The sequence below is a fragment of the Rutilus rutilus genome (genome assembly GCF_951802725.1).
Source record: "Rutilus rutilus genome assembly, chromosome: 3".
NCBI classification, from domain to species: Eukaryota; Metazoa; Chordata; class Actinopteri; order Cypriniformes; family Leuciscidae; genus Rutilus; species Rutilus rutilus.
The window spans coordinates 1,357,180-1,418,847 of record NC_140211.1 but is presented as its reverse complement, the minus strand read 5'-3'; the positions used below and the strand labels follow the sequence as shown (position 1 = coordinate 1,418,847).

Here is a 61,668-nt window from a genome sequence, read left to right as displayed (position 1 = left end):
ATAACGCGCAAAGCTTAATGCTGAGCGTTTCCCAGTGATAGACTGGCATAAAGTTGGCTTGACGTTGGACATTCGCACATTTAGGGACCGTCTCTAAAGTGTACACGACATTGGTTTACACGTTTCTATCTTCGATAGCATTAGAATAGAACGACTTACAGTCATAAAACCAACTGTAAGTGTTCATGTAGTGTCAGGCATACTGCACACCCTTTAGATTTTTGATATTTATTCAAATAAATTAAAGTTTGCTATTGAAGTTAGAAACGTGTATGCTAATGTTGTATGCAACTTTAGAGACGGTCCCTAAATGTGCGAATGTACAATGTCAAGCATGTTTTTATGGCTGAATTTTATAGACATGTATTTTCAAACAGCAGTTTTTTTTTGTCCTGAATTAAACCTGCAAATATACAGTTTAAAAAAATCGTTCAGTCGTTTTTATTTATTTATTTAATAATAATAATAATAATAATAATGAGTAGAAAAATGAGAAAACAGCTTGAATATTACGCTAGATTTCTAATATTCTAATAATAGTCCACTATAACGATATGCTTGAGAAGTTTTTCCTGTGAGTTTCCCGCGTCAAAACGATCCGGATCCACGAAAATGACTAGAATCGCTGTGTTCTGCTGCCAGGCCAGTAGATGGCGATGAAACACAACAGACTGAACACGTAATATGCATGTGCAGGACGTCAATCAAAGTCAGAGATTTGAGATTTTGTTGTTTACACGGAGACCGTTTTCAATAACTTGCACTTTGAAACCCAAGTTTGCGTTTTCAGGAACTTAAAACTCTGTTGTCGTGTAAAAAAAAAAAAAAAAACGGCCAAAACGCATAAAAGGTTTTACGTTTTTAATTGAAAACGGTGTTGTGTGAACAGACCCTTATGCCTGGTTCACACGGGACGATTTTAAAATTGTCGGCCGATTTTCCAAACCTGAGAGACCCCACACACGGGGATAAAAAAATTACGGGTCTAACGGTTTTGGTCGGACAGTATGTGGTGCGCAGCCACACGGCAAAACCAACACATCACACACGAACCGATTTGACTCCCGAGCATTCCCAGGTCAGACGGGAAATCTCGCAAAATCCCTCGAGATCAAACGTGACTTCAGAGTAAACAATCATGGCGGACGAAGAGGATGCAGTGGCGATAGTTTGTAGTTTGTTTTTAACCGAAAAAAAAAACGTTATCAAAAGAAAAGGCGATGATCTCCGACGTCCACTGGACTTTCTGGTGTGCCATGCCGCCAGCTATTTTGATTTTGTTTCCCAGTGCTTCCTTGCCGCCTTGTCACCTCGCTTTCTGATTGGCTACACGCCACAGTCCACAGGCTGCGTGCTCGTTTGTCTCCGGGGGACACAAATCGGGCCAAATAAATCCAACATGTTGGATATCCCCGATTTGAGATCGGAGCGGTCCCGACGTCCTTCCGGGCAGACGAGAGCAGTCTTAACACACCACACACGGCAGGAATATCTGATCAGATTATTTTACGATAATCGAAGCATCCTTAAGATTGTTGGAAGGGGTGAATCGGGGCTAAAATCGGCCTAATTATCCTGCCCGTGTGAACCAGGCTTTAATCTCTCATCCGAAAAGTGCACACACACACACACACACACACACACACATAAACTAATGTTAACAAATTGAACAGAATGTAAATGTAAACAGTGCAAAAAATTAATTAATAATAATAATAAGCATTGATGTTATGTGGCATTTAGAGCTTGTACAGATATGGGGAACACTTACTTTACCTTCCGAGACTTTCGTTCAGTTGTCACGTGACAGACGCAATGAACGATATCACCCATCATGGTTCACGAATGACCCATCACTAGCCTACAACCTGAACCGAACAGAACCATCAGATCACGGACAAATCGTTTCAAAAACAGTTTTTACACCTGTCAAATATTTTTGACTGCATTATAATCATTTCTCAATTCAGAATATGATCAAGATTGCGTAGGTGCATGTGTTCGGGAATTTGCCTTACATTTAAAGACACTTTTTTTTTTTTTTCAAGATTTGGTCATTTTGATGAACAAGACAGCCAGTAAAATGACCGAACTAACACTAACAGAAAGTGACCTGGGTTAGGTGTCTTTAATGATGCCATGAGCTCTCTCAGACATATTGAATGGTCAGATATTAAAAATATTCTGGGCACCATGAAACTTTTTAAAATGATCAGAAATGCTGCCGCTGGATGGAAACGTTTTACAAAAAACACTGGCAGGGAAAGAGATAAAGAGTGTGGAGAAAGAGTCAAACACTAAAATACAATTTCCCATCTTTATTGCAGTCGTCTCCATCAAGAAACATGTGAAATATGCATAAACTATTAAAAACATTGAAGCAAGTGAATAAATGTAAATCCACCAGAGATCATATTATAGTGAAGAACACACTTCTGAGTGAACACGCTTCCGAGTGAACACGCTTCCGAGTGAACACACTTCTGAGTGAACACTTCTGAGTGAACACACTTCTGAGTGAACACGCTTCTCAGTGAACACACTTCTGAGTGAACACACTTCTGAGTGAACACTTCTGAGTGAACACGCTTCTGAGTGAACACGCTTCTGAGTGAACACGCTTCCGAGTGAACACGCTTCTGAGTGAACACGCTTCTGAGTGAACACGCTTCTGAGTGAACACGCTTCCGAGTGAACACGCTTCTGAGTGAACGAACTTCTGAGTGAACACGCTTCTGAGTGAACACGCTTCTGAGTGAACACGCTTCTGAGTGAACACGCTTCTGAGTGAACACACTTCTGAGTGAACACGCTTCTGAGTGAACACACTTCTGAGTGAACACGCTTCTGAGTGAACACACTTCTCAGTGAACACACTTCTCAGTGAACACTTCTCAGTGAACACGCTTCTCAGTGAACACACTTCTGAGTGAACACGCTTCTGAGTGAACACGCTTCTGAGTGAACACACTTCTGAGTGTGATCGTCGTGGATCTCTAGCCAAGCGCTGATATATGAGTGTTACTAAACTAGCCTTCTTAGAGACTCCTCCTGGTTTCCTACAGTATTAGGAGTGAGCTTCACTAGTGTGAGTATATTAACCTCTTCACCCAATCAAGCCTTCATTCTAAACATGACAAACACACGTGAAATGTGAGACCAGTTTCTAAACCATTAGAGTAAAAAGGAAAACGAAGCATGGATGCAGAAACATTGCAAGCTTTAAGCTCAGGTGTTTGATGACAGGGATTCATGTGGAAGCGTTTCTGACACTTAAAAAGTCGCTATTACTTTTTTGATTTATTCGTCTGGCTTCCTTAATGAAAAACACAGGAGAAACGCAACTCTGGTTTGAATGGCTTCTTGAGGAGTCGATCTTTGGCTCGGTCAGTCTGAGAGCCTGATTGGTTCCTGAGGCGGCGTGAGCGTGTGATTGGCTGAGCCTGTGTTTATGTCATGAGGAGGTTGTGTGTGTGTGTTTATGTCATGAGGAGGCAGTGTGTGTGTGTTTATGTCATGAGGAGGTGGTGTGTGTGTGTGTGTGTGTGTTTATGTCATGAGGAGGCGGTGTGTGTGTGTGTGTGTGTTTATGTCATGAGGAGGCGGTGTGTGTGTGTGTGTGTTTATGTCATGAGGAGGCGGTGCACACACTGCAGCTGATGCTGGGACAGCACGAGGGAGTGTGTGTCTGTGTGTGTGTGTGTATGTCATGAGGAGGCGGTGCACACACTGCAGCTGATGCTGGGACAGCACGAGGGAGTGTGTGTCTGTGTGTGTGTGTGTGTTTATGTCATGAGGAGGCGGTGCACACACTGCAGCTGATGCTGGGACAGCACGAGGGAGTGTGTTTGCTCCTGACCGCGAGCGCAGGGGATCATCACCTTCCCCACCAGCAGCGAGCCACTCTTCTGCTCCTCTTTCGCCTGTGAGAGGATCATGGGAAGGTTAATGAGAGGATCATGGGAAGGTTCACACACTGATGTGTGTGGTGTGTGTGAGCGCTCTGACCTTGACGAACGAGGGTGACGGGAAGGTGGCGAAGTCTGACGGCACACGCGCTCCGGGCCGCTGAGACACCACGTGCTGCGACACTTCAGCCTGAAACACACACACACACACACACACACGATGAGGGAAGCGCTGACACACACCTGTGAGTGATCATCACACACACCAACACACTGACCTTCAGCTTATCCAGCGCGTCGCTGAGAGAATTCAGCCTGGCCGTCTGTTCCAGCAACTGAGCGCTCGCACTCGCTGCACACACACACTCATTTAAACGTGAGGATCAGCAGGAGGAAAGACATTTATAATCCTTCAGAAATCATTCTAATATGATGATTTGATGCTCAAGAAACATTTATGATCATTATCAGTGTTGAAACCAGCTTACAACAGCTGCTCTGTCTCGCAAATATATATATATATACACACACTGTATATATAACGAGCAACAGGTGCGATTGCACTTCAGCTTTTCGCTGAGGAGCCGAGGATTGATGTACAGGAGCTGTGGCGACGGGATGTGGCGTCTCCGTTCCCTCCTTCAGGGAACGAGGGTTACCATACGTAACTGAGGCGTTCTCTTTCAGTAGTATACTTTCTACATACGTCAACGACGACTGAGGGAATCCTGACCAAAGCGCCACGGCTGCCCTCTTCCAGTGCCCTGTGTCACAGAGTTCAAGTTTATTGTCAATTCTGCTACATGTACAGGACATACAGAGGACTGAAATTCTGTTTCCCTCAGAGCCATGGTGTAAAACACCACCAGAACACAGACAACATAACATCAGTCACTTGTTCTGTAGTAACCCAAACAGTGAGATTATTGGATAACACTGGGAAAGCTTGCCCTTTCCGTTAGGAAGGAGAACGCTGCCGAAGCCACACTCTTCCCGGAGGAGTTCTGTGGAGACGTACATAGGACTAACCCCGTAGGGCTGTTCTATACTGAAGCACTGTATAGGGAAAGACACGTGCTTCCGTAGGGTCACACATATGGCACCCGGCCTAAATCTCAAGGATTCAACGGAATATCCGATGGTGACGGAGGACTCACAGGCTTTACCCGTAGGAACTCTCTGGAGCTATAGCGCATGTCTTAGCGCAGCAAGCCGACACAAGCCGGGTCTACTCGATGTCTTCTACACGTCTGAGGCGAGAACACAGGAGACCGGCTCTACACGTAGGCTATAGGATCTAGCGAACGTGTAAGGTGTCGCCCAGCTCTACAGATATCTGTCAGAGAGCCTGAGCACGTCTCAGTGTAACCTGAGAATCACCCGGCCCGAGCTCTAGGCACGATTCGTCGACCAAAAAAGCCTGCAGGTCCTCTACCCTCTTAATGGAGGCCAGGAGCAATTTCAAGTCTACTGATCGCAAAGGCTCAAATGGGACATTCTGGAGTGCTCTGAGCACCAGAGACAGATCCCAAGAGGGTAAAGAAAGGGTGGATTTAATCTTCTCGCCCCCCTAAGGAACCTGATGACCAGGTCATGCTTCCCAACTGACTTACCCTCCACCAAGTTGTGGTGGGCTGAGATGTCGGCAGCACAGACTTTCAGGGTGGAGGGAGACAGCCTTCGCTACAACCCCTGCTGCAAGAAGGAAAGCACGGCGCTGATCGAGCATGTTCGGGGGTCTTCTCAGTCATTCGACGAATAGGTTCCACTTCAAGGCGTACACCTCTCTCGTAGACGGTGCTTGCGCTGAAGTGATGGTGTTCACTACCCCTTGAGGTAGGTCACCTAGAACCTCCGCGTCCCGTCCAGGGACCACACATGTAGTCTTCAAAGATCTGGACGTGGGTGCCACAGTGTGCCCCATCTCTGAGAAAGTCGGTCCTTCTTCAGAGGAATGGGCCACGGAGGGGCTGTCGCGAGGAGCATCAGTTCTGGGAATCAGGTCCGGGTGGGCCAATAAGGGACTACCAACAGGACCAGCTCCTCGTCCTCCCTGACCTTGCACAATGCCTGTGCTAGTAGGCTCACTGGGGGAAACGCATACTTGCGTAGGCCCCAGGGCCAGCTGTGCGCCAGTGCATCTGAACCGAGTGTTCCCTCGCTCAAAGAGTAAAACAACTTGGCAACGGCTGGTTTCTGGAGAGGCAAACAGGTCTACCTGTGCAGCTCCAACACGATGCCAGATCGTCTCTCTCCTCTCCCGTGAGTGGAGACGGTCGGGACAGCTCGCCGGCTGCACGGTTGAGCACCCCTGGAATATGAACAGCATGAAGCGACCTCAGATGCTCCTGACTCCAGAGGAGGAGATGGCAGGCGAGTTGCAACATGTGACGGGAGCGTAGACCAACTTGATGGTTGATGTACGCAACGGTCGCAGTATGGTCTGTACGGACCAGCACGTCCTTACAGTAGCCCTTAGCAGCCCGCCATCGAGGGTAGCGAGGGGGGAGTTACCAAGCCGGCGTCGGGCAGTGAAAGGTGCCGTCCACGACCTGGTAAGCTCATCATGCACGAACCAGCAAGCTCCATCGGAAGCTCCACTGGCTGCGGTGTAGTCTAGATCTCAACACCGAGATGGACATGTTCCCACAGTGAGAACATGTGTCATCCACGACAGCAGCCTCAGCGTGATGAATGCCCAGACACGTGAGATCGTGACCATCAGCCGACGCCAGAAGACGACCGCAATCAGACATCTTTAAAAAGACGTGATCTCAGCCGTGTAAGCTCTTAGAGAAAAACACCACACCAGAGCCTATTACAGCCTGTGTTTCCACTCAATCACTGTCAGCGCTGAGTTGGCAATAGCTGTGATAAAAGCTGTTGGAAATCTGCTCAGACCGCCTCGCCAACGACACGACAGGCTTCTTCTCTCTTCTTTTAGAAAACACTCTTCAGAAGATGCACACAAAGCTCGGCTCCTCAGCGAAAAGCTGAAGTGCAATTGCACCTGCTGCTAGTTATATATACAGTGTGTATATATATATGCGAGACAGAGCAGCTGTTGCAAATGATTGCACGCCAATGTGCATTGGCTCGTTTAGTTTCACTAGAAGTAGATTGGCTCTCTAGCGAGATTCCCTCAGTCATTCATTGACGTACGTCGAGAGTGTACGACTGAAAGGGAACCTGAAAAATTAAATGCATCACAGTTCCAACACAAATATGAACCCGTTTTCATTAATAATACATTGATGATAATCATAAATGTTTCTTGAGCATCAAATCATCATATTAGAGTGATTTGTGAAGGATCATGTGACACTGAAGACTGGAGCAATGATGCTGAAAATTCAGCTTTGATCACAGGAATAAATTACACTTTACTATATATTCATTTCCACCACGCAAAAAAAAAAAAAAAAAAAAAAAAAAATCGTGCTTCGGTTAATTTTAATTATGAAATACTAAATTGAAATAACATAAAATGTAATAACTATGACAAAGTCATTATGATATACTAACAGGGTTCCTTGCAGGTTTCAGTTAGTCAAATTTAAGACCTTTTTAAGACATTATAAGACCATAAAGATTGAAATTTAAGACCTACACGGCGCATTGCCAAAAAAAATTCAAATCAAAGAATTCATTTTATTTCAATGAATTCAGTAATTGAAAAAGCATTAACTTAATTTACAGATAAAGCAATCACATTAGTAACCTTCCAGACCCAACAACGCGTGTCAGAGAAAAGAACAGAATCAGATATCATTTTTTTATAGAAAATTGTACTTTGCATATTATAGGCCTACTGTAAAAAAAACACATAATTAGTTGATTTTAGTTGATCATAGTTGATCATAACTAGAGATGAAATGGCATGAACATTTCATTTAATTATTATAGTGCCAAAAATTACCACTGTTATCACAGAATCCTGTTCAAAAAGTGCTAATACTACACAATAAAATCAATTCACCAAGTTTTATGTCGAAAAAACAGCAAATAACAAATAAAATCAGCATCAATACACACTAACATAAACATTAAAATAATACGATTAAAAATGACAGCCAGATTTTAAAAGTGTCTTGCAACATGTGATATACTAACATGTACAAGTTCAAATAAAGTTGACAAAAAAGGTTTTTATAAAAAGATAAACCTCACATATTTCAGACTTTAATTTATCTTTTTGGACTCATTCTTTTTATAAAAAATGCTCTCCACAATAACAAACAAGTTTTAGTGGCTAATGGATTTCCACCGCCGAAAAACACTTGCTGTAGCTCTGTTACAAGATTTATTTACGGAGAAGAGAAAAACACCCGTAGTGTTTGGGTGCACCCGCATCCTTCATGTCTTTTTCATGTCCCTGCCCTGGGAAAAAACGAGAGCGTCGCTTCAATTATAAGCACGCTTACCGGCGCCTACATTTGAATGAACTTGAGCGCTTGAAAGACGCGGGATATGTGAACTGCCTCTTGGCGAGCGACTTCGATACTTTTTTGCTACTTTGTAATAACTTTCTGCGGCCAGCGTTTCTGGAAATGAACGAGGGTAAAATCTTTTTTAAGACCTGACTAAATGAAATTTAAGACCGCGGATGAAAATCTGGCTGTTTTTAAGACGTTTTAAGGCCTCAGAATTTAAAGTTCAGAATTTAAGACTTTTTAAGACCCCGCGGGAACCCTGTACTAAGTAATAATTATGACATTAAAAGTCACAATTTAGCCCCTTCAGACCTATTAATTTACTATTTAAAAAATTTACTGGATTTTTTTTGTCCACTGCAACTGAGGCAACATAATAATCATCATATTTTAACCATAATGTTGAACTAGTATACTAAGTCTAATAATTCGGACTTTTTGTCAATTATATTTACCAATGCATGATTATTTTTTCTTATGTAGCGGAAATGGACTTTCATAGAAAACAGCTATTTTAAACTGTAATAATATATATATATATATATATATATATATATATATATATATATAAAATAAAAAAAAATTAAAAGTGTAAACAAAACATAAAAATGTACAAACTGTAAAAATTAAAACTGTAAAAAAAATAAAAAATTAGAATTTTTTTTTTTTTTTACAAATACTATTGTACAAAACATTTAATAAAATACAAAAAATAAAAGCAGTAAACACTAGTGGGACAGATGACCTGTGCTCTTGCCGCTGATGTCCACCACTCTGAGTCCAGCGCTCATCTTCAGCAGGTTCACCAGCATCAGATCTGTCCGACGGCACAGAGACCCTGACGAAGCTCCCTCTCCCGTCTCTCCCGTCACTCCCATCACTCCCGTCATGTTCGGCACCGTCAGCGGCGGCAGCGACGACAGCTGCACACGCATCTTCTCAGCCTGAGGGCGGAGGTCAGAGGTCAGAGGTCACACCGCACCTGTGTTCACGCTGTAATGGAGGGTTATAATGACCTTCAGTCTGTAGTTCTCGCTCTTCAGCTGCTTGATGGCGAGTCGCTGCACGTCGATCTGCTGTTTGAGGAGAGGAGAGTCCACGACCTGAACCGCACCCGAGACTCCGCCCACACCGGAAGACACGCCCCCTGCAACACAACACACAACGGTTCGACACTGCAGTGTTTGTAAAGCGGGCATCAGTAGCTCAGAGTGATGGGAATCTGTGTGACCTTCCTGTCTATCTCTTGAATCACTGAAGAGACTTAAACTGCAGTTCATCGACTGGCCACTAGAGACCGGCTGCAAAAGAGAGTCAATCCCATAAACCCCCATGTTAAAATGCCCAACTTTACAGCAGAGACAAACATGTTTACAGTCTGGTGTAAAAAGTAGTTTTGGTCTATAAAGCTAATGTTGCCCTAACAAGCTAATGTTGACTGTGAGGGGGTGAATTTTTTTATAACTCATCCGTTTAAATTATATTAAGCCTTAAAGTTCTGCATAATTAAGGGCGTGGCCATTTGAGTGACAGGTGGATTGCCGCTGATGTCACTACTAGCCGTTTGTCTGCTGTCTGTTAGCGTCACGTCACGACACATTTTCAGTTTATCCGGGAGTGACGCTCTAACAAGATGGCGACGGCCGGCTCCGCCCACTTTAGGCTTCAGAAACCCTCTTCAGAAACACTACGGGTGACGTCACGCACACTACAAACATACTATATACAGTCTATGGTGTAAAAAAGAAGTAAAAACTAACAAAAAAAAGTAAAATTGTAAAAGAAATTACACACTTAAAACAATGTAAAAACTGTAAAACCTTAAAACAATGTAAAAAAAAAAAAGTACAAACTGTAAAAAAAGTAAAAACTGTAAAAAAAAACAATAATTTAAGGCGAGACACGGCAGGCAAAAACATAGATTTTCATGCAGAGGTCAGTTTTGAGATTTTGGGCTAGTTTACTCCTTCAATATGTGTTGTTTCAAGCTGATATAAAGAAAGCATTGAAAATATACATTAAAGGGGTCATATAATGCCATTTTTGTACAAGCTAATATGATTCTTTAGGGTCTAAATTAAAAGTTTGTAATATACTTTAATTAAAAATTCTCATTAGTATTGTAAGAAAACACTAATTTTACCTGGTCAAAAACAGCTCTGTTTTCAGCACGTCGTTTAAGTGCATGTGTCTTTAAATGATAATGAGCTTTGCTCACCCCGCCCCTCTGTTCTGTGCGTACACCGTTCATTATAAACGTGGGATTATGAATTATATTGAGAATGTCATACATATAGAAAACATGCTGTAATGTACCCTGAGTGTAAACCTAACGCATTCATCGTGAAGCCTGCAGCAAGGTTTGCAAATTTGCAAAGATTAATATAAATATTAATATAAAGGTTAATAAAACATTACACTCACATCTTCTGGAGGTTCAGCAGGAACACGTTGGTACCGATCCGTTTTTTCTCATTTGTGAAGCTGTCTGGTGTGAAATGATTCGCGCAAACATGAAAGCATGGACGATCGTGAGGGAATCCCCGCGTCAATCCTTTGGGCATATCGCTTCAAAAACAAAACTCAGCCACTGCATCTTCAACGGTTCGGATTTAGGAACATTCAAATGACTGCTGTGTTCCTTATTACACCGAAGAACTCAACACCACAATCGCAGACGCCATTCTGCTCCAGTGAGGGTATCAACAGTGACGCGCGAACTATGATGACAGAGAGCTCGCTCACGAGCGAGGGCGGGTCTGTATTGAAACGCTGCACTGTCAATCACCCATCGTGGGAGGGGCGTCGATATTGTGACGTCACAATATCGAACGGCTTGATTTCAGAGAGGGTCAAACATATAAGGAGATTAAAAAAAAAACCACTGGATGGATTTTTATCATTTTATGATGGTTGTGTACAGGCACTACCAACACACATTTCAGTACAATCCACTTGTAAAAGTGCATGTACCATTATATGACCCCTTTAAGATGTTTATTTTATTACATTTTGTTTACTAACGGCAGTAAGTTTCTCCCGAATTTACCAGGAAGTTAGCATTCCAACGCGACATGCACAACGCTATGTAACCCAAATATGGGCATTTCCTTTCTATCAGTAACCAATCGTGAATGTCCAAAGGGGGATTTAAAGCTAACGACGAAATCTCATTTAGAGCGATTTAACTCTTTAACTGCCGTTTTCTCAAAATGAGCTTTTCATTCTCCAGTACAAACATCTCAGCCTATGTGGCACCTGTGTACACCAAACTCTCCAGTTATACACTTAGCAGTATTCTGAAGATATTTTCAGAGGGATTTGTTAATAAATCATTCCTGGCCTGATTTATGTGACATTTTAATCAAATTTTTTTGGCGAAAATCTTTTTTTTAGGCTATGGACAATATATTTCGATTTCCTAGGTAGCATATATCCTGAATTTGTTTTTCATATTGTGTGTAAACAAAATGAAAGAATAATTTTGTACCTGGCTTTATCATATGTTCAGATCTATCTACCGAAAATATATGCAAAATCGCACATATTTAATGAGATAATGCCTAATTTGCATAAGTAAACATACACATTTCTAAAACTTGTAATACTTTAATTCGTGTAAGTAATCAACTGAGGAAGTTTCATGGTGATATCTATTATTTTTAAATTTTACTCTATTCACCTGTAGTGTCTCGCCTTAAAAAGTTAAAAAACTGTAAAAAAGTACAAACTGTAAAAAAAAAGAAGTACAAACTGTAAAAAAAAGTGTAAAACTGTAAAAGTGCCGTACCTGCGACGGTTCCAGTGACGATGGAGGCGATGCCAGACGCCGGCGGCCCACGCACGCCTTCGCCAGCTCGTGATTGGCTGCTGATCCTCTGCTTTAGCTCCGCCTTCTCTGACTCCAGCTGATCGATATCCGCCTGTAGCGCGTCCATGGTCTCCTCAAACTCCCTGCAGAATCAGACATGCATTAATACGGTGTCAGTTCATTCGCTGTGAGATCATGTGATATCCGATGGCGAACTCGCACTTCTCCTTCTTCTTCAGGAGACTGAGCGCCTCGTCTAGTTTGGTCTGGATCTTCTCCACGCGCTCGTCTGCGTCTTTGGTTGACGTGTCCAGCTTCTTCTCCAGCAGACTCAGACGAACACTGGCCTCGCTCAACTCCTCGCCCTGAGCCAGACAACACAAACACACACACACACACTTACTCACACACTGTTATATAGAGTTAAACCAACTTGTATTCAGACTCCTTCAACATTCCTCACATTATCAGTTTATTCGCTATAGTTTAGAAAATGGTAATAAAATATGAGCAGAACTCAGTTGATATCTGACTGGTTTTGTCCGTCCTTCTGTTAGACTGTCTCACACATGAATTATGTTGAATATCTGTCAGCTGTTAAATTTAACTACACAATTAGATAATACCAGTTTAGCTCAACCAATCACCAAGCAATGCTTCATTGTGTTCAGTCTGTGTGTAAAAAGAGCATTAGCAATTAAAGACAAAACACACTTCAGCAAAACATGATCAGCTCAAAGTGTCCCAATCATTTTTGGCCCCAAATGTCACTGGTAGGGTTAGGTTATGTCACTGGTAGGGTTAGGGTTAGGTTATGTCACTGGTAGTCTCTGTGTGAAGTATATTAGGGTATAATATGTCTCAGTTTACTTAATTTTGCTCTCCTCACTTACAGAAATGAACTATAGTGTCCTGATCACACTAGTGAACTATATCACACATGATATCCGGTGTCAGGTATAACTGTAACTATCTCTGTGAGAAATGTTGAAGGTGTCTGAATACATTTTGGTTTGACTGTAAATATATTGAGATTATTATATTGAATTCTAACATTTCTTGCGTATTAAAGATGGAGAGCCGAACACAGAGTGACCCCTGACCTTGATCTTGAGGGATTTCTTCAGCTCTTTGATGACGGTCTCTCGATCCTCCAGTTTATTTCCCAAACCCTCGGCGTCCGTCATCTCGGCTCTCACCGCAGCCGCACGCAGCTCCACCGGCGGACGCTGACACACACACACACACACACACACACACAACAGATGAGATGGGCAGGTTTAGGGGTCGGGTTAGTGTGTGTGTGAGTGTGAGAGTGAGTGTGTGTGTGTGTGTGAGAGTGAGTGAGTGTGTGTGTGAGTGAGTGTGTGTGTGAGAGTGAGTGAGTGAGTGTGTGTGTGTGTGTGTGTGAGAGAGTGAGTGAGTGTGTGTGTGTGTGTGTGTGTGTGTGTGTGTGTGAGTGAGTGTGTGTGAGAGTGAGTGAGTGTGTGTGAGAGTGAGTGAGTGTGTGTGTGTGTACCGGGCGCTGTGGTCTCTCGGCGTCGTACTCTCCCTCCTGCATGGCGGTGGCCATCTTGTTCATGGTGGCGATGACGGCGCTGCAGGACTGGCGTAAACACTCGTACGCATCGAGTCCGTGAGAGCCGTACACCTGCCGTCAAGCGTTATTAAAGTAAACACAGTAATCAAAAAAGAACAAATAAAAACAACAAATAGACACAACTGAACAAAGATACGATTGAAATAAACAGTGTTTTAAGATTTTCAGGTATTCAGGTTCAGAAACTGTAATCAAATGTAAAATAACACTTTATAAATAAAATATACATTAGAAATATAGTTACAAAAGTTATTCAGTGAAGAACGAGTGAATTTTCTCTGTCTTGTGTAGTTTGATTAGTGTTATTATAGAGCAGGAATATTAGGCTGCTGTCACTTTAAGAGCTGCACGAATCCAATATACTGTTACGTGTGTGTGTGTGTGTGTGTGTGTATGTGCAGCACTGAAAACTGTTTATACTGTTTACAGTCATATCGAGATGCTCACAGAGGAATCGAAATGTACATTGTATAACAAGTATCCGATTCCCAGGCCTAACTGTTACTGTAACAGAGCGGCGAGTGTGAGACGATGATGATGCTGATGATGCGTGCGGGTCCTGTACCTGCTCCACTGCTTTAAATGTCACGTCCTCGAGTGTGAGAGCCGCCAGTCCCTCGGTCTCGGGCATCGGCGCGATCATCTGAGCCCCGGCCGCCGCCACCTCCTGCAGGACGGCCACCACGCGGGTCAGGTGCTTCCTGCAGTCCGCCAGCGCCTCACACACCTGCAACACACACTCACCATGAGGAGCGTCGACACCAGAGCATGTGAGCGGAGTGGAGCGGTGAGAATCTCCGCTCATCGTTCACTGAACTGTTCACCCTTCCGCTCCCCCGCTCAAAGCTACATCAGGCCGCTCCGCTCATTTTCGCTCAGAGCTCAATGCAGTTTGCTTCGCGCTCCACTCAAATCACCCCCGCTCGCTCCAAAAAAGGAAAAAAATCTACATGCATATCACTTGTAGCGGTCCCCAACCTTTTTTGCGCCACGGACCGGTTTAAAAATCAGACAATATCAGACACGGACCGGCCTTCAAGGTGTGTGGCGGATAAATACAACAAAAATGATTAAAATGATACGACTGGCATAAAAACTGGGGTATTTTTTTTTATAGCCTATAATAATAAACGTGAATCCAATGTGTAGGCTTACTCGCAACTTTATTAACAGCGTCCTCTAACATCGCGCAGGCAAATGAGAAAGTCTGAAAACAAACAAAATGCCCCCAAAAGAAAAAAATCTCTATGTTTTCAGTGCTGATGCGTTCACGTAACATGTAAGGGCACCTAAAAGCTGTCACAACGAACCGGCAAAATGATTATGAATATGTAAAATATAGCAGAAGACATTTTAATTTTTTTTATGTCTGTCGGCTGGAAAGATGCTGACTCGTGATCTTCGCAGTAGTGAACGCGCCTGAGAGAAATGCACATTTCATACGGGAGAGCAGTCTGTTTTCTTTCGTTTTAAATTGTTCTGTTTAAAAGTAGACATTTCAAGCTTTATATATATGTCTCAGGTGTGTGAGGCAAGTAGGCTATACGCTGGTTCATTCATGAGACAAACTCCAGGTTCACGCCGGCGCCTTCGTATCGTGGTTATCTATTTTCTAATATATTTACTTCTTATTAAATCCAGACAATTGGTTGATGAAACCTTGATTAAAATTAAGATACAATTAATACAAAACGAAATTAAATTTAAAGACAGGCTTTGTGCTTTCTGTTTGAGGTCTGAGTGAAAGTTTTAAAGCAGTCTTAGTGCCGCTTTCAGAGCGCTCACGTCCGTAACGGAGAACTGTCCCGTCCATAATTTTTTTTTATTTATTTTTTTTTTTTATATAAATTTCTAAATAAATGTGACTTATAGTCCAGTGCGAGGCTAGGCCTATGTTTTTTCTTCTTCATGGCGCATTTTTTGACTGATGCGCCTTATAGGCTACTCCGGAGCGACTTATATTGATAGGCTACACCTGTATGAATTCTCATTTTACTTTTTGAACTCCATTATTGAGCCGAGTTTTGCCTGAAAATAGTCTACTGTTGATGACTGTGCAAGACAAATGGATTCAGGGTCAGGCTTGACTGAGCATGCTTCAGACTCGTGGTGTGAGCGGAGCGGAGCGAAATTGGAGCGGGAAATCCTCCGTCCTTTTGAAATTGCCGCTCTGCGCTCTGTCCAAGATCCGCTCGCTCCCGCTCCACTCCGCTCACATGCTCTGGTCGACACACACTGAGAAGCGCCACTCTGAGGACACTAGTGTGCGGTAGGGCTGTCAAAGCGGCTGAAAAGCTAAATCCGAATATCTTTCGTAAATATTGGCAAAATGTAATGTTACAGAAAAAAAGTGCTGTATTGTCTCCTCTGCCCACAAGAGGGCGCAAGCGAGCGATAAGCAAATATAAACCAAATCAAGCATCGCATCTTTTATTGAAATGAAATGACATTCACTTTTGAAACAACTGTTCTTAAAGGGTCATGACACCCCCCTCTTTCAGCTCAAGTCTAGCTCACAATCTTTTTGAAAAATGCAACTTAATTGGGCGTGGTGGCTGTGAGAAGAAGGGCGGGGAGTGGGTGTGGTGTGGTATGGCACGGCAGGGGGGAGGGTGGAAACTGTCATCGCCAGTGGCCCAAGCATGCATATCATACGACTGTCACTAGAAATCAGTGGTAAAACGTGAGGAAATGCTAGATTTTTTTATAGCTGGCAAAGTTATAGTCTAATGAAATACACTGACACCTTATAATTGTATTTAAAACATATAAATGCACATGTATATGTATAATTATGTCATTATAAAATATATATTTGTTTATATACACACTATAAATGCATATATTTGAAAATAAAATAAAAATGTGCAAAAAAAAAAAAAAAACCGTTCCGCACACAGCCTCGATCTACGCGCCCACTAAACCCACATAATAAAGATGGGCAGTGACAGAAATTTGCACAAATTAAGCATACGTTCCATACAATTGTGGTATTATCGAAATATCTAAATTTTAATAACGAGTGATTATTTAACAAAAGGCAAGTAAAACGGTCAGGGTTACATTTTAGACACACACACACACACACACCTCTGAAGCGATAGAAAAGTCCTCGGGACCGCATCACTCGCAAGACGAAACCTGCATTGCTGTACAAGGCCGAAGTCCACCATTCTCCAGTTGTACGGTTGCTATAGACACATAGTTTAGATGTGTCCGTGGTTGATGGCCGGAGTCTAGCCCGGGCAGCATCGTGAGGAAAGATGCACTGGAACTTTTGCACCACGAAAACAAACGCGCGTCCCATCATTACCTCTCTCATCTACTACGCGATATCATAGTTTGACATGTCTGTCATTGGAAAGATCCACGTGGTGTCATGAATAATTAATAGAAGTGTCTTCTCATTGGATAAAAAACTCAGTCTCATTAATAATTATGAGACACCGATGAGTCATCAAAGTACTATCATGCTCTGCCACGTCACACACGATGAAGATTTTAAACCCGGAAGATGAAAATAGCGTATAAAAACAAAATTGAACCATTTTCCCCCTACTATTAAATCTAACAGATGCTAACATTGTCTTCAATGGTGTTCAACACACATACCTCTGTTAAAATCTCAGAAATTTTGGTTTAGGGTGTCATGACCCTTTAAAAGTGCACTGTGTGGATTCTAGCGGCATCTAGTGGTGAGGTTGTGAATTACACACAACAGAAGTTACAAAACAAAATAAAAAACCGCGTCAGTTACGTCATCATCATGTCTTGCGCGCCTCTTGACACACCAAACATTCGAATGCACGTTTTGTTTTTCTTCCACGATGTTTCTGTGCCCTAGCGTACCTGAGGCTGGAAGCTGAGCGCGGCAGGGATCCCAGGGGCATCGGTTCCAGGCATCCGCCGCCGGATCTTCTTGCAGAACTGCCGAATGTCCCCGCAGGAAGTGTCCAGGTCCCTCAGGAGCACCGTAAGCCCCGCCCCTTCCTGTCCCGCCTGCAGGAACGCCCGCAGACGCCCGACCTCTGACCCCACGCAGTCCAGCGCGCTCTGGGTGAACTACAGGCACAGATGATCACACACACACACTCACAAACCTTCACTTATAGCAGAGGTGTTATCGTTATCAAAACTGAACTATTACTAGAATAAACCTGAAATAGAATAAAACATGAATATGAGATGAAAAAGTAGAAAAAAGAACTAAACAGGATAAAAATATTTTGCTTCTTGAAATAAAATAAGCTAGTTTTAGTTTGACGAAGTAATAAAACTCCTAAACCTAAAGCTGAAATAAAAATGAACAAGAACTTTATAGGCATTTAAAAGTGACAAAAAACCTAAAATTATAATATACATAAAAATATGCTCAGTCAGAAACAACTAGAGCAGAGCAATTCTGGTGCAGGTGATTGACTTCTGACTCAGTGATTGGCTGATGCAGGTGATGATGTAGGTAAGTCTGACTCTCTTTAATGATTGGCTGTGATGCAGGTGGGTCTGACTCAATGGTTCACTGTGATGTGGGTGATGATGCAGGTGACTGACTCAGTGATTGGCTGATGCAGGTGATGATGTCAGTGACGCACCTTGATGTGGTCGGCCAGCTGTGTGCTGCAGTCCTCAGGCTGTTCGGACAGGTGAACGCTGTACAGTTGCTGCAAGAACAAACATTCAGCACTGAAACACACACTACACTGATCACATGTGTAATATATGTGTGTGTGTGTGCGCGCACCTGGTAGAATCTGATGGCTTTGGTGAGCGGCTCCACCAGCACGGTCTCGTCGAGCTGGTCTTTGTGAAGCAGGTCGATGAGGAAGTCCAGCGAGCGCTCGTGAACGCTCATCTCCGAGTACAGCGTGCCCAAGCGCTTGTACACCTCCACCCCGCACTGGCTCAGAGCGCTGGCAAACACACACACATATGAGTCTACATCCTTTACGGTCAGGGGTCTTCTTCAGAAAAGAAGATATCAGGAACACTTCACAATAAGATTTAAGACCCAGTAATCTCTGTTGTAAATGCATTCATGCCTTCAGTAATCAGTCTGTAGATACTAGGGGTGGCACGGTTCACAAAACCCATGGTTCGGTTCGTATCACGGTTTTAGGGTCACGGTTTTCGGTTCTGTACGGTTCATGTTGTTGTTTTTTCTTTTAATCTTTAACACTCCAAAAATTTACTTCAGCCTATGATATATAGCTGAATTATCTAATTATTTATTTATTTATTTCATAAATGGGGTGTGTTTGCAAAACGCAGCTTCTCATTTCCCATTCTGAAGTAATATGAGTGAGCAGTCACCCTGAGGAAACTTTCAGTGGCCCTGGAGGTCCATCATCTGTAGAGCTACGTGGGCTGTGTTGGACCGTTATTTGTCAATTTATCCTCGTGTCTCGTCATCATAGGCGGGACATGTCCCCACCATTTTTTGCCAGGGTTGATATTATCTTGCAGCACGGGTGTACCAATACAAATAAATAAAACATTTCCAGTTAACTAGCAAAGTATTTGTTTCATTCGTTTGTTAAATAAGAAGCAATTTAGCGCTGAAATGTGTTTTTTTAATCAAGTGATCAAAGTGCTCGTTGCAGTTGCGATCAGTGGTGCTGATACAGTGTTCTCGTGGCTCGCGCACACACCGCAGCGGCCGCACATTCATCACTCGGACGCGCGCTTCAATCCATTGAGGAGACTCAAGGCTACTCGTTCCGATTAAATAATAAAACAAAATTCATACAAATCGGTCCCTGCTTGATATACAACCGCTGATAAACATAATCGGTTTTGATAAAGAAAAAAATATATACGAGCGCAGATTAGAACTCAGAACCTTTGATACGCTTGGCAAGTTCTGCCACTGGACCATTAGGCTACGTGGAACAGTCGATCTATGTAGCCTATTTATTCACATGAAAAAAACAACATATAGTGGAGTAGATCTCATTAAATGTCTAGGTAAACTCAGTGTACTATATAAATCGTTTGCTGGACATTGTAATGTAATTCTACATATGTCTGATTTATGATTTAGCATTGTATTAGCACGGGCACGAGGCTACATTGCGCATGCGTCGAACCGTGCAAACCGCGCGACGCACACGCGCACCGAACCGAGACAAGCGAACCGAACGGTTCGGATGTTTTTTCATGTACCGTGCCACCCCTAGTAGATACATACTGTATATCTAAACACCAATTCAGGTGCAGCATCTGCTGTTGTAGCCTAAGAGTTTATGTGTGAAATTAATGTTGAATGATGACCACATTAACTAGTTAAAGTCCCCCTGTGGTGAAATCCAGCGTTTAATGTTGTTTATGTGTCTATGTGGTGTTTTTAATATGCGTTAAGACAAAGCGTGTGTAAGTTCATAAGTCGACACCATTGCTGAGTATTTCCTCCTTAAAACTGCAGTGAACCAAAGACAGTCTCAAACACACGCTTTGAAATCGCTGGTGTTTCTGACGTCACAAACTACCTTGTAACCAATCAGATCAACGTGTGATCGTCAACCAGTGGATCTCTGAGCTGAGTGAGTGAGTGGAGGCGGGGCTCATTTGCATATTCATAGAACCGCGCATACTAAATGAGGCAAGGGTGTCGAGTTACATTCAAGATATTTTAAGGCATAAATATTTTTTTGTTGTTAAATATGTCACTTATGTATACAATGATGGAGTACAGGGGGACTTTAACCATCAGCCCTGGTTATATGATGTGCAGTGCTGCGGACGGACACGTACAGCTCGTATTTATGCAGCGTGGCCTGAAGCAGCGTCAGAGAATAAACCAGACCCGAGGCAAAGCTCAGCTGTTCTCCAGCGGCGCCGCGGAGTCCAGAGCGCTCCACAGACCCGGTCAGATCGAACTTCTCCTGCGCCTGCTTACTGATCAGCTCCGCCTGACACACAGTTCATCACATCAACAAACACGACAACCTGAAACGGCTCATCAGTGAGAGACATGCATTAGCCAGGCAGTTCGCTCACACCAACCAACAAATGCAGCAGTTACTGCTTCAGGAGCATGAACAGTGGAGAAAGACACCGCATGTGTATCAGTGTATGAGATCAGTGCATTAGTCTTAACCCTCTGGTGCTCTTCAGTCACTTTTGTCCGAAAAAATTACGTTTCTTTTTAAATTTATTTTTTTATTACTTCATCGGAATGGTATGAAACTTGGTAAAGGTTTTGGCACTTGCTGTGTGAACACACACACACACACAAAAAATCATGGACATGATTGGAACAGGATGAATGGTCCTGTATATAACAGTCACACTTGAGCTCCTCGCGGTCAGAAACAAGCGCATTGGAAATGAATGAGACGAGTTTCCTCTAGTGGAAGCGTCTGGAACTGCAGCCGAACATATTTGGAACACAACTTATTTAGATTTATGGCTTTTATTTACTTGATTTTGAAAATATAAATTTCGTATAAAAATTGAAAATAGTATTTTTGTGCATTTTTCATAACAATACACGTAAAATTCTTTAACTTTTTTTTAAAGTCACTTTTTAAAACTTTTGTTCACTTCAGCAATAATCTGCCGAGTGTCGTCTGTGAAAAGAGATCAAACTTCAGTCTGTCGCTCTTAAGCGTTCAAGATTCACCACAGTTTAAGTTGTAAATGTAATTTTCAGGCCTTTGCTCAAAAAGTGAATAAATGGATTATAAATACAGCGTAAATATAATTTAGTAATCCCCTAAAAATACAAATCTAACTATAATACAGCACATTAATTTCCTTGATTTGGTCATTTGTGAGCGACACGTGAAGAGCACCAGTGTTTAAATGCTGCAGATGGCATATATCTTCCTGCTAATCCACTCATGACTCGCGGACAGCAGTGATGTCACTGTTAAAGTAGCTGGATAGTAAACGGCGAGCCTGTTTCCGAGGCTCATGAAGGAGTGGATCGTCACCTTGCAGATGAGTCTGGGGATCAGGAGCAACACCAGAATGCAGTCGTGATCTCCTCCGTGCCTCAGGAACGACTCCGGCATGAACGACGTCAGCAGAGACACCTGACGGTTCGCCTGACTCACCTCCATCTTACGCAGCTCCATCTCGATGGCCTACACACACACACACACACATTAATTTCGTTAACGAAATCATGACGAAAAATATTAATTGATGACCTTTTCTTCCATGACTAAGACGAGACGATGACGAGACGACACCAGCGTCATTAAACGATAACTCTGACTATATCAGCATGCGACATCGCTGACGAAAAAAGACGAGACTAAAATGTCGTTAACAAATAAAGGCATTACTAACACCTGTTTGTCTTGCATTACAGACGCTACGAGCTTTCATGCCTGCGGTTGCCAGATTTCAAGAATTTAAATCCTCCAAATCAGAGCTTTTCTGTTAAAAGGAGACATTTTCTACCCAATGTCTTACTTAATATTTGGCAACATGCGTGCTCTCTCTACACTGATGAAGTAAACCACACCAAAAACACAGATGAGCATGTAAGCTGGAGTTCAGCGATCTCCATTACAGATATTCTGCTCATATAAGAGAGTCATTCAGCCAGTCTGAGCTGTGATCAAACCTTCTGTAATAATTCCAAACATGAATCTCGACATATTAATAAATGCACATCCGCAGTTCTATGTGACAATAAATAGTCTTTTTTTTCTTTTCTTTTTTTCTGTTGTTTTAATAAAAAAAAATGAATGTAATTTGGAATTATGAGAAATTTTACTGTTTAAATTTGAGAGAAATTTCTTGTAGAGAATGGGTTAATTTATGACAAATAGCCTATGAAAAAATCAGGAAACTAGATCAGGTGAAATAAACCATGCATTCGACTTCTCTGAGACATTATGAGACTATACGAGACATTCTCTAGATTTGTACTTGTATATGAAAGTGCAATAATTCTGATGAAATGCACATATACATTTCTCAAATGACAACAATTGTTGTGATTATATTTTTAAGCAAAATAATCGTTAGCCTATTATAAATGTAACCATTATGCAGCATGACGAAAATATGATTTTACAATAAACCTATACGAAAATATAAGTTGTCATTGACTAAAACTAGACTAAAATGCCCGGGCTTCTAGTCGACTAAACCTTGACTGAATGAAAACAGGGCAAGGCTGACTAAATATGATAAAAACTAAAAATGACATTTGAGACAGGACTAAAACTGAATGTAATTTAGTCATTTTATTGAAATACTTTGCACTAACTTCATAAAAAAACAAAACAAACCAATAAAACACAACTTCAACATTTATTAGGTGAAAAAAAGACTGTATCCTACTAGATATACTGATGCCTGTCACAAGAAGAGGGAGGACTAATCAGTAATGCGCTTACAGACACACACACATTCACTCACACACACACACACACACACTCGCATGCACATGCTCACACACACACACACACACACACACACACACACACACACACACACACACACACACACACACACACTCACTGAATTCTAAATTGTTCATAGAATTGTGAAATGTTGATTAAATGTTCTACTTACCTTTTTATTTTATTATTTATTTATTTACTTATTTATTTCATGTATGTATATGTATGATGATTGGAAATGCTTTGGCAATACATTGAAATAATTTTCATGCCAGTAAAGCACATTTGAATTGAATCGAACTGAATTGACTAAATGTAAAAATAGCTGACAAAATGAACACACACACACACACGTGTACACACACACACACAGACACAGACACAGACACACACACACACACACACCCCCGGTGAGTGTCCGATCACGGTGTGTTTAAGGGTTCTAGCGGTACCTTGGCGTACGCTTTGGTCTCTGCAAACTTGATCTTGAAGTCGAAGAGCTCTGCCGCCGGCTGCTGGAGCTCCGCTGAGCTGCTCTGCTGATTGGTCAACTCTCGGTTCACCTCCTGTTTACACACACGAGTAAAGATGGTCACATGTAGAGTCATGCAAGAATGAGGGATGACAAAGTTTGACTACAGAAGAGTCACACTAGCAAAATCTGGATGAGAAATATGAACAAAAACACTGAAATATGACATGGAGGGAAATAATCATACACAAGGACTGATCCAGATGTAATCATATTTTCATGTAAACACCGGCTGATGATAATGTATTACTGGCAAATATAATATATTATATATATATATATATATATATATATATATATATATATATATATATATATATATATATATATATGGCAACGTTTAATCACATCCAAAATACAAGTTTGTGTTAACTATACACAGTACACACACATATATTATGTAATTTTGTATAAATACACACACATGCATGTATATATTTAAGAAAAATGTGTTATTTATATATAAAATATTTATATTTATATCTAATATATAAATTATTTATAAATATATATACATGCTAATTTTTCTTAAATATATTTGCATATATATTTTATTATATATAGAAAATAATTATACACCGTACACACATATATTATGTAAACACAAACTTTATATATATATATATATAAACTGTATATAAACTATAATAACTGTATTTTAACAGTGTTGTTCAATAATATAATACCTTATTTTGTCCTTTTTTTTAAATAGTCATTATTATGAGTGTGTTTCTGACCGTAGACGCATGTAAACTAGGGATTTAACGGTGAGGATATTTTCCCACCAGTTAATCGACGTGTGACAACATCAGTAATACCGGTATCACCGGCGGAGGCTTTTAAATCGCTAATTTAAAGGTGAAAGTAAAATGTCCGCACAGGCATTCATGATGGTGCGGAGCAGCACTGTTTTGTTGTGTACAGTTTTTAAGAATAACAGGCTAATGAACTCACCATTCAAGCAATCCGCCCCGAATTGTTGCTAATTTGAAAGTGAAACTAAAATGCGCACGTCCGCACAGGATTGCTTGAATGGTGAGTTCATTAGCCTATTATTCTTAATGGAAAACACAACAAAACAGTGCAATGACAAATTCCCTTATATAGTTGCTTTTACATTTTGCTTTGACACCAAATATTCCGCCGTCATCATCTTGTCAGTCGTGTCTCCTGCTGCTGATCTGTGCTGCGACTCTCCTTCAGCTCATTCAGTTTGTTTAGCAAACACCATTCAGTTTAATAGTGTAAATAAAGCTGTTTTGAAACATCTGTATTGTTAAAGCGCTGCGACTGACTGAGTGTTTATGAAAGCATAACTGTAGGTGACCTGCAGGTGTGTGGTGAGCTCCCTGTATTTGCTGATGGTGTGCTGATAGTCGGCCACGGTCTCCTGGCACGCCTCGACTCTCTTCTGCGCCTCTCGCACTCGAGCTCCGGCCAGATCCAGATGTTCCCGCAGCTCCAGCTCCGTCTCACGCGAGTTCTCCTGCAGCTCGTCGTTCATCTCGTTTATCGACTCCTGGGAAAACAGAGAATCAAGACGGTATTTATATTAAGTACATAAAATATGTGATAAAACCAGTCACACGGGTAAACACTGGTATGGCATTCATTCTGTTTATCGACTCCTGGGAAAACACAGAGAATGAAGACGGCTGTAGATAAACACTTTTGCTGTACGATAGAAATTATGACGATTTAATGATTGAATTTTAAAGTTGAGACTTTGCTTCATATTAAAAGTAACACATCACAAAGGTTTATGTGATGGCAGGCGCTACAAATGTTTAGTAGACTAAAAGAGTCTAGAAATGGATAATTTAATGGATAATATAAAAATAAAAAAGTACTTTAAAATATTCTAGAAACTTAATCTGAATGATAGTGGAGTAACGCTGCTCACCAGGTCACTGACGGTCTCTCTCAGCTCTCGCACTTTCTCTTCTAGGTCTAAGTTTCTCTCCGTCAGTGTCTCGACCATCTCCTCGGCTCCTAAAGCAGCGTCCACCTGAACACACACACACACACACACACACACACACACACACGTGTATCAGTATATAGGATCTGTGCAGTTCTTAAAGCCTAATATTCCTGTCGTCTCTATAATAACACTAATCAAACAACAAAAGACAGAGAGAAAATTCACTCGTTCTTCACTGAACAACTTTTGTAACTATATTTCTAGTGTATATTTTATTTATAAAGTGTTATTTTACATTTGATTTCAGTTTCTGAACCTGAATACCTGAAAATCTTAAAACACTGTTTATTTCAATCGTCTGTTGATTTGTGTTCATGGTATTCAGCTACAATTAAATGTTTTGTAATAAGACTAAATGTGAATGATATCTAAGTTTTGTGTTACTTTATCCGAATCGAAATTAGGAATCAATAAGTAGCCTAGATTCGAAAAATATCACTGTTAAATGTCTTATTATAACTGTTCACATTTTCTTGCAAATGTAAAAAATAAAGTAGCAAAACGACCCTTAACCCTATGAACTCTATTTTATTCTTTCCCAAAATCAGTTTCCACCAAATGTAACAAAAATTGAATTTTTAGGGCCCATTTTTATTTTTTCCCTCCCTCGTATTCCACGTTTCCCTAAATTCCTGGATTTCCGGTTTGATTACATTTTAATAATGAAAATGCAAGTCTAACTAATTGAATTATAATTTATTCTTTGGCTTTATTATTATTTTGACTCATTTTCTATGGAAGTAAAATAATGTCAAATGTTTTTGAAACAAAAAAGCCTGTTGAATTGCACTACTTGAAAAAAATAGGCATTGCATTAACCTGCATTTTAATGTATTTTATTTTTAGGGCTTGCATTTTTATGGGCTGAAATTCAACATGGTTGAATATTTAAGCTGTGAATATTTCAATTAAAAACATTTCAAACACGTTTTCATTATTAAAAATTCAATAATCCATATTATTCACCTTTCATATTTCACTTCCAAATTATTCAAACTGTTTAAAAATACAACCTATAATATTCAACAGGCATTTTTCGGTCCATATTATTTCGCTTTGCAAATTCGCTTCCACAAATTCAGTGGTTCAAATTCGACAGTAAATTCAACGTTGACATCCAGGAACTGCAGGAAAAGCAGTAGATTGCCGAGCATACTCTCCATCTGCTGTTAGTCTATCTCACCAGCAGGGGGTGCAAAAGGGCGTGTTGTTGACGAAGACCAGAGCAACAGTTTGAGCAAGCCATTCATTCATAAAATGAAAATGATTATCTGGGTCAGTATATGTGGAAAAGATGATAAACACACAAAAGTTGTGTTTGTTTCATTCAGTAACTTCATTGTTACTTTCCCTGTGTAGCCTACATGTCATCAGCTTTCTCTACCATGAACGGGATTATAATCGATTTCCCTCAATACTTCATACTCAAGGATTCCCCTTCCGTCGGGACAAAACGCTTAACGTAGCTTAATGGACTTATACAGTGATATAAAAGACCAAACTCGCACCTTATTTAGGAAGTAGGCTGTAGGCTACAGGCAAGCAGAATATGAACTTAACGCGCAAAGTTTAATGCTGAGCGTTTCCCTGTGATATACTGGCATAAAATCAACACTTGAACAATTAATACTAACACTTTGTACTCTCTCTCTCTCTCTATATATATATACCTACATGTACTACATTAGCTTAAACTGGGAAGAGCCATAGCACTTGCATATTGTAGTCCTATTGTTAGTTTAGTTTAACTGTAAGTCGCATTGGATAAAGGCGTCTGCTAAATGACTAAATGTAGCCTAAATGTAAAATTGGCTTGACATTGTACATTCGCACATTTAGGGACCGTCTCTAAAGTTGCATACAACATTAGCATACACGTTTCTAACTTCAATAGCAAACTTTAATTTATTTGAATAAATATAAAAAATCTAAAGGGTGCGCAGTATGCCTGACATTACATGAACACTTACAGTTGGTTTTATGACTGTAAGTCGTTCTATTCAAATGCTATTTAAGTTAGAAACGTGTATATCAATGTCGTATACACTTTAGAGACGGTCCCTAAATGTGCGACTGTCCAACGTCCAATGCGAGTTTGGTCTTTTATATCACTGTAATTAGTCCATTAAGCTACGTTAAGCGTTTTATATGTCCAGCAGGGGAATCCTGAAGTACTGAGGGAAACCCTAATAGCCTGCATGAGGCACATCGCTACAATATAAAGTTAAGGCAACTAAACAACCAAGAGAAATATATGTCAACCTCAAAAATGTAACATTAGATCTGTACATCCGCACCGGGGAATAACATTAATCTCGTTCACGGTAGAGAAAGATGCATGTAGGCTACACAGGAAAAGTAACCGTGAAGACACTGAATTTAACATAAAACAGCCGTCATAATAATCACAAATACACTTACATTGCTGTAAATGAGTTTTATGAATGAATGGCTTATTCTAACTGTTGCTGGTCTTCGTCAACAACACGCGCTTGCACCCCCTGCTGGTGAGATAGACTAACAGCAGATGGAGAGTATGCTCGGCAATCTACTGCTTTTCCTGCAGTTCCTGGATGTCAACGTAGAATTTTCTGTCGAATTTGAACCACTGAATTTGTGGAAGCGAATTTGCAAAGAGAAAGAAAATTGCCTGTTGAATATTATAGGTTGTTTTTTAAACAGTTTGAATATTTTGGAAGTGAAATATGAAAGGTGAATATGGATTATTGAATTTTTAATAATGAAAATGTGTTTGAGATGTTTTGAATTGAAATATTCACAGCTTAAATATTCAACCATGCTGAATTTCAGGCCATAAAAATGCAAGCCCTAAAAATACAATACATTAGAATGCAAGCAGGGTTAATGCAATGCATATTTTTTAGTAGTGCAATTCAACAGGCTTTTTTTATTCAAAAACATTTAACATTATTTTACTTCCATAATTTTCCAGTCTATTAGTCTGTCTTTAACCAGTAACACTTACAATCAGGTTTCATTAGTATCTAAATGCTGATAACTTTCACCCAATGGAGTGAATGTGACTGGATCTGATTCCTTCTGCTTGTTTTCCTCTGACCTGTTCCTTGAGCTCGTCGACTGTGGCCTCAGCCTCCTTCATCTGCTCCTGCAGTTTCTCCTTCTGCGCTCTCAGCGTCTCCAGCTCGGAGTTCTTCTTCTCCATCTGCTTCTGCAGCTTCAGGTGCTCCTGCTTCTCTGAGGAGGACAGATCCCTCATCCTGACCAGCGCCTCCTTCAGACGCCCGTTCTGCTCCTCCAGCTGCTTGAGCTGATAACTGGACGCCGCTCCATCTGAACCTGAAGAGACACAGGCAGAGGTCACATGACTGTCCGATTCCGACTCAAGCATCCGATTCCTGCCCTCAAGTATTCTATTCCTGACCTCAAATATTCAATTCCTGACCTCAAGCATCCGATTCCTGTCCTCAAGTATTCTATTCCTGACCTCAAGTATTCTATTCCTGACCTCAAGTATTCAATTCCTGACCTCAAGTATTCAGTATTCAATTCCTGACCTCAAGTATCCGATTCCTGCCCTCAAGTATTCTATTCCTGACCTCAAGTATTCAATTCCTGACCTCAAGTATTCAGTATTCAATTCCTGACCTCAAGTATCCGATTCCTGCCCTCAAGTATTCTATTCCTGACCTCAAGTATTCAATTCCTGACCTCAAGTATTCAGTATTCAATTCCTGACCTCAAGTATCCGATTCCTGACCTCAAGTATCCGATTCCTGCCCTCAAGTATTCAATTCCTGATCTCAAGTATCCGATTCCTGACCTCAAGTATTCAATTCCTGACCTCAAGCATCCGATTCCTGCCCTCAAGTATTCTATTCCTGACCTCAAGTATTCGATTCCTTCCCTCAAGTATTCGATTCCTGACCTCAAGTATTCAATTCCTGACCTCAAGTATTCAGTATTCAATTCCTGACCTCAAGTATTCAATTCCTGACCTCAAGTATCCGATTCCTGCCCTCAAGTATTCAATTCCTGATCTCAAGTATCCGATTCCTGACATCAAGTATTCAATTCCTGACCTCAAGCATCCGATTCCTGCCCTCAAGTATTCTATTCCTGACCTCAAGTATTCTATTCCTGACCTCAAGTATTCAGTATTCAATTCCTGACCTCAAGTATCCGATTCCTGACCTCAAGTATCCGATTCCTGCCCTCAAGTATCCGATTTCTGCCCTCAAGTATCCGATTTCTGCCCTCAAGTATCCGATTCCTGCCCTCAAATATTCTATTCCTGCCCTCAAGTATCCGATTCCTGACCTCAAGTATTCGATTCCTTCCCTCAAGTATTTGATTCCTGACCTCAAGTATTCAATTCCTGACCTCAAGTATTCAGTATTCAATTCCTGACCTCAAGTATTCAATTTCTGACCTCAAGTATCCGATTCCTGACCTCAAGTATCCGATTCCTGACCTCATGTATTCGATTCCTGACCTCAAGTATCCGATTCCTGCCCTCAGGTATCCGATTCCTGCCCTCAAGTATCCCATTCCCGACCTCAAGTATCCGATTCCTGCCCTCAAGTATCCCATTCCCGACCTCAAGTATCCGATTCCTGACCTCAAGTATTCGATTCCTGACCTCAAGTATCCGATTCCTGACCTCATGTATTCGATTCCTGCCCTCAGGTATCCGATTCCTGCCCTCAAGTATCCCATTCCCGACCTCAAGTATCCGATTCCTGACCTCAAGTATTCGATTCCTGACCTCAACTATTCGATTCCTGACCTCAAGTATTCGATTCCTGCCCTCAGGTATCCGATTCCTGCCCTCAAGTATCCCATTCCCGACCTCAAGTATCCGATTCCTGCCCTCAAGTATCCCATTCCCGACCTCAAGTATCCGATTCCTGACCTCAAGTATCCGATTCCTGACCTCAAGTATTCGATTCCTGACCTCAAGTATCCGATTCCTGACCTCAAGTATTCGATTCCTGACCTCAAGTATCCGATTCCTGCCCTCAAGTATCCCATTCCCGACCTCAAGTATCCGATTCCTGCCCTCAAGTATCCCATTCCCGACCTCAAGTATCCGATTCCTGACCTCAAGTATTCGATTCCTGACCTCAAGTATCCGATTCCTGACCTCATGTATTCGATTCCTGACCTCAAGTATCCGATTCCTGCCCTCAAGTATCCCATTCCCAGACCCAGTGCGTACCCTTCTCCTGTATCTCGTGCTTGAGGATCTCCAGGTCCATGGTGAGCTCCTCCAGCTTCTCCTTCATGCTCTCCAGCTCTTGCTGCAGGGACTCGGCCCGCTCCTCCGCCATCTCCTTGTCCAGCGTGGCCATCTCGATAGCGTCCGCGGTGTCCGCCATCTCCTCCATGTAGCGGTCCTTAGCCTCCAGAGCCTCACGTGCCTCCTGCAGACAGAGGACAGGGTTACATTCAGATACACACACACACCACTCTATTACAGAGGAGTTACTCTCAGATACACACTGAGTGAGTGAGTGAGTGAGTGAGTGTGTGTGTGAGCGAGTGAATGTGTGAGTGAGTGTGTGAGCGAGTGAGTGAGTGAATGTGTGAGTGAGTGAGTGAGTGAGTGTGTGAGTGAATGTGTGAGTGAGTGAGTGAGTGTGTGAATGTGTGAGTGAGTGAGTGAGTGAATGTGTGTGTGAGTGAGTGAGTGAGTGAGTGTGTGTGTGAGTACCTTCTTGGCCTCCTTCAGCTGTCTCTGCAGCTCGTTCTGCTGCTCCTGCATCTTGCTCCTCCACTCCTGCAGTTGCTCCAGCTGGATCTTGTGCTTCTCCATCTCCTTCAGCTTGGCTTTATCCTCCGAGCGCTTCATCCGCAGCGTCTCCAGCTTCTCCTCCAGATCCCTGACTTGAGCTCGGAGACTCTCCTCCTCCTGCACACACACACACACACAGAGATTCAATTCACATTCACATTTATGCATTTGGCAGACGCATTTATCCAAAGCGACTTACATTGCATTTCAAGGTGCACATTTACATTCTTATCAGTTCTTGCTTTCCCTGGGAATCGAACCCATAACCTCAGCGTTGCAAGCGCCAACACTCTACTGTTTGAATTCAATTCACATTTATTTGTATAGCGCTTTTCACAATACATATTGTTTCAAAGCAGCTTTACAGAAGCTATGCATGAGTCCACATTACAGTATACAGCGATCTGTTATCAGAGGTGACTGTCTAAGTTATGTATTTCAGAATTGTACAAATACAAAATCACAGTTAGCTAAAAATGTATTAATTCAAACAATGTAATAATTTGATGCAGAAACAATGAGCTCATTGAAGTAATGAATACTTGTGTTAACAAATGATTATGACATTTAGTCAACAGACAACATGGTTTTCATTACTGAAATAATGCAATAGTGGACCAAAAGTAAACCAAAATGAGTACATTCAAGCCAATATGATGTAGAATGCAAAGGTCAAAGGTCAGAAGTCGCTCACCTTGCTAGGGGTCGCAGGAGGCGGGCCACTGGGGGTGGGGCTTGGCTGTGGGATGACAGGAGCTCCCAGTGCCTTCTGGGAAGAGGATGAGGACTCATTCTCCACTAACACAGATTCAGAAAGTGATGAACCTCCAACAGAGGGACGACCGGCCTGAGGAGGAACACACACACTGAGTTATCTTACATAAACCGCACCCGTGACCTCTGACCCCACACGCAGTGATCACCTGACCCCAGTGCAGTGATGTCACTGGCTTAGTTCACATCCTAACAGTCTCAAAAGCATTCAATGGTCACTACATATATATATATATAATAATGAAGAGTTGAAGCCTCTTTTTGGACTGACTAATCAAGCTCTCCATAAAACAAAACAATACAATTTCACAGAACAACACACTATACAGACACTTCATATTCAATGCTATTAGATAGTCTGAGAATTGCATTTATTAGACTATACCTTCAATAAACACACACACTGAGTTATCTTCATCAGCCGCACCCGTGACCTCTGACCCCACACGCAGTGATCACCTGACCCCAGTGCAGTGATGTCACTGGCCCAGTTCACACCTAACACACAAGTTTTGGCAAGCTTGACTGAGTTTGTTTCCCATGAACTTTGATCTGAAAGCTTCTGCTCTAAGGACAAGTTCACAGATTTTTACTACACGCTTTTGGATTGTTACTATGCCAGTAGTATATTAAAAAACAAACAAGGTTTACTCTTTCTGAGTGTAACCTGCATCCAGATCTCCCAGTTTATGTGCAAACGTCCAACGGATGGACTCAAATGTGTCATTTTTACAGAGCCGGGATCTTTGTCAAAACTAGTTATGATGCTGGGCGCTTTTGAAACACTGCTTCGTGAAGCTTCGAAACCTTAGGCATACCTTCAATAAACATTGGCAATAACTTTGTAAAAGGTGTTTTACACTGTTCTGACCAGTGTTTGGTGTTTTGAGCATTTTGAAACTGTACCGTATTTTCCGCACTATAAGGCGCACTTAAAAGCCTTTATTTTTTTCAAAAAACGACAGTGCGCCTTATAATCCGGAGCGCCTTATATATGGATCTGGCGCCTTATGTTAACGTCTGTTAAACAACCGCTGACTTAAACCTTGTTTATACTTTCGCCTGACACCGGAGCGCGAGCCTCCGCTGACTGCGCGCGCAACTCCCCAAACAGACGAGGCATTTATACTTGACGCAACTGTTTTGTTTTAGACTGAACACCAGACCATACAACTGATTTAGACGCGCAAACTGGGTGCCGGTGTGATGAGATGTACTACTAATATCCGTCTGCTCGGGCAGATTCGGCTCAAAGTCATGCATCTTCGGATTCAGAGGCGCGCGCGCTGTTAAGCCGAATCTGCCCGAGCAGACGGATATTATTTTTTTTATTAACTTCGCGCTCATGCGGACGCGTCGAGTATAAACAAGGTATCTTGGTTTACATTTGGACTTTGGGTGTGATCTTAGGCTTGAAAAGGTTGGTGACCACTGCATAACGCAAACCCAGTCAAACATTTGACTGCAGTATCTTCTATTCTATATGCGCCTTATAATCCGGTGCGCCCTATATATGAAAACAGTTCTAAAATAGGCCATTCATTGAAGGTGCGCCTTATAATCAGGTGCGCCTTATAGTGCGGAAAATACGGTAAATCATTTTACGAATCAATTGGTTCAATTAATTCAAAGTTTTGCCCCATCACTAGTTCAAACTACAGATCGAAGTTCTGCATTTGGTCATTTTCGCCCATGGACAGTCGGATTGACAGAATTTATTTCCAAGTTTTATTAAAAGCCCGTCTTGTCAGGGGTAAATTCCCCCTTTGATTTGATTTATTAGACAAAGAAAGTAGTGAAATACACTAATCATCAATGATAACGCACTAGAGTTAAAAACTTGTTTCCATTGCGGTCCTTGATGTAAAGCACAGACTTCACTCATACTGACAGGTTACTTTGGCATTGCATGCTATTATAAATACAAAGCTACAATAAGTTCACATTTACAAAGTTCATAATCACAATTAAACATCCACACAATGACTAAGTCACCATGCAATCAAAATTTATCTTATTTTTTTATTTTTATGGAATATTACAGTGTTTATTCTAAATTATTTATCAGTGCACATCATTATAGGTTTAATAATGTTGAATCAATAACTTCCTCTTCTCTGATGATGTGGGCGGGGCAACCTGTCACTCACATGAGATCAGCCAATAGCAAACCACAACCATCCAATCAATTCCCCACAGACACAATCAAGCCCCGCCCACATCTGTTCTTGTTCCAGAAGCGTTTCACTCGGATATACAGAACAATAGAGGAGACAAGACTAGCACAACTTCCCTTTCATGATGACTTTAAACAAATTGTGTAAAAACAGTCAAAACTTTTCAACTGCACAAGTGGAAAAGCTGTTCTGGGGCCTTGATTTGACTGATTTAACTGGACGCTTCAGCAAAAGTCACTCCTCTTGACTGGGTTCTGGTATTGATAACCCTAGCTGTGAACTGGGCCGGTGGCGGTGTGCTAGTGCTCTGTGATCGGGCACATACCATAATGAGAGAGGGCAGAGAGCTGGAGCTGGACAGACGGCCCGGGGTGATCCACTGTCACGCACAATACACAACGGCTCACATTAACCTTACGCTCATCACACAAACACTCGTTCAAATAAACACACCCGGACCACCTGGGATCATCTAATCACACTCATATCAACAGATACAGATCGCTTCAAAACCAGCTTCACAGAAATCAACAGGGTTCATTAGGTCTCAGACAATATGCAAATAATAACATGAGTTCCACTTTCACGTCTTCTTGTGCTTGAATGGGCAAATTCACACAAATTTATCTCAAAATGTCTTGGCGAGTATCCTAGCTTAAGTGAACATGAACAGTAGAGACAGAAAGACAACGCATGTGTATCAGTGTATTGGATCAGTGCTTTCGTCTTAACCCTCTGGTGCTCTTTGGTCATTTTTGGCCAAAAAATTCAAGAATTTCCTCTAGTGGAAGCGTATGGTACTGCAGCCGAACAACGTGTTTTTGAAAATATATACATTTCATATAAAAATTGATAAAGGTATTTTTTGTGCATTTTTTATAACAATAAATGTAAAATTGTTTAACTTTTTCTAAGTTCACTTTTTAAAACTTTTGTTCACTTCAGCAATAATCTGCCAAGTGTCGTGCTTGAAAAGAGATCAAACTTCAGTCTGTGCTCCAAAACATTGAAGATTTACGACGGTTTAAGATAGAAATGTAATTTTCAGGTCTATGCTCAAAAAGTGAATAAATGGATTATAAATACAGCGTACTACCATAAAATCCCCTAAAAATACAAAATATTAAATTAAAACATTATTGAAATATAGTACATTCATTTCATTGAATAGAAAGAATCTGTCATTTTTGACCGACACGCGAAGAGCACCAGAGGGTTACAGCAGCCTAATCAGCTCCTGTTAGATCTACCTGAAAAACCTGAAAATAACTGTTTATTTTAGTTTTATCTTTGTTATTTATTTGTGCTATTGCTTTTAGTTTGATTATTTGTCTTGTTTTTTAATTAATAACTGGTTACTTGTCTTGAATACTGTTAAATATGTATATTAGTAGTTTTAGCAGTGGTATCGAAATTAGAATCGAGAATTGTGAAATTTCACCTTATTATAATACAAGGATACATGGGTCAAAAACAAAAACTATATTATCAATTTATAGCTTTTTTGGGGTGTGTATCTGCATCTATTCCCAGCGCTAGTGTTCATGTTGCCAAAGTTCATCAATTATGAAACTAATTCAATTTCAACTATTAAGCAGCTCATCACAAGACAATCATGTCATTATTAAGCTCAAGTTGTGTTCTCATCTGACAGCCAAATAAGGATAATATTACTGATGTAAATGGTGTAAAGTGTTAAACAGCAGCAGATTAACGAGGCTGAGTTCGGGTGGATTCAATACAGAACATCAGTAATGAGGGAGAAACTCACCAGCCAATCACAACGTCTGAAACAATAGTATGCCAGTACGTTAATTCAGGTTGCATGTTTAATTTGTGAATCTCATTCTGTAAAAATAGTGTTCCATTCCGAACAAAGCCCTTTATCAGACCAGACATTTCCCAGAATGCTTTGCTGCGGTGTTCAGGCTCACCTTGGTACTACGGCGCATAGGAGGCTGAGGGAGGAGCAGAAAACACACACACACACACACAGGGAAATACAGAGACAGGAAGAACAGGGCAAAGTTGAAGGGATTGCAAAGAGAAGTTGAGCAGGAAAGAGATTATTAACATGAACGGATCAGGACATTAATCAACATCATCCCACAACCACAAAACACACGGAAATGAACTTCAACATGAGGAACCTTTAAAACACTGACTATTCTGTGTGGTCAATGATGGTTATAAGTGTTTTATTTGTCTATTAGGTCTCTTATAAGTTCAAATTGAGATATTCGTTGCTCTAATTAAAGAAAAAAGGTCCCATTACAATAAGATCCCAGTGTGTAATATTAGTCGCATTACTAACAATGAGCAATACAACTGAATTTGTTCATCTTTGTAACTGTTTGTTAATATACAACTGTTCAAGCCCATCATAATATGATCAAAAACAACTTGATTTTAATAATGTATTAGTAAATGTTAGATTTAACATAAACTGAGATTAATAAAAGCTTAGAAGTATCTTTCATTGTTAGCTGATGTTGACTGATCTTATTGTAAAGAGCACCACCACCAGGCCTCACTGCACCAGACAGGACTGACCTATGCCAGTTTCGTGATTGACAGGTTCAGGTTTGGTCACCTTTACTATGAGATGAGTCTGTGCTGGTGCGGCCCAGAGTGTGTGTGTTCTCCGCATGTTGAGTTCATCCGAAGGGCAGGCGTGTGTGAGACTGGTGACATGGGAAACATGCAGTAAGATGACATGCGATGTGCGTGAGATCATGCCAACATCGGGTGCGCGAGTGTTTCAGAGAGACGTCGGTGTGGAACCTGCAGGTTACTCCGCAGAACAGAAAACCACCACAACAAACACCAGTCCAAGACCAGTCAATGGGGAAGAAGCAAAAGGCTTGAAATAAAGAGTGATGGTGAACAGAGTGAGATGTTGTGAAGCACACAGTCCTGATGTACTACCTTCTTAGCTGCTGGAGTCTTTCCATCATGTTAGCATACACACACACACACACACACACACACAGACAAACAAACACACACACACACACACACACACACACACACACACACAGACAAACACACACACGCAGACAGACAGACAAACACACACACACACACACACACACACACACACACACACACACAGACAAACACACACACACACACACACACACACACACAAACAAACAAACAAACAAACACACACACACACACACACACACACACACACACACAAAGAGTGCATTCGAATGAACAAACACCATTATCTCGTCTTATCCTCATTATTCCTGCCCTCGCTGTGCTGAATTATGGGAGGCACTTCTGGTTTGAGGAACTTCCATTCAAAAAGACTGAAACTAATCATTTCAAACCATAAAGTTGCCCTACAAATAAAGCTGATCCGTCAGTTTGACGCTGTCAATTTCCCTTCATGATTTATTTCCAGACATCATGAGAATAACGTTAGACTTGGTATTTTAACGTGACGTTATAACGAGAATATCTACGGCAAGAGCTCTTCAGGCGCTGCTTTCTTTTTCCCGCTGCAATCCGCTGTACAAGTATGAAAAAGGACGACACATCCTGCACATCTGTGGTCTGTTCTCACGAATTTAATTTACAATATAGTCCATTAATAATTCACTGAAATGCGAAGAATCTCTCGTTATTCTCCTCAAATCCTCACGTCTCTTTCTTTGTTTTCACAGGAAAATGCGATTTATAATCTGACAAAATGACAGAAATAGTGTAGACAAACAAATAGTGTCACGTAATGCTGAAGTTAATGAACATTTTTGATTAAGGCAACATAAGTTACATAATACAAATATATATATATATATTACTACAGTGACACTTTTAAATTTCCTTTTAATGTTCGCTGGTTGAAGGGTGAGTAGATTAATGTCATCTCGTTGTGACACTTTTGACGTATTGCGTTTCACTGATTGTTTACAGCTTAACGGAGGTTACACCCATAATTCACGCAAAGCATCATGGGCCGTGGGAATAATGTGGAAATAATGATCCAAACAAACTCAGAACGAAAAGCATTTCAAGTTCCTTATTCTCATTTCCACACATTTCTATAGTTTGTGGCCGATGAGCAGAATCCAGCAGAGGAGAGCCGGCGCACACTCACACCAGTTATCATCGTTAGCTAAATAAACACTCTGACACAAACTGTTTTTTTATTTTTAATTAAGCTAAAATAAATGATTATATGAATATTTTAAATTAAATTAAATATTTTGTGTTAAATGAAAAAGTTATTTTAGTTTAAGTTGAAGAACTAAAATGACTAATCTAATCTAATCTAATCTAAAATAAACCTACATAATAACAAAATTACAAAAAGATGTAAGAAAAAAAAACTGAAAGAATAACAATAAAAGCCAATTAAAAAATATAAATAAAACTATAATATCTGATGAATCATACCTGCTTAGCAGCTTTGGGAGTCTCCTGGACTTCTGTAACATAGCAGAGAAAGGCACACAATCATCATGTGTTCGGGTTAAAGCACACGCGTCATCATGTGCTCGGGTGGCACACGCATGGTTAAGGTCATCTCTCACCTCTCCTGGGCAGTTTGGGTCCGCTGGAGTCGGGGGTGTCTGGAGACGTGGCAGAGCTCCCTCCTTCATCCATCAGCTGGATCTGCAGAAGAAGAGACAGATGTTTGGTCAAATGCGTCATCATTTACACATCTGGGGGTCTTAGCTAGGGCTGGGGATCAGGCACCTGAGGTCAGGAAGCAGATACTTGGTATAAAATAAAGAAATCGATTCCTCTGTGATCATATCAATATGACTTCATATAGTACTATAATATATATATATAACACTAATCAAACTACACAAGACAGAGAAAATTCACTCGTTCTTCACTGAACAACTTTTGTAACTATATTTGTAATGTATGTTTTATTTATAAAGTGTTATTTTACAACTAATTACAGTTTCTGAACCTGAAAGTCTTAAAACACTGTTTATTTCAATCGTATCTTTGCTCACTTGTGTCTATTTGTTTGTTTTTATTTGTTCTTTTTTGATTACTGAGTGTTTACTTCTTTAATAACGCTTGAAGTCTATATTAGTTTGTCTAGTTGTTCTTCTATGGTGTTTTTAAACCACACCTCGTGTAAGTGTTCTCTAGCCTGTTGATTTGTGTTACTGATATTCATCTACAATTACATGTTTTGCAACAAGACTAAATGTGAATGATATCTACGTTTGTTGTTTTACCTCATGAAATCAAAATTAGGAATCAATAAGAATCGAAACGTTAAAATTCTAATGATCTGAGACTCTCACCTGAGACTGTCTGACGAATATCCCATGATTCTCCTCGCAGGTGAAGTAGCGTTTCCCCTGCACCGTCCCGTCGTTCTTCCCCTTGGGCTCGTCCAGGATCACTCCGACCCACTTCCCCGAGGCGAACAGGGTGGCGCCGATATACGCCACGGTCCCGCGCTGACCTTTCCCGATGACCTCCACCTGAGAGCCCACCTTCACCGGCCGGCCGCCTCCGTCCGCACTCATCTTGCTGATCACAGCGCTGGCCAGCTGCACACACACACACACACACACACACACACACCTGCCCATGTGAGGTCATCGTCATCGCTAGCCAGGTTTAAGTCTTCTTTAAAAACACTTCTGAATAGATCATGAACTGGGTTTCTGAAGCTGCTAGAATGAATGATGTTGTATTCTGTAAAGCACTTTGGGTCAACTTCTGTTGTTATTAAACGTGCTGTACAAATAAAGGTTGGCTTGAGTAAAGTAACACTGTTGGTCATTTCCATTATTGCTGTTGTTATTTCCTCTCGACGGCCTCAGAGCTGGCCTCAGTCTCGCCTGTAGAGCGGCAAGATCCGATGAAGCCGCACGAACATCATGTGCTTCTGGAAACAATCAGATCTCTGTTGAGAAGACGACGAGAGACACTCGCTACGGCACCGAATCCTGCGGCTCCACATCACATGATGCCTCGCACGCACACACACACACACACACACTCCGTCCTGCAAACCTGAGCGACGGGAGGAGGATTCAACGACTGACCATTCACTGGACCGAGACCCTTTCCTGAGACCAACCGCTCAAACTCAACAATCAACATCGGACGGTGAGATCCATTTATAATTACTATATATATTTAAAAATTACTATATATATATATACATATATTTAAAAATTACTATATATATAGTAATTTTTAAATGTATATATATGTATAGTAATTATAAATGGGTATGTTTATTAATTATAAATGTGTATAGGCCTATATATATGAAGAGTTCAGATGCAAAAGCCTGTAAGTGCCATCTGAAATTTTCTTCTAGAATGATCATTTTTATCAAGCTCGTATTATTTCAGTTCAGTAATTTCACTTAAATGATAATTCATAGGTAACTTTTACAGGCTTTTGCATCTAAACTCTTCATATATATATATATATATATATATATATATACACACACTCATTTATAATTACTATACATATATATCCATTTATAATTACTATATACACATACATACACGAGTATTAAACAGAAGCAAAGATCATAGAAATGACCAGATAATAAAATGAACATGATAAAAAAACAGAATTAAAAGGTAAATCTGATCTATTCTGTCCACGACTGATAAACGCGTTTACTCACGCGAGGAGCGCACGAGTTCCTCCTGGCCGTCGACATGTTTAATGTCATCTCTCTGGGCTTTGCATCCGAGCACTGAGTGTGGACTACTGAGCGCACCGGTCACATGACCAGGCAAACGCCAGCGGCAAGAGCATGATGGGAATGATCTGCAATCTCTGCTGTGTGTAAACATCACACAGTTCTGGGCGAAAGTCTGGAGACACTAACATTTCTAACGTGTCTGAAAGAGTCTCTTCTGATGCGCTCATTAGATCAGAAATACAGTAAAAACAGTGAAATATTATTCCAGTGTAAATCATCTGTTCTCTATGTGAATATACAGTAAAGTGTAATTTATTCCTGTGATCAAAGCTGAATGTTCAGCATCATTACTCCAGTCTTCAGTGTCACATGATCCTTCACACATCACTCTAATACGAGGATTTGATGATCAACAAACATTTATGATTATTATCAGTGTTGAAACAGTTGTGCTGCTTCATATTTGTTGTAATCTGAGATGCTGTGAAGAAAAGGAAGAATAAAATAGAAACCTTTTGTAACAATATGCCGTGCAAAAGTTTGGGGTCAGTTTTTATTCTTTCTCTTTTTTTTAAAGAAATCAATACTTTTATTCAGCAAGGATGTTAAACTGATAAAAATGATGGTAAACATTTATATTGATAGAAAAAAGTTTTCTATTTTGAATACATGCTGTTCTTTTTAACTTTTTACTCAAAGGATCCTGAAAAATAAAATGTATGAGTTTCCACTAATAATAATCATAAATGTTTATGTTTTATATATATATATATATATATATATATATATATATATATATATATATATATATATATATATATTCACATAGAAAACAGCTGTTTTACATTACATTAGCCTTGGTGAGCAGAAAAGACTCTTTCAGAAACATTATAAATAGTCATGTTTCCAAACTTCTGACCGGTTCTTTATGGCAGAATTACAGTAAATACTGTACTAATGTAGATCTGGGATCAGTATATGTAAGACTTGAGCACAGAAGTAATGAAATACTGTAAGAGCTTCTCCAGTGTGTCAGAACATTAGATGCTGCATCTGACCTAAACTCGATGTGTTTAACAGACTAACACATTCGTCAGCAACACCCGACTGTCAGTGGGTTGTTGTTTAGCATTAGCTGTGATGCTAACCGGTCCGGCTTGAAGAAAACATCACGTTCTGTCGCTCAGACGCCGAAAAGAGACGATAGTGTTCAGTGGAAACGCATTACACGCGTTTAAGTCTACGTTTGTGTGTGAATGTGTTCATGTATTGATGTTTTTCTGATCACTTTTGTCGATTATCTCAGGCAGGCTCGCTCTCGCGCGAGAGTTTCCTCTGTTGTCAGGGAAACGAGCGGTAAAACCACGAGCTTACCTGAAGAAGAAAGCTCTATGATTGACAGCTTCTCAAAACGAAAGAAATCCCGTTTTTTTTTTAGCGGTCTTTGACAATGAAAGCAGCGGACCGCTCACCGGACACTAGAATGGGGACAGGCACTCGCGGATGACGCGGTCACTTCCTGATTGCATCACGTGGTGCTCAGCGACGCCGCTGATTGGTCTGATCACTCTGCTCCCCGGCCACGTAGCGAATCTTAACTTAAAATATTAAACCATTCATCAAATTAAAGCACGGATAGTATTTTAAATAAAGTTACATTTAATAAGTAGGTAGAAAATTGTGGGTCAGTCAACATAACTTTTTTTTAAAGCATGTATGATTGTTTCTTACCATTTGGCGTTGGCTGTTTACGCATTTGAGTTGGACTGACCTCGATCATTTGAAGCTTTTTATTTAGTTCGTTTTTTTTTTATTATTATTATTATTATAGGCCTATACATTTGATATATATTATTGAGGTTATTGTTGTTGTTATTATTATTATTTATTTAATGTGTGCAATTGTATGGACATACAATTAAACAAAGTTACTAATGTTAAAGGCGGGGCTAATTTGCATATTCATAGAACCGCGTATACTAAACGAGGCAAGGGTGTAGTTACATTCAAGCTATTTTAAGGCATACTTATTATTTTTCTAGGAAAAACCGCTTAAATATGTAATCTTGGTGATCAAAGATGAGATTTAAGGGATAAAATAAGTGACTACAGGGAGACTTTATAAGCTTTATCCGTTGTGCTGTGCGCAGTTGACCAGCAGAGGGCGCTGCTCGACACACATGCTCAAGTCACGTGATCGGTCGTTTTCCGCAACAAACTTTGCAGTTCGCGCTCATTTATTCTCCCATCGAAAACCGGATTACAATGAACAACTGCAAAGTCAACATCATCATCATCAACAACTTTAAAGTAAGACACTTCTAATGCATCTTATGCACGCAAATAATGTTTTAAACTGCGGCTGAAGTTTCAGTGAGGAGAGAAAGTGCGTAATGAGTTTCTAGGTGTCTGTTGTTTCCTTTAAAGTCGTGATTTTAAACTAATTTCCGCCACGTAAGAAAAAAAAAAAAAAACATCATGAATTACTAAATAGAAAATTATGAATTATAATTTGTAAATGACTAATTATGTACATTTAAAAATAAAGTCAAAATTATGACATAACTCATAATTATTTTTTAAAAAGTTAATGACATAAAAGTCAAAATAATTACTTTCTATTCCATAATTATGATTTTTTTTTTGCCATAATTTCAACATTTTGTTATAATGTCATAATTTCTCCTTTAAAAATCAATTTCTATTTGTTAATTCACAGTTTCGACATTTAGATTTCATCCGCTGGTTTCACAGAAGAGGCTTGAGTCTAGTGCATGTTTGAGCGGTTCATAAGCATATCTTAAAGGTGCAGTATGTAAGGATGACAACTAGTGGTGGAAATAGGCACTGCAGTAGATCGTGGTTTCTCCCGCCCCGCCTCCACAGACTCACACGGGTCGCCAGTTTCAGCTCACAATGAAAACCGGCAACATGCAGCATCACAGACCAAAATAATAACACACGTTCCAGCCTGGAAACACACAGTTCAAAGTAAAATAACTGGCTGTAGAAGTGTTTTTCAGACAAATTAGCATGTTTCCTCCAAATATGCAAATAAATTATGGTATTTTTATACTTAAGTAGAGTGAAAAAGTGACATACAGCACCTTTAAAATATGGCAGTGTCATAATTTTAAGACGCACACCTGTAATGTTAGTCTCTGAGGCACAAAGCTTCTTAAATGCCCTGATTCAGGGTCTTTCATTTGAGAGGTACTTTTTAAAAATGAAAGTGGCTGAGAGCTACTCGTATTATATAATACTTACATATCTTAAATAATGTATCATATCTCTCAAATGAGCATAACTGCTACCTGAAATACACCTGAGAGTTCTTGTGTAGCTGCTCATTTCAGAGAAGTTGTCTACACACAACTACTGGTTGATTTGCAGTAATAAAAGTTCAAAGTGAATTAAACTGGCAGACAAACAGCAGTGAAAGCTCAAACGCTGGTCTTCATTCTGAACTAATATGTTACGTGAATGAGAGTGCACGCGAAATAACAAAGGTTCATGTTGGGACACAAATATGATGTGCATTCACATTTAACTTTCCCACTCTTGGGAACAGAGTCCACTGCTCAAACATTCCCAACTCTACTAAACCAGGTGAAACAACTGGATTGAACACTTCAATTTAAAATTTTGTGTGAAAAACCTTTAAATACAATAAATAAAACTACAATATGTATAATTTATTAAGATTTAGGGCCTACGTTTGGACCCACCGAGAGATGATCCTTAAGAGAATGTTATATAATAGTATTATTATTATTATTTTTTAACAGAACTGCTTTTAAAATTACGATTGGAATTATCATACAGATGTAAATGCAGTCATTCTGTTGGATAGTATTTGTTAGTGTAAAATGGAAATGCATGGTAATTTTTAATAAAACAAATGTTCTATTCTGTTTACCATAGTTGTAGTATTTCATCCTTCCTGTTAATTGACATTAACCCCACTTACATTTCAGAATGCTGCAGTTGCTGCTGTTTCACACAGTGTCCCTTTGCGCCCCCTGGCGGCCATTTCGCCAATGACTTATTATGACTTATGACTAATGCCACTGGTTTATTTTGACAGCTTTACAGAAAGTAGGCTACATGTCTACAAGTATGTGTCTACATCACGTTATGTTATAATATGCCACACGTTTTGAAGTTGAGCTTTATGTGTGAATATCAGTTTTCTTCAATTAATTTAATAAGTGTTCAGTTATCCATAAATATTTATTCAGGATTAAATATGTATTTGCCAGATGATGATCAATGTCTTTCCTTTCAGTTATTAGGCCTAATAGGGTGAATGTCACATCAAATAATGAATATTTGTGGAAATAAAGCCTTTGTCTTCAGTAGAACATGACCGGTTCCTATTTCAGATGCACTATGTTCAAGCTTAAAGGCGGGCATACACTGTGCGATTTTCGTCCGATTTTGAGCCGAATTCTGACTCGTGCGACTCTTTTTCGGGACGGGACGATTTTCAGCTTTGTCGTGCGTCGTTTGTCATGCAGTGTTCGTGCAGTGTACAGGGGGAAACGAGAGGCGATTAACCTCTCCCGACCGGCAATCGGATGGGCGGATGAATTTCTGGCATGTTAGAAATGTTGGTCGCTCCTCATGACTATATCGCACAGTTAAGGCAGAGCTACGAACCGATTGGCCTAAACTCAGTGTTGTTTCCCTTCCCCCTCACTGCGCCTTTTGCTGTTTCATCTGCAGCAAAAAAAAAAAAAAAACGAAAAGAGGGAGATCTTTAAGTTCTGTAGTTCAACGCTACAAATTACTGTTGCTTACCTCCGGTTCGTGCTGCACACCGGATTAACCATTACCCACGTCTCCCAAGCCACCTGCGATACACTTTGCCTCATCTTTTATTGTTAAAAAATGTTTTTGAAATAAAGCTGTTTTTAATTTTCATTGATGAATTATTGCAGTGTTCGGACATATAATACACTGTTCATAATTAATTATATGTATATGATTCATTGTAATCGACCTAAATGTTTTAGACAATTTTTAATGAGGAGGAGTATGTAATATTTTATTAACCTCACGCGAGCGCGTTGGTTATGCGGTATGAAATTGTTGCGTGGCAATTTAAATAGCCTATCACTTTAATAATAAAAGTAGCCTTCCCTAATAATAATAATAATAATACAATAATACTAGTCTACTAATAATTTAATATATAAATTGGAAATGCTAAATCTTCTTGATATTGATAGCTGATGCTTGTTTTGACAATATCTCTGGATAGGCTGATATCGTCCATAGGCGCAACCCGGCACGAGGATTTATCGCGCATATTTCACACGTATAGTGTGAGCAGTCAAGTCGCAGCTCGACGTTCTGACCGTATAGTGTGAGCACATAAATCCTGAGCTTTGGCTTTACATCGCATGCGATCTACTCGTTCAGTGTGAGTAGGTTCCTACACATCACACAGTGTATGCCCGCCTTAAGTGAGCAATACATAATCTTATTTCCTTCTTCCTTATCATTTCTGAGAAAAGTTTCTATTGAAGGTCGGACAAATCATACAAATACTCGTTGTCTTGCAACATTGCATTTCTCAAAACATTCCCAGACAAACGTCACTGGAAACCATATAAACAAACACACACACACACACACACAGCCCACGCAATGAGATGCCACAGCGCAATAAATAGACATTTAAATAAACAGGGTTTTGCCAGAAAAAACAACAACAACTCATTTCAGTTCCTGAAATGTAGTTTTACTAGAGTCTCTTCTTTCTGATTTATTTGACCTCAGTACAGGTTTTCTACATTTTTCAACTGGCCCAAGTGAAATTCTTGTTGCAATAGTCTGTTAACATTGGCTCAGTGAGAAATAATACGTCAGACAAATTGAAAAATTTTTATGTTATTGGTCACTTGAAATTCTTGACTTGGGGATGTAATTTTTTTGACAGTGTTGCAAATCAGGTTTATTGGCAACATTTACCGACTTTCAGCTGTTTGCAATGAACAAATCAAACAAAAGTAATGTGTTTGTTTAAAACTCGTATTAATGTATGAGGTGGCGAAACACAGGGCAAAAGACACAGTATTTATACAAATACTTCAGCTAAAATAATGTGTTTTTAATAATGTCTAAGTCAATACTTGTTTAAAACAATCACTTTTGACAAATAGGCAGTAAAAAAAATGCTTTTTTGTAAAACACAATTTTTGAAGAAAATGCATATATTTATGACTTATGACTTGTCACTAACTTTAGCTATTCTGAACTGTACTCCAAATGTGTCCTATGGTGTGACAGCAAGAACAATAAATAAAATAAAAAAACTCTTAATAATATATAGGATGCCCTAAAATATAGCCTATGTAGAAATATATTTTACAAATATAGAAACAAAATTATTTAAAAAAGTACAGATTCTGAAAGCATTGATGGAGATCCCATAACAAAGCAATATAGCCTAGATTTAAGATTGTCCGAACTACACGCGCCGCGCGATAAAAGCTTCTTCTCCATGTTAACCAGAGTGTGTGTCCTAACCGGCCGCGACGGCGACACGCGACGATTCTGTTGTAGAAACGGTTTCTATTTTTCTGCGACGTCGCGCTGGAACAACAAACACAAAGTGTGGCGATGATAATCTCAGGTGCTGTTTATGTGCTTTATTTAAAGGAGCCGTATGTAAGATTGTGGCCAAAACTGGTACTGCAATCACTTTCAAATTACTGTAGAGCGGTGTATCTCCTCCCCCTCCCCCCTGACTCGAGGTTGCCAGATAGGCTGCAGGATCCAGCAGGAACGTTTTGTAGCTGCAGCTGTGATAACTAGAGCTGAGCTGGCAACCCGGATGCCGAAACACTACTGACTTTGTGATTGGTAGATAGGTGGAGGGTGGCGCTTCAGGCCAAAACACAACATGACAACATCAACATCAGTTGAGGGCTGCAACTTCACTGTTGTCAGTGATATAAGTATTTGAAATGAACATGATTTCTTAATGTCTAGTGACATATCAGGGCCATTTTATGATTAATTGAAATACATTTCTTACATACAGCTCCTTTAATGTTAAAAGCGTGAAATGTGACTTTGAATATCGTTTAGTGCTCCAGCTTTGTGGCTGTAAAAGCAACAATGGATAATTCACCTCAGATCCTCAAATTAAACAAATGGAATCAAGAACGTTCAAACTGTGAACAAACAAGTGTATTATTTGACAAACATTGTTTTAGTAACTCAGTAGCCTTTGAGTTTTTTAAATGGTGTAATATTTGTGAATTTGATTATGTAGCTACTCATCCATTTTCTTGCGAGTGCCGTCAAGATTACTCTCTAGTGCTGTGCACTCGCCGCGAGACTCCGCCCACACGCTGTTCTGATTGGCTGTGATTTTTGATTGACGTTGTGGTGTCTCACAGTCGCGTCGCGTGTAGTTAGGACAAGGTGGAGGCCCATCTTAATATTTGAATCTAACCATGTCAACAAATCGAAAATCAGCCAGATATTTATCATCATGTTGTGTCTTTTACCCCACATACCATACTTTTACATATTCTTCTGTTATTATTATTATTATTATTGCTGTAATTAGCTTGAACAAAATTGAAAATCATTAACAAAACTCTTGTCTAAAAATATATTTAAACTATTTATTATCAATCTATAATCAATCTATCCTATATATAGCAATTCTCATTTGCTACTTACATCTACAACATTTTAAAAAACCCATCATAAAAATATTAGATCAGATTAGCGCAGAATCAACTTTGCGTTGCTATCCACGATCAATAATCTCAATAAAGACAGTTGAGATTACCCTCAAATGAAGACAGGATTCATCCTTTGAGCGAAATGTCAAACTCCTGAAGTTTTACAGCTTTTAAATTCTTGTTGGCATGAAATATTTACGTCCGGATTTTTGCTTTTACTTTTAAACGTAGCTCTGTGTTTTATCACGCAAACTAAAACATTCTGACAGACATTTCTGTTGAGCCCCATGTATTTGGCAATCACCATCTTGTGATCTTTAGATAATCTATTTCCTTCTTGCTTAAAAAGTTTCAGTGGAATGTTGCCAGACGAATCATACAGATGTCTTGCAACATTGCACTGAGTGTGAGGCACATTTCTGTGTGAGGCACATTTCTACGAACTGGATACACATCATGGTCACGGGATCAGCACCAAATTAAACAAAAACTCCCACAAATAGAGATGCCATAACGTTGCAAATAAATAATTCAAGAAAGAAAGTTGTCAGTCAGTCCAGTGTCGTTTTCTTGATTTCTCTTCTTTTTGATTTGTGTTTTTGTCTCAGTAAAGGTCAGACTGGAGACGCTCTTATATTTGATTTTGCTTTAAAGCTGAAGCAGTGTTGTAACTATTAGACTAGTCGCTCATCGGCGGGTTATACTCCGTTCTGTGTAGACAATTAACTTAATAATAGTTCTCAATGGCACCTTTCCCATAGTTAGAATCATTCACTAGGGATGCACCGATATGAACAATTTTGGCCGATACCGATAATTCTTTATATTTGAAAGCCGATAATCTGTATATTAGCCGATAAATATAAATCCAAATTTTTATATAATTTTTGAGAGCCTGAAAAGTCTCACCATTAAAACCCGTGCCCTAAGCACACAATTATATACTATGTCTCATTATAATTTTATGTAGCCTATATGACAGGACATGTTGCACTACTTTACTGTATTTTCCTTTTTTGAAGTGATTTCAATCATATTTCAAGCAGTTCAAACTCATCATGTTGAACAGTGCGCATCTGAAGAGTCTCAGCTGAAGGAAATAATACATTATTTATTGGCTGTTAAATATCAGCCAAATTTTCTAATTGAGCCGATAACGATAACATTAAAAATTGACAGATATCGGCCGATACCGATATGGTGGCCGATATGTCGAGCATCCCTATCATTTACATTTATTTGTAATTGTAGTTGCACTCCTTGCTGTAAGTCTTTAGGTGATTCTCATGTATAATCACTCTTTTAACCAAAGCATTATCGGCAGCGTAGCATTCAGTGTATTAAACCCAATCTAGTTCACCACCACTTTAAGTTACCTGTCCTCTTTATCTTTCTGCACTTGATCTGTGCTCCAGCTTATGAATAATGTTGGCTCTCTTGCTTGAGATGTTTGTAAGTCGCTTCATAGTTCATCTTGTCCCTCAATCCTCTCCACATAAAGTTCCAGTATCAACATGTTGAAAAAGGGCAACACTGACTAATGAGATTTATTTGCTTAATAAATATATTTTTTTTTTAGTACAATTAATTATTAACCATTGCATGATTGTGGAAATTCAAGCTTGAAGTACTGCATAAATTCAGTGGGAGTTTGCAGACGTTCAAGGGTGTGTTTTCTGGCTTAAAAATGCAGCTTATCATGGCGTGAGACTGGCTGAATGATCTCTGATGAATGAAGGCCACTGATAGACTGATGGAAGTCACTGATAGGATAGAAAATACAATGTATTTCATTGTGGTCGACCGATATATATCGCCAAGGCTGATGTTTGCCATTTTTAAAGGGTAACTAAAACCAAAACCAACTTTTTTTAGTTAATGATCTGTAAGAATGGGGCTTTATTAGTGCTGTTCATTGAGTCGAGTAACTTTTTTGACATTTGGGTATAAAGTGTTTTAATTCTACAATATATGGTGTAAAAACGTCTGTGCTGCCCTCTTCAGGTTGAACGGTGGCTACTGCAGTTGAATTTTCCTATTGGATGTTTGCGGTACTGCGTGACGTAAGCGGTACTACGTGACTACGTAAGCAGGTTCCAGCTCACCACGCCCTCCCTTGGTACGAGCTCACCACGCATAGTTGTTGCTGGTTGCAACAGCAGTGCTGGACCGCATGGCTTTCCAGCGGACTTGGAAATTAGGTGCAGCAAAATATGAATATGCCTACAGAGAGCGCGCGCTATTGACATCAACTCGATAAAACTCATCAGATGCATGTACTTTACGTCGTCTTGTGACCCTGTGAGTCACTCTCCATTTTAGAGTCTGACAGCAGCTGTCAATCAATCCGTCACTGCGGGTCTCAGGTGTACCCCCCCCCCCCCCCCCCCCCCGCGCTCAGCCCCGCCCTCGGTTCCTCCCCTCTAACTCCGCTGGGGTCTGCCCACTTTTCCAGCATTTATTGCCAGTGGGTGGAGTCAGGCTCTGATCGAGGTTTAGTTACCATTGAAGATATGGGCATCGGCCGATACGTTTATCTGATTGGCCGATGTTTTGGAAGTGGGACTTTTATTTTGACGGGCGGCGCTGAGAACACCAGCGCCTGAGAAGAGAACGTCTGATCACACAGCGCTCACTCACGTTCTCCGTCTTCATTAGTTTACGATCTAATACTCTGTTAGACAGAGCTGGTAAACAAACAAAGAAAGTAAATGGTACGCGAAAAAGTAAAGCGTTGCTTTTATATTATTTGTAACAGAAAAGGCAAACAATCAGGCTAAAATACTTACAGGCTTAAAATACTACATTTACCGTCAACATTCAGCAAATGCGCATCTACATCATTTAAACAAATCTCAGAATATCTAATAAACATTTATCACAAACCTTGCAGATTTAATGGAATCCAGCTGTGATATCTTGTGAAGTGTGCATCTGTAGCCTGACAAACGTGACGGTCCTGCAGTGAGTGAATGCGAACAGAAGATCAGCTTCACGAAAAACCTTAAATCCTTCATTTTAAAATATGCTGTGCTATATCCAGTTGCCCACTGTCATATTCATATAGTTTTCACTGTGTGCTGTATAATATTAGCGTTACCTTGTCTTTATTTGAAAAAAAAAATATGATTACCAGTGCGCACGAAATACCAGATACTGAGTGCCAATACAGTGTTTACTTCCTTTTTATTCACATATTCATATATTTTTTAACAATTACTTTATTTGTGAAAACATACTGTAATAGGTTTGCAGATTCAAGAAGTTGCCATCTAAAGTATAAGCGTGTTTATTGTAAGAATTTGTTTTCTAATTTATTTTTCTAAAGATATCGGCATCGGCCATCAAAAAAACAAGATCGGTCGACCACTAGTATTTACTTCTAAAAGCATTTCTGAAATGATTTGCATGCTACATGTTTTCATGCCCCCCTCATAGTGTGATATAAGGAGATTTGGCGATTAAAATTACCCTCATATACACAATACTTCAATCAAGTTGACTTGACCTGTGTGTTTGAATGTTATGGCTAGATGCTTAGCAACCGTCGGCCAATCACACTCCTCATATTAATGTGCTTTGGACCGTCAGAAATGGCACGCTTTATACAATCAATAGCCTGCATTTCAACATTTATGAGGAAATGTCGATTGGTGGACAGACGTTTCCTTCTTACCTTTAAAATCTGAAAAGTCCATTCAGGATAAACTTGATGGTACAGCTGGCAGTAAAATATGTGAAGCGTGAGGCAAGATAGCCCATAATTCTGTTAGAATGAACAATATCAACTGTGAAAAGCCCTTGTGTTATTAATTTGGCTGAGTTTTTGAATTGCTTGATAGCCTGACTTGCATTAGAATAGTATAAAGAATATCATGAGGAACCTATTGACTGATAAGGAAGTTTTTACTCCTGTTTGTCATTACAAACATTCTTATGTTAACATTGATGGCAGACCTGATTGGGTACCGGGGAAGATTTCTCAGGTGAAATATGATCCTGTTTCCACCAGCCTGATAATGCAGTCGGGCAGGGATCTTCAACGCTTCAACACTTATTCAACTTTAGCTTTTCAACTTTCAGGGCAAAAGTTTAAAGGGGTCATATAATGCCATTTTTGTACAAGCTAATATGATTCTTTAGGGTCTAAATTAAAAGTTTGTAATATACTTTAATTAAAAATTCTCATTAGTATTGTAAGAAAACACTAATTTTACTTGGTCAAAAACAGCTCTGTTTTCAGCACGCCGTTTAAATGCATGTGTCTTTAAATGATAATGAGCTTTGCTCACCCCGCCCCTCTGTTCTGTGCGGACACCGTTTGAAATAATAACACAATAACCATAACGCGTTGTTCATTATAAACGTGGGATTATGAATTATATTGAGAACGTCGTACATAGAAAACATGCCATAATGTACCCTGAGTGTAAACAGCTGCATTCATCGTGAAGCGTGCAGCAAGCGATTTGCAAAGATTAATATAAATATTAATATAAAGGTTAATAAAACGTTACACTCACTTCTTCTTCTGGAGGTGCAGCAGGAACACCAATAGTTGGTACCGATCCTTTTTTCAGGAGCTTTACTGACCTCGTTTATAAAGCAGTCTGGTGTGTGAAATGATTCGCGCAAACATGAAAGCATTGACGTTGATCGTGGGGAATATTCCCTTCAAAAACAAACTCAGCCACTGCGTCTTCAGCGGTTCGGATTTAGGAACATCAAAATGATGCTGTGTTCCTTATTGCACCCAAGAACAGAACACCACAATCGCTTAGACGCCATTCTGCTCATAGACAGTGCTCCAGCGTATCAACAATGACCGCGCGGACTATGATGACAGCTCGCTCACGAGCGAGGGCGGGTCTGTGTTGAAACGCTGCTGTCAATTAACAATCGTGGGAGGGGCGTCCGACCGTGTGACGTCACACGGTCGAACGGCTTGATTTGAGATGGGGGGAAAACATATAAGATTTTAAAAAAAACACTGGATGGATTTTTATCATTTTACGATGGTTGTGTACAGGCACTGCCAACACACATTTCAGTACAATCAACTTGTAAAAGTGCATGTACCATTATATGACCCCTTTAAGTTTTCCCCGACATGGAGCAGGGACCTGCGATACAAAATGTGTCAAACAGAGCTAGAATTTTACCGTGAGATGTTAAACATTTGCCTGTACTTTAGCTACAACTTGGACAATTAAGAATTAAGAATCCAATCACTGAGTATGTGAAATTAGTGCGTGTGTAGCTAATGTGTAACGCTAATGTGTATGCAAAATTACAATGGGGAGCCACATATCTCTGGGAATAAACCATATAGGGCCTTAAAAATGAACTTACCGAAAAAAAAAGGTTTGTTAACAACCAGAGATATTGAGGTATTTTTAATACTTGAGTTACAGGATGCAGACTTTGGAAATATAATATTTGTGTTGCTCAGACAGGTGTGCTATATGATTTAGAAGGAAACGAGATACATATCTTAGTTTCAACATTATTTGTTCTTCAGACATTCCTCTTTAAAATCAAGTCACCTTTATTTATACAGCGCTTTTTACAATACAGATTGTAGCAGATCTAGAATAAAATAGCGTTATAGTCCATCTTAAGTAAGTTCAGTGATGCTTCTTTTCTGTTGTAAGAAAGTTATTAATTCAGTTTATTATATATATAATCTGGATCCGGATGACTACATCATGCGTTGTGGTAATGTCTAGACGCAATAATTTAACTGATTTGAATAATAGAAATTTATAATAATGTTATATGTGTATGCCAGGTCAAAGAGATGTGTTTTTTTAATCTAGATTTAAACTGACAGAGTGTGTCTGCTTCCCGGACAATGTTAGGAAGATTATTTCAAAGTTTTGGTGCTAAACAGGAGAAGGATCTACCACCAGCAGTCGATTTTGATATGCTAGGTATAATCAACTGGCCGGAATTTTGAGATCGCAATAGATTTGAAGGACTATAATGTGTTAAGAGCTCACTCAATTACTGCGGAGCTAAACCATTTAGTGCTTTGTAAGTAATCAGCAATATTTTAACATTTATACGATGTTTAATAGGGAGCCAGTGCAGTGTTGACAGAACCGGGCTAATATGGTCATACTTCCTGGTTCTGGTAAGAACTCGAGCTGCTGCGTTTTGAACTAGCTGTAGTTTGTTTATTAAGCGTGCAGGGCAACCACCCAGTAGAGCATTATAATAATCTAGCCTTGACGTCATGAACGCATGATCTGACTGTTGGCAATGAGAGCATGCTGTAGTTTAGATATTTTTAGATGGAAGAATGTGGTTTTACAGATGCTAGAAATGTGGCTTTCAAATGAAAGATTGGTATCAAAGAGCACAGCCAGGTTCCTAACCGACGACGAAGACTTGACAGAACATTCATCAAGTGTTAGACAGTATTCTAGATTACACTACATGCAAAGGTTTTTTGTCCAATAATTAGAAAATCAGTTTTTTTTTTCCTCAGAATTAAGTAGTAGGAAATTACTGGTCACCCAATTTTTTTATATCAGCTATGCATTCCATTCATTTTGTGAATTGGTAAGTTTCGTTGGGGTGTAATAAAGAGCTGAGTATCATCAGCATAACAGTGAAAACTAAAGCCATGCTTCCTTACAATATCTCCCAAGGGTAGCATGTACAGGGTTAAATAAGAACAAATAGCATAGATAAATACAATATAACAAAGTTACATATAAAGTAAGGTCTAACTGTAGTATTCATTTCAGGTACAAAAATGTAATTAAATGTAAAATAACACTCGTGGTCACTGTATAATTTTAATATAGAGTAAAGTTTGTTAAAGCTGTATTTTGTTGATTAACATGATTGACACAGACAGCAGCAGGTATTTATGTGTCGCTGTCACTTTAAGAGCAAATGCACGGATCCAATAGAAGGACATGCATCCGATTTCTTTCTCAACTGTTTGCATTCACTTAAGACATAACTCACTGTGTGTATACAAGAATACTTGTTGAGACGGGTATTTTAACATAATTTTGTATGTGTGTCCATCCAAGTGCAAGGAGAAGTGAAAGAGGCATCAATTCGGAGTTTGCGTCTGAAACGCGCCTTTCTGTGTGTGTGCATGCGCTTTGATTTGATAATTCTTTCTAGCCACAGGTCGGGCCTGGGATGGAATATCGTGCTCTCTGCCTGAGACAGAAGGTCCCTCCTCTCCGGAATCGCCCATGGCGAGCCATCGAGGAGAGATATCTTCGAGAACCAGAGACGAGACAATCGAGATGATGCTTCCCCAGATCCCTTGGGCTGGACGACCACTTAAGACCGCTACCCAGCCCGACAGGGAGGCATCTGTCATTAGCATTCTGCGACGGCAACTCAGCACGTGCTCTTGCCTTTATTTGCCCGTGACAGGAATTTCTCCTGGGCCCAGTGAAAAATCTGCCTCGCTATTCTGTTCAGATTGCGTGAGTGCAGACCTCCCTGGTGATTTATGTAAGAAACTGCCGCTGTGTTGTCCCCCCGCACTAGGACATGACAGCTAGAGATGCACCGATTACAATTTTCTAGGCCGATTCCGATTTCCGATTTTTCATTGAGTTTGACCTGCCGATACCGATTTTAGCCGATTCCGATTTAATTTTTTTCTAACCACTTTACAGCACACACAAATATTTATTTTCGATATTTTCTTTAACCCTTTCATGCGTAAGTTTAAAATATTCTAACTGACACCCCCACCCCCAGAGTGAGTTTTTTCAAGGCGAACGTTCCCTTTAATGTTTCCATGGCGACGCGTCTTCGCTTTTATTTCGCTTTTCCTTTTTTATTCAAAATATTCACAAACTTTCTTACCATGTCATCAACTAGCCTATCTGATATTCAGATTCTCAAATACGTGTAAGTGAGTGTGTTTGGTCGTTTAAAAACCTTTATAAATAATCTTGATATATAACATGAGATGGGCGCCGCAATGTTGTCCTGTCAGTCGGATTTACAGCACGTGAATTCATCAGTTTCTCCCGAAATAAATGCAAGAAAGTGGCCGGTGAACTGAGAAGAATAGAGTAAACTTTATAGTTAACTTACTTCCACTATGTTTGTCTGATATGAATAACACATGTCGGCAAATTATATTTGAATAGATTGTTATTGCTGCTTCCACAGACATCAGTGTGTATTTTACAAACTCCAAATGTATTGTTTTACTCGTGCTTATGTGTATTTAAATATCTGAAACCTAAAATAAACATTATGAGGTTGAAAACACTGCTTAGTTGTGATATATGACAGCGCTGAACGCGTCCGACTCTGGCTCAGCGCCAGCCAACGCGCGAAAGCACAGTTTGAATCTGGCAGTTATGCGACGTCACTGAACATCCTAAATGTGGCACCGTAACGTTACAGGGGCACAGAAATAAAAATCCCATATATGAGACCGTACCGCTCAAAAGGTTAATCATGCGGCGCCCGAGTGCATTTGACCAGCATAAAATCGGCATATGTCAGACTGACCGGCCGGTCGCCGGTCATGGCCGATCACGTGAAAATCGGCCAATTCCGGTCACCAGCCGATCAATCGGTGCATCTCTAATGACAGCCTCTCAACTGAGGGAGAAAGTATTTCAAGGCCAGAAATACATATTCCATCAACTTGAGGCAATTGATTTGCCAATCGAGATGATGCCTCCCCAGATCCCTTGGGCTGGACGACCACTTAAGACCGCTACCCAGCCCGACAGGGAGGTGTCTGTCGTTAGCAAGACGCACCTAAAGTGGGACCCAAGGCAAGGAACCGGGGTCTGAACCACGTAGAAAGGGAACGAAGCCACAGCGCGTAACCCTTACCATAAACATGGATTTTAGAAAGTACACGAAGCGTTCACCGCGTGACTTACCATAAACATGGATTTTTAGAAAGGACACGAAGCACTCAGCGCATGCTCTTGCCTTTATTTGCCCTTGGGGAATTTATAGCGATTTTGAGCCACAACCGAAGTGGTCTCATGTGCAAAAGGCCCAGATGGATCACTGTGGACGCAGCTGCCATGAGACCTATGTAATGTCCTGACCTAGCCAGATGTTGCTTTAGGGTGTTTAAAATGGTCTTGACATGAGCGAGGGACAATTGTGCCCCCGATGGTGACAAAGTCCCATTTAACCCCCAAGCACGTTACCCTCTGGGCGGGAGAGTACGCTCTTCTTGGCGTTGCAACTCAGCCCCATAGAGAGAAGATGTCGATGTCGAAGCGCAAGCTCTTGAGACTGGACCAGTATCAGCCAATCGTCTATGTAACATGGCTAGGTCGAATGGAAGGACCCGATATTGGTAAGCTTCACCCACAAAAGCAAACCTCGGGAACTTCCTGTGTTGTGGCAATATTTCTATGTGAAAATATGCGTCTTTAAGATTGACCGTGAAGAACCAGTCACGATGTTGAATTTGCAACACGATCTTCTTGATAGTTAGCATCTTGAACTTGAGTGTTCTGACGGAACAGTTCAAGCCTCAAAGATCTAAAAACGGACGCAGTCCCCCATTTCTTTCTTTCTTAAGACAGCAGTTGCGCCTACTCCTGTTTCACGGTAGTGGGAACCACACCATTAAGACGAAGAGGGCAACGTATTCCTTTTTCCTGTCTTTAGGACACAAAAAGAGATACCCGGCAGTTGCTTTCACGCTGCCAAAGTCTCTTTAATACTTCCTGTTAGGGGAATGTTAAATGTTCTGTGTCCTTGGTGATAACAAAAGAACATTCAACATTTCGCTGGAAACCGCTGCCCAGAGGTGGCAAGGATGTTACAGTGGTTTGTGAGGGTGTCAGGTAGGAGCTGATTGATGTATTTTACATTCCCCGTCCCGACACCCCCACAGACCTGGGACAAAAAAACTCAGGATTTTTGTCTCTGGTATAATATGAGGCTGCTGAGGGCGACGAGCCGGTCCCCAGTGTTTACGAGGGGGAACGCAACTCGCCACACTCTGCTTTTGAGCTCCCCTTTTTTTTAGATCAGATGAGCCTGGTATGCCTGCAACACTGCCATAGTGTGCAGAGCAGCACCAGTCTGACCCCCACCAGTGTGTATGTTATTATACACGGCTTGATGGGGAGTGCTGACTCCTTAAATGACGATGAACCACAGAGAAGAGATAGCCTGCAAGCGTCTCTCCGGACTGGCGCATCGTCGTATAAGCACATGCCCCTGCACCCACGATAGTCTAATAAATTGACGTTGAGGGAATAGAGATGCACGAAGGATAAGGTTTTCCCCATGCACGAGTTAACGTCATGGAGATCCTCAAGGAGGGCAGTCTAGCTGTAATCTGGCCACTGCGCGAGTCACCACCTCGAGTAACTTCTCACACACTTTATCATAACGAGAGAAGTGCTCGGAAGCGGCACTCTCAAAGTCCATCATTTCTCTTTTAGATGGCTTTTTCAATATTAATTCCTCAGAATGAAATGTGGCCAAAGAACAGCCAGACAATAAATTAATACAATTATTTGATATATTTGAATATCTGATTTATCGTATATTTCTCATTTAATTCATCAGAAATAAATACAGCCAAATATCAATCAGACAATCAAACACGGTCTGGATGACAGGCTGTTTAAATCTCAGGATCAGCCTGGTATGCTTGTAACACAGCCATGGTGTACAGCGCAATGCATGTGCGATCCCAGGGGAGAGATAGCCCGCGAGCGTCTCTCCAATCTGAGGCAGCATCATATAATCGCATTCCATAGTCGAATTGGTCGACGTCGAGGGCATAAAGACACATCATGTATACATATATTATATATATTTACAATCTTTATTTAAAAGCTTTGAGCGTTTTATGGGACTCTTTTGTTGTGATCAGAGTAGTCTGGCCACGCACGCACGATCGCCTCGAGCAGTTCTCCTTTTATCATCACGGGAGAAACGCTCGGAGGCGGCAAACTCACGAGATTCTGTGTCCTCTGCCCGAGCCGAAGAAGCGCCGTGGCACGCTTCGGTAGTCAGGCAAAAGGACATCGCGATCTGGAGAGAGACTGTTTTTGACTCATGATTTTACTCTTTTCACTTGTTTGAAGGGAGAAAAAGAGAAAAATCTGCACACTGCCAGTTGAAAACTAACTCCTAGCAAGATCTGTAGCAGATAGAGAGTAAGAGATGCTTCTGACGCACACATACACAGAATGGCCTCTGAAGACAAAAGACCTGACGATGCACCTGTGGCTCATCTATTTATAGCCTCACGTCGCCGATGACATCATCGACCGAGGCTATATTACCTCCGGGTCAATTCTATTGACGTGTTACACACAATATTCACAGCTGGTCACAATTAAAGACGTTCCCAATTCGCTAAGCAGCACAGCATCGATTGTAGCTTTTGAAAGGGAACAGCATGCGAGTACCGAATTAAATACTCCTTTGACTCTTATAGTGCTGGAATGCTTTCTTTTTTTTTAATCTTTGAAAAAGCCAATGAATCAAAGACCTAAGCAGAAACTGGGATGTGGGAGGAGGGAGCTGATGAATCTGATGATGGATATGGCAGCAGGAATATCAAAAATAAAATAAAAATCTAAGAAGGGAAATACTGAGAACATGGCATTTGGTTACTAATTGTACTGATAGCTTTTTATTGATAAATAAATAAATAAATAAATTAACAACTCTAATGAATTTCAATAGTTTTATCAGAGTTTATCTGAAACCTTGAAAAAATATATGCTTTTTTTAAATATTACAGAGATAGTTATACATTACTTTTTATATGTATATATATATATATATATATTACAATGGTATTCAGTAGAGAATGAGGTTGACATGTAGCTAGAAAATACTTGGTAGATCATTAAGTTCCCCAATTACCCAATTGCGCATCCAATGCAAACATGCAATACATTGATGAATTTAGAGAAATGCCCTTTGATTTACAGATTAAACGAATCATAAAAAGAACATGAAAATATAATTAATTTTCATAATAGATAACAAATGACAGAAAGTACTTGTATGACTAGGCATGGTTCAGCCTGTTCTGAAGGAATAGAAGCTGAAATTCAATGTATTGTCGTTTCAAGGTCTAGTTTCCGTAGGCATCCTTCATTTGAGCAACATTGAGACCTGTCTGAATCAGTTATTGTGGGATTATGGTCAATCAAACCACGGAACCAGAAGTGACACAGCAAGTAGAACTACAGCGGTCAACACACTGATCTTGCTGCTGACTTCAGCTGATGAAAATACTGCATTACAAAGAAAGAAGAGCAGAACAAACAACATTTATAAATATTCATCATTCACTGTCAATGTGGAATTTATCTAAAGCACATCTTTATTTACATGGCGGTATTAATCAAAGTATAAGTTAATATGAGCAGACAGTATTTTCCTATAGTACAAAATTAAAGTGCAACGCTTACCTGTGCCATTTATCACAATTTCATATGTGAAGATCTGGAAGGGTAACGAGTTGTTTCTGGCTGCTCGAACAATAGTGTTCACTATCTGGGTGCTGTTGGGGAGAGCGGTGTTCGCTGCAAATGTAAGATCCATGGAGTTTCGGATCGAGGGTACACTCCTTGTTTTTACATTGGCATCACTAGAGAGAGTTTCAAATCAAAATTCATTGATTAAAATGGATTGCTATATGTCAAAAGTTGTATTCAAGAACACACAAGCATACACACACATGCATACCTGAAGTTTGTTACGGTTATGATGCTGAATGATACAGGGTAATCAGCAAAGAAAAACGGTTCAAGCTGCAAAACAAGAGTCGTTTCAACAAAATTAGTTTTCTTTTCATAGCATGTTACCCAAAATTCTTCACGCTTCACACTTACCCCTGCTTTTATCATCATAGACCTATTCTTAAATTCAGTTGAACTTTTACTTGAAAGAGCAGCCACAAAGGTTCCATTAGTCAGGATGGTCACTGGAAT

General features: G+C 40.3%; 2 protein-coding genes across 4 annotated transcripts in view; both read right to left on the bottom strand.

Annotated features, from left to right (window-relative positions):
* Positions 1 to 2,303: 2,303 nt before the first annotated feature.
* Positions 2,304 to 42,559, bottom strand: dctn1a (dynactin 1a). 3 transcript variants are annotated; one of them, XM_084404971.1, is made up of 28 exons: positions 42,393 to 42,534; positions 39,643 to 39,894; positions 38,905 to 38,986; positions 38,768 to 38,799; positions 37,286 to 37,303; positions 36,292 to 36,315; positions 32,101 to 32,253; positions 31,326 to 31,523; positions 30,831 to 31,035; positions 28,710 to 28,948; positions 25,550 to 25,654; positions 24,974 to 25,165; positions 23,567 to 23,680; positions 21,687 to 21,839; positions 20,503 to 20,660; positions 18,494 to 18,662; positions 18,345 to 18,413; positions 17,602 to 17,814; positions 14,318 to 14,479; positions 13,672 to 13,803; positions 13,256 to 13,381; positions 12,375 to 12,517; positions 12,132 to 12,295; positions 9,358 to 9,488; positions 9,087 to 9,285; positions 4,187 to 4,260; positions 4,009 to 4,098; positions 2,304 to 3,923 (listed from the first exon to the last, which is right to left on the bottom strand). In XM_084404971.1, exons 2-28 carry the CDS (start codon positions 39,868 to 39,870, stop codon positions 3,786 to 3,788), a joined length of 3,711 nt encoding a protein of 1,236 aa, XP_084261097.1. In that variant the 5' UTR covers positions 39,871 to 39,894; positions 42,393 to 42,534; the 3' UTR covers positions 2,304 to 3,785. The 3 variants fall into 3 exon arrangements, 2 of the variants coding, with proteins under 2 accessions (XP_084261097.1, XP_084261098.1); XR_014626825.1 differs by lacking the exons at positions 36,292 to 36,315; positions 37,286 to 37,303 and having other exon boundaries at positions 2,304 to 2,893; positions 2,970 to 3,923; positions 42,393 to 42,559; XM_084404972.1 differs by lacking the exons at positions 36,292 to 36,315; positions 37,286 to 37,303 and having other exon boundaries at positions 42,393 to 42,559.
* An 18,101-nt stretch (positions 42,560 to 60,660) lies between these two features.
* Positions 60,661 to 61,668, bottom strand: part of LOC311288428 (uncharacterized protein) — a gene marked incomplete at its 5' end in the record, with an annotated part of 1,843 nt that continues 835 nt past the window's right edge. The window contains 4 exons of the mRNA XM_084405849.1: positions 60,661 to 60,969; positions 61,147 to 61,325; positions 61,424 to 61,488; positions 61,570 to 61,668. The exon at positions 61,570 to 61,668 is cut by the window's right edge and continues 14 nt beyond it. Of these exons, the coding sequence (XP_084261975.1) occupies positions 60,878 to 60,969; positions 61,147 to 61,325; positions 61,424 to 61,488; positions 61,570 to 61,668 (435 nt within the window). The 3' untranslated portion in view covers positions 60,661 to 60,877. The remainder of the gene's footprint in view (positions 60,970 to 61,146; positions 61,326 to 61,423; positions 61,489 to 61,569) is intronic.

What these genes read in the sequence shown, in the direction of transcription:
- dctn1a (XM_084404971.1), bottom strand. Translation starts at nt 39,870, where the DNA reads ATGAGTGCGGACGGAGGCGGCCGGCCGGTGAAGGTGGGCTCTCAGGTG. An exon ending in GCGAGAACTACAGACTGAAG is followed by an intron (nt 9,286 to 9,357) that starts GTCATTATAACC and finishes CTCCGCCCTCAG; the next exon opens with GCTGAGAAGATGCGTGTGCA. An exon ending in CGTCACCCTCGTTCGTCAAG is followed by an intron (nt 3,924 to 4,008) that starts GTCAGAGCGCTC and finishes ATCCTCTCACAG; the next exon opens with GCGAAAGAGGAGCAGAAGAG.